The sequence below is a fragment of the Camellia sinensis genome, chromosome 1 (assembly GCF_055761805.1).
Source record: "Camellia sinensis isolate YWXY chromosome 1, ASM5576180v1, whole genome shotgun sequence".
Classification (NCBI taxonomy): domain Eukaryota; kingdom Viridiplantae; phylum Streptophyta; class Magnoliopsida; order Ericales; family Theaceae; genus Camellia; species Camellia sinensis.
Genome location: NC_138961.1, coordinates 6,498,072 through 6,570,160, shown reverse-complemented (window position 1 = coordinate 6,570,160; position 72,089 = coordinate 6,498,072). Strand labels below are relative to the sequence as shown.

Below are 72,089 nucleotides of genomic sequence, written 5' to 3'. Positions count from 1 at the left end.
GTGCCACCAATCACGCATACCGAGGCATGATGGCCGAGGAGTCGAAATGCACAACTCAATATAGGATGAATGCTCATGAAACTACAGCTAAAACCTAGCTCCATCATGGATAATCCGGAGTGTCGGTGACTGGGGGAATTGAGACACATTTCGTCACTCGGAATACGAAATGTACCTCGTTTCCCGTGCCCGGGCTAACTCCTATTCCGGACACGATGCAATATGCATGATATGCATGAATGCAACTAAGATACAATCCTAACATACACAATGCTATGAAAACGAGATGCCTCGAAGTGCGTGCACACGGGCACACGAACCGAGGTAATGACAAAATGCTATGAAAATGGGGTGCCTCGAAATGCGTGCACACGGGCACGCAAACCGAGGCGATGGCAGAATGCAATGGAAATGAGATGCCTCGAAGTGTGTGCACACGGGCACGCAAACCGAGGCGATGGCAGAATGCAATGAAAATGAGATGCCTCGAAGTGCGTGCACACGGGCACGCAAACCGAGGCGATGACATAAACAATGCGAATGACATGAAAATGTGATATGGGCTTATACCAACATGAGTGAGCCTCAGCCACACTCACATAGGATGCCGGCGGATAAAAATGAAGTGCCTCGAAATGCGTGCACACGGGCACGCAAACCGAGGCAATGGCAAAATGCGATGAAATGACATGGAAATGACAAATGGACTTATACCAACCTGAGTGAGCCTCAGCCACACTCACATAGGATGCCGGCGGATAAAAATGAAGTGCCTCGAAGTGCGTGCACACGGGCACGCAAACCGAGGCAATGATAAAATGCGATGAAATGACATGGAAAAGACAAATGGGCTTATACCAACCTGAGTGAGCCTCAGCCACACTCACGTAGGATGCCGGCGGATAAAAATGGAGTGCCTCGAAATGCGTGCACACGGGCACGCAAACCGAGGCAATGATAAAATGCGATGAAACATGGCAAAAATGATATGCAAGCATGCTAATGAAATTTCAGCACTAAAATATGAGGGAAAACAGTCCCGAAATGAAGCGAAATGACATGAAATGCAAGGAAATGTCCCGAAATGCGAATTTAGGCACCCGAAATGGCCTATAGCTATGCCAAATATGCACAATATGGACATGCAATGCAAAGACAGAAGCTAGACAGTCTCAAAATATGCACTTTCACAGTTATAAACATGGCCAAACAGCAAGCATAGGTAAGGGAAAAATAGCATGCAAGAATAGGGGCCAAAAGAGGGGTAATGAAGCAAGTGGTATAAGAAAACCCAAACTGAAAAATTTCCTTCTACAACACTGAAGATGGACCAAAAATATGAACATTTACAGTATATGGCAGCCTCAAAATCAGTATACAAATATGCTAAAAAAGTGATGCAAAACAAGGCTCAAAAGGTGCTATAACATGAAGTATACAAAATAATCACCAAACAGAAAAAAAGTGTTAATGAAACATGAAGTATAGGCCAAAATAAGGCCACTTTCAGTTCGGACCAAGGTCCAAAAACAGAAGCAAAGAGGGCTGCCAATTTATGCAAAAATGGAGCCAAATAAGGGATACAACTACAAGTGACACCAAACAATGTTGAGCCCTTCTCCAATGTTGAAGAGGGGCTCAAAATAAGCCTAATATCAGTTTACAACATGCTCAAAAACAGATTGATCATGGGTCAAAAATAGCATGCAAAACTATGACATACAAGAGGATCAATGAAGCAAGTGTGTCATGGAGGGCTCAAACAGGGTTGAGTCCTTAATGAAAAGTGAAGATGAGCTCAAAAGAGGGCCCCTTTCAGTTGGGGCCGGAGCTTGAAACAAAAAGAAAGTGGGGCTTAGAAATAGATCAAGAAAAAGGGTCAAAAGGGTAAAAGTATTACTTACCCTTGAAGACTCAAACTTTTGTTGCTTCTTGGATGAATTTGCAGCTTCTTTGACCTTTGAGAAACCTTCCTTCTTGCTGGAAATGAGGTGGTGGTGGTAGAGCTTGGTGGTGTAGAAGGAATGATGGTTAGGGACTTTGGGTTTTTTGAAGAATTGAGAGCTATGGAGATGGAGTTGAGTATGGAGACTTGAAGAGCAATTTTTCTAACCCTTGTAAGTGAAGCCACCAGCTGGTTATAAGGGTTCAAAAGGGGGTGTAAAGGTGGGGGAAAAGGAGAGCAAAATTCCCCCACAAAATATCCCCCAGATAAATATCTTGTCTGGGGGATATTGCCCCACAGCTGTAAAGTGCACAGTGTAAGGAACACGGCCGGCCTATCACTTTTGTTGCAGGTGGCCGGCCGGCCACACCCCCTAGCCGGCCGGCTAGGGGTCAAAAGGTTCAATGAGATTTTCTGGCCGGCCAGCAACTGGTGAGGTACCCCTATGTGTGTACAACACAACCATGTGGTTCAAAGTCCAAGAAAGTGGGTCCAAGGGGTTCAACATTAGCTCGGAAAGAGGGGTTCAAAAGGGTCAGGTAACCTTAATGGCCGGCCACCAACTTTTAGGGTCCTCTCAGGTGTGTATATCACAGATATGTGGTTGAAAGTTCAAGAATGTGGGCCCAAGGGGTTCAACATTAGCCCGGAAGAAAGGGGTCAAAAGGGTCAGGTAACCTTAATGGCCGGCCACCAACTTTTAGGGTCCTCCCAGGTGTGTAGATCACAGATATGTGGTTGAAAGTTGGCAACACTAACCCTAGGGTGTTCAACATTAGCCCGGAAGTTGGAAAAAACGGGCGTCGGGAGGCTCCGGAGGAGAGATAACTGGTTGCTGCAACAATTGCTGGCCTCCCACCCTTCAGTGACCTCCCCAGTGATAAAACAGAGGTACCTGCCAAAAATGGACGAAAACCGTTGCAAAACGAACGCTCGGGGACCAAAACACGCAGTTCGAGGTCCCGAAAATGGGCTGTTAAGCACCGAAAGTGGTATTCGGCCACGAAGTGGGCTTCTCAGCCCCCAGTGTCCCTCAACAGGGAGCAAATAGGAAGTATGCCAAAAAAACGGAGTAATAGGAGATGGTTAAGCGGTCCCGAACCGAGGCACACGGCCTGACGGCTCCGAAAACCGGGAACCGGGCTCCAAAATGGGCAAAATGGCCTACGACCACCAAATGTAGCCTACGGACATTGAGAGATGGTTTACAGGACCTCTCCCTCCCCTCAGGAAAAGAAACAGAGAAAACCTAGTCTGGTTCGCAAACCGAGACAGGGCACAGAAGAAGGTTCGGAAGTCCGGAGGCAGGGCTCACGGCCGCGACTCTGAAACTTCTGAACGAGCACATTATGCAACATCACCAAGCGCTCAATCGGTGACGTCTGAGTCTTAAGTTCGGTCAAAAATGGGGTGTCTACAACAATGCCTTAGTGGCAGCTCTGAGAAGCACACCCTTGTTAAATCTTGCACCTCCATTTACCTTGGCCTTTGATTTCTTTGGAACTTTCGAAGGGTGTGTCTTTGCTGTGGAATGACATCTGCTAACCTCTGTTGCTTTGCTAGTCCCCCCCTTTAGGCTTAACTGCATTAAGGGAGCAGCTGCTACGGGTTGTTGCAACCCTGAGTCGGTTGGGTCAGCTCTGCTTATAACATCCCTGGGTTGTGTTAAGGTATCCATTGCTCTGGGATTATGCAACCCAGAATTGGTTGGGATAGCACTTCCTATTAGGTCCACCCTATTAGGCCCATGGACTATTAAAGGCATTGTGAGGTTTGAATTAACAAACTGGACTGGACCTAAAAACACCTCCAGATTCACGCTGGGCTGAAGTAAATCAGACCCACTAACGCTTTTCACAAAGCCAGAAGTAGAAATAAGCCCATCAACTAATCGATTTTCACAATCTGCAACAAGGCCGTTGTTATCTGACATGGTTGTCACATTCCTCAAGCATGCGTCTCCAATACTCGTCTTCTCCAAGTCTCGAACCGTCTCCTTTATTACAGAGATAGCCATCAGACTATCATTACCTGACAACTCCTTTTCCTTTAATGCTCCTTGTATACACACGCCACCGCCAGAGTTCCTTTCGAGCTCCACATCATCGTTCATTGCCACCTTATCATCTTCTTTCCTGAGGATTACACCATTGTCAACAGAGTGCTCATCCCTCCTGCTTGCATTAACAGAAGTAACCTCCCGCATATAAATATTAGAGAAACTTGGGTTTTCTATAACGACTACTTGTTCTTCACAAACTCGGATCTGGTGGAGTGTGCCTTTGCAATCCAGAGTGATCACTTGGTTAATGCATTCCATTACTTTGGTTGCTATTTTGACTTTACCACAGCAAAGGTATGACATTTCAAGTGTGCTTCTATCGATCTCAATGACATCACCCCATAGCATGCCTATACTCTTGAAATTGATAGAGTTCCAGAGATTGAGGGGTACTCCATAACAGCTAATCCATACCTTCCTTTCATGCTCTATGACTGTGTCCTTGGTCCAATGTGTGATGAACTCACACCATTCATGGGTCCAAAGTTCCAGCTCCTTTCTTGCACTATTCATTGCCTCTTCTGATTTGAAAGAGAGAATCACCGATTTGCCTCCAATCTCTCTAACGTGAGCGTCAGATCCATACCTGCTTGACACTTCTATTTTGAAATCAGATACAAGGCAGAGAGGCTTGAGTTTGGCAACTAGGCTCTCATGTAGCCACCTATTTCCATATTCCTCTGCTTTAACTACTATCCTTTTGTCCTTCGCAGTCCTTGTACCAGTCACCACATCGGCATAACTTTGTACAGTATTCCGTATACTGGGCATACTGACGAGATTTCTATGGGTTGTAATACCTATGCCTCTCTGCAGCACCCGCTGCTTCCCAATTTTGCTTTGGGCTTTGCTGAACTCTGCCATCTTTACCTTGATCTCACGATTATCACACCAAGTGCCATGCGCCTTTAGAATAGCCACTTTCGCCGCGACTGGACAATTATATCTGACAAAACCAAAACGTGAGCTTGTTGCCTTTCTCCTCTTGATCGGGATGTAAACATCCATTACTACACCGAACTTAGAGAACAGTGAAAACAGCCCCTTAGGATCTAAATTTTCAGGTAGATTATCCACAAAAACGGTGTGAATATCTTGAGATCTCCTGGTTACCCTTGCTTTCCGGCGAAATACTGGAATCCATCCATCTCCTTTTTCCTCCATAGATTCTCAAAGACTTGTTTAAAACTCTGAATACAATATTGTTATTGTGGACCTGAGTCAGGACTGGATTCAATCTCCTCTCTCTTAATCTTAAGCCCCCTTTTCTTTCTTTCTTTTTATAAAAAAGAGAAAATTTTCACAGTTCATCTATGACAATGTATTTTATCTAGGAGTAGTTTCATAATCAAAATGGCATATTAAGAGCATCTCCCTTAATTGAACAAGTAAAAAGAACTAGTTATTGCTAAATTTTAAGAATGCATAATGTTAAAATATTTTACTGTACCAATGTTGCTCCAATGATAGAATGTAAAAATTTTCAAATTTTCTCACAAAATGTCAAGTCAAAATGTCATATGTCAATCTCTAGAAGAAAAATATAGATACAAAGATTTTAACTATAAGTAAACTTTGTGCTATATTTGACACAATATTTACCTATAGATAATATATAGCAAGCCATATCCCTTACCATTAGAGTGAAAATTTAAAAGTTTAAAGAAAAATATAGCAATAGTAAACCATATAAGACACCATTCAAGAAGCTCTAAGTTGTTTATTATGCATTACTAGAAATTAATAACAGACCTGACTCCAAGCGAAGGTGCAGACACACTACAATTTTGCTGCCAAGTCCCAACAACAGGAAAGTAAAACAAACCATGAGGAAGAACACCTATTTTATTTATTTATTTATTGATTCAACAGATAACTTAAGTTGAAGCACCAGATGTTTCAACCCAAATAAAACATGATCAGCGAGAACTAACATCACCTGAAGTGCTCAAATGAGTCTTTGGTTTGCAAAGCCATAAAGCTTCCCTGCAAATGCCAACCAACAAAATGGGACTTGATATGAAGAACAACGCCAGAGCTCCGTTGGGCATGATTTCATTTAATTGGAGCATATACATACCAAATAGACCCAAAATTGTGCTATGAGACAACGGCTTTAGTGGGAATTCAAGCAGAAGGAATGCAATAACACCCACCGATGCAATGAACACCAGGGAATTGCATGAGATGATCAACCTACACATGATTGAATGTTGTTCATAGCCCTCTTTGGAAGTGTTGCCACGGAAGTGAAAGGGTACTTCCAAGGTTGTTGCTGCGATCAGTGCGGCTATCAGTAGCAAACCACATTTGAATCGAACAGAGGGCTCAACAATGCTTCTATTGGATGAGCAATTGAGCAACCCTCTATGACTACGATCATCATTGGGCTCGATTACTTGTATGATAAAATCCATTGAGCCGTTGGACAACCCTCTAGGACTACAATTATCATTGAGCTTGATTTTTTCTTCGGTCAAATCCCTTGAGCCGTTATCATCATTGGGCTCGATCATTTGCATGGTGAAATCCCTTGAGCCGTTGGACAACCCTCTATGACTATAATCATCATTGGGCTTGATTATTTGCATGGTCAAATCCCTTGAGCCATTGGACAACCCTCTCAGACTACAATCATCAGTGTGCTTGATTTTGTGTTTGGTTAAATCCCAAGATATCATAGCTCTAGGTTCCCAATGGATCCTAAGAAAACTTAAATAAGATAGGTCATAAGAGATATCCATAGCCACAGAACCACCAGAGTTCAAGGGAAGAAATACTCTTAAAGCCTGCAATTACATTGAAGTGCAAGTTCCTCAGTTTGTAAAAGCACATACTATAATATGAGAAACAACAAACATGAAAATGATGGCAAGCATAGCAAATACGCAGACTGTCCAATTTGTTTTCAATTTTTCCACTGTTTCTAAGACTGTTTAATTTGACAGAAAATGTTTTTATTTGAAACAAATTTTTTTCATGTTTTATAGGTAAAACTTTATCAATCTTATTAATTTCCGGTGCTTGGTTGATACCTTAAACAAATTCAAGGAAAAAAAAAAACTCAAATAATTGGCTAAAAAATAGAAAAAAAATAAATTTCAAAGAGAACTTCCCGAGAACCTATAAAGCCAAAAACATTAAGTAAATTACAGTTACCTCCCCTAAGATTTCTGACAATTACAAGGTCCTCCCCTATAGTTTCAATAATTACAGAAATCTCTCTTACTTTTTCTGACATTGTCAAGATTCTTACCCACATATTAAATTATCATTTTATTTCTCACAATTTTTTTTTTTTTTTTTTTTTTTTTTTTGTATTTCCTTGACTTTGTATTTTTTTTCCCACTATAAGTTTTTGAACTTTTATAAGTTAAAAATATATATAAAAAAAAATTCAACAATTAATGAAATTAAGAAAGAATATGTATGTTTCTTATTTGAATTAATTTTGAGATTTAATTTGATAAAAATAATTTAAATGAAAGAAACAAAGATGGAGATATAGATTTTAGATGTAATAAAGAACAAGTTATTTGAGTATTTTATTATTTTCAAATAATTGATTTCTTCAAGTACAATTCTATTTTAATTAGATGTAAGAAATGAAAATTTTAAGTAGTTATTATTCTCAAATAATTTATTTATCTTTCATTCCCTATCATCTAATTTTAATTTATAGTAACGTGATTAGATATTTTTTTACTTTTATATTTATTTTTTAAAATTTTATTATCAAGGAGAGAAATATTGCCTCATTTTTTTTAATATCCACTAGAATTTGAAAATTTCAAAGATGAAAATTAAAATTTGAGAATAATATAGGATTGTGAAAAGATAAAAATGATATTTTTTAAAAAAATTTATTAGGTAACATTTGGTAATTTTTATTAGTCAATTTTTTTATTATAAATATGAAATGTTATTATGTTTATTTTTCTTTAAAAAAAACTTAATACACAAATATGTTTACAAAAAAAATTAAAAAAAATTCGTGTTTCGTAAGTTGCTATGGTATTGAGTGATGGTAGCTAACATTGATAAAAGAGAAAAAATGATGAAAAAATTGAGAAAAAAAGCATAGAGAAGTGAACAAAAAATAATAATAATAATAAAATAATTATATGGTATTGCTATTAGCTGTAGTGACACTATGAAAAAAATGAATGAGGGAATAAATAGAAAGAAAAATAAAATAAATAAAATGGAAAGAGAGGGATAATTTCTTAAATATGTATTTTTTATACAGAAAAAAAATAATCAAATATCTATATGTATTTTTAACTTTTTATTCAAACTTTAATTTCTCAAAATAGTTATTCATAATATTGGTGGTCTTTTTAAAAATTAAAACGTCTTTTTTATATTTTGTTTTGTAATTTTCAAATAAAGGATTGTATTTAATCTAGTATAAGGTTTGATAGTGATCAATTTATTAACTTTTTTTTTTTTTTTTTTTAGATAAGGTAATGTTTGGTTTAGATTTTTTTTTTTTAAATATTGTATAGAATTTAATAATTTTGTTCAACATTATTAAAATAATGTAGGGATCTTTATTAATTTTTTGTAAAATCTCAAGGAAAATGTGAGTAAAATTTATTATTTGAATATATAAGGATAATCCTATAATTTTTTACTTAGAATACATAATATCAACATGACACCAGCATATTCTGTTAAATGAATAAAAAATTAACAGTAGAGAAGTCTTACTAATAGTTTTAATAGTAAATGAAATTTTTGTAATTATTGAAACTACAGGAAAAATCTCTGTAATTGTCAGTTAGAAAGCTCAGGCCAGAAACATTTTATTTCAATTGAAAAGTATCATAAATTCAATCCTATTAAACAAAAAATAAAAAAAAAATCTGTGCAACGCAACAAAATCCCGCTAGATGTAGACGTGCCATTGACACGTTTTATTGAATACTTGATGGACAAGAAAAATACAAGTCACGCTTGCACCTTCCAATTGTACTGAAGCTCAAGAAAATAGGGTTCAGTTCAGTGAGTGTGTGAGATTCATAAATATGCATGCAGATCTCAGAGTAATTATAATATGTTATACAGTATGTCCAGAAAATACCTAGATAGAACTTACTCTTAACTGGTCTATAAAGAAGAGAAGAGAAGATAAGAGAAGAGAACATACATAATAAGATAGAAATAATTAATTACCGGGATGTTTATATAATATTGTTTGGGTGAAGTTGAAGTTTTATGTGTTAGATCATCCCATGTGAGCTCCCATTGGAGAACCCACTTTCTCCACCCAATGGAAATGGCTCTCCCACTCTACCAACCCCACTAGAGAGTGGAAGAGGGTAGGTGGTGACCAATGAGGCTCTCCCTCATTGGTGTATAAATAGAGGTTGATGGGAGAGTTGAAATTGAGAGAGAGAACCAAGAGAGAAGAGAGTGAGAGATGTGAGGTGGAGAGACCGTCTCTCTCGGTGTGAGAGAGGGAGACGGGTGAGTGGGTGAGTGAGGAGAGTGTGAGCTCCTCCCCTATTATAATCTTTCTGTAATCTCTCAATTGTTATAGTGATAACCGGTTACTCTCCCGTGGACGTAGGCTTTAAGGCCGAACCACGTTAAATATGGTGTCTCCTTCTATGTGGGTGTGTTTTTTCTACTTGGTATAATTTCTGGAAGGTCTTGGGCGGGATCCCCGATCCTAACAAGTGGTATCAGAGCCTCGTCGATGGCGTTTCGGAACAAAAACAGCGTGTTGTTTGAAACTGCCCAGAAATCAAGTTGCTCGAAATCAGATTTTGAGCATACCAGGAGCAAAGGCTCGACGAGAGGAGTCCAGAAATATAAAGCAGACACCCAGAGGAGTCCCCACGCGCTCTCACGCGCCGCCTGAAGAAGGCGCGTGAGTCCCAGTCGCTGCACGCGCCTCCACGCGCCGTGCAGAAAGCCGGCGCGTCATCTCACTCGCGTGTACGCGCCCCACGCGCGGCGGAAGAAAGAAGGTAAGTGGGGGAGGCGCGTGTAAGGCACGCGCATGCCGCGTCAGCGTGCCACGTCGGCAACACGTGGCGACACGTCAGCAAAGGGATGCCACGTGTCTGCCCCGTCAGCCAGAGACAGGGAGGGATCCAGTGCTTCGCGGCTACGGTGCAGCCGCAGATCTGAGGCGTACAAAATGTTTTGGCTAGATCGAAGCCATTTGGAGTCCGTTTTTGGTGATCCAATAGTGGTTTCCGACTATTTGGAGTATTCCGGACACATCCGTACGGTCAGATTTTGGAGACGGAGTTTCTGTAAAAGGAAGGCAGATTAAAGTAGCAGACGGCATCAGGGGCAGTGTACGGAATATTCTGTTGGTACACGGAATATTCCCTGAACTTCTGAAAATTGTAATTTGGCCCAGAATTTTCAGAAAATTGTGGTGTGGCCCAGCTTTCGGGGATAATTTTCAGTGAGGTCCCCGGAAATGCAACGAAGGTTGGTTCTAGCTAAATGGACCGCTCCGGACGCAACCGCGAGGTCAGAATAGTGAAATTCTGAACGGTTTGGAAAGATTGTCAAAACATGGGTGTTTGCCATCTTCAATACTCGAAGGAAGGTTGCCGGATATTATGGAATGTTGAGGATTCACTGAAGAGGTTAGAATGGGCAGATTCTGACCAGATTGGACAACCAGATACAGATTGAGATAGATCATAGAAGACCAGAGGAGATCAGGCTTGATCAAATGGCAGATCGAGGGAGATCAGGATTGGTCAGGGGCGATCAGAGGATTGCAGACATGATTATCTCAAAGGTCTAGGAAAGTTCTGTAAAAAAGACACTGTCTAAGGAGACTGGTTCTTAAGTGGGACCGGTTGTGACCCCACCAGTCTTTCCTAGGAACTTTCCTGGTTGTTGAGGTGATCGGAGGATCTGGTTCAATCAAAAGAGAAGACCATTCATCGACGGATAGATGATTTGGCAACTAGTACAGGCTCAGGGAAATACTGTGGCTGTTGGAGCTACTGTATACGAGTAGGTACTAATGGTAAGTGGACATGTAGAACAATAGTTGCAGAGGAACATCCTAAGCGCAGAAGTTTTTAATTGCAGACATGCAACAGTGCAAGGGTACGCTAGAGTGTCGTACAGAGGCGCGAGAAGAGTGTGTAGCAGCGGGTTGTTGACAGTTCACAGGAACTTCCAGACAGAGAAATTGAGACAGGTAAAACGCAGGAGTGCGTGCCAAGGAGTGGCAAGTCTTATTTCTCTATGGTGGTTTCTTTAGTTCCATGGCAGCAGATGATAGAGTTGATGCAGATCTCTCAAGCAAGCTTGACGCAAGGAGACCAGAAGCCATGGGTGTGAGCACTATGCACGGAGTTGCATAGTGGTAACTTGTACAGAGCGGTGGAAGTTGTCTTGGCAGAAGGGCTAACTGTCAAACATCAGTACGAACGTACAAGTAAGACAGAACCGAACATCAGGGATTGCAGCACAGACAACGGGCGTATGAGATCGCTGGAAAGTTGTTCTGAAGTGCAGAAAGCAAAGGCTGGTTGTTCAGAAATAAGCTCCGAACAAGGAAAATTGAGGATGTTGATGTGTCAAACTCTGAAGTTTTCTAGTTGCTCCAGTGTTCATCATGCAAGGAGTTGCACGGTAATGCAAGGGTATCCCGAGCAGGGGGTGCAGGACATCCAATCAGGGGGTGTCAAGATATCTTGGTTGCGCAAGTTCAAGCATAGCAAGTGAAGATATCCGAGATAGGAAGCGTGGAAGAGATTTGTGGGAGATAGGAGCAGAGGCTCTCTCCAAATCAGAGAGTGGTGTGAGTTGAGTTGAGGATGTAGGATTCCCTCCTCCTCTTGTATCTCTGGTGTATTATCTCTAGCTTTCAGGGGATGCAATGTCTCAGTGAGGAGATGAAGATTCTGTTGGTCTTTTGGACGTGACAAGATTAGCAGCAGTGTGTGGACTGGATCACCTCACATGAGTTGAGGGGGTGATTTGTTGGATCATCCCATGTGAGCTCCCATTGGAGAACCCACTTTCTCCACCCAATGGAAATGGCTCTCCCACTCTACCAACCCCACTAGAGAGTGGAAGAGGATAGGTGGTGACCAATGAGGCTCTCCCTCATTGGTGCATAAATAGAGGTTGAGGGGAGAGTTGAAATTGAGAGAGAGAACCAAGAGAGAAGAGAGTGAGAGATGTGAGATGGAGAGACCGTCTCTCTCGGTGTGAGAGAGGGAGACGGGTGAGTGGGTGAGTGAGGAGAGTGTGAGCTCCTCCCCTATTATAATCTTTCTGTAATCTCTCCATTGTTATAGTGATAACCGGTTACTCTCCCGTGGACGTAGGCTTTAAGGCCGAACCACGTTAAATATGGTGTCTCCTTCTGTGTGGGTGTGTTTTTTCTACTTGGTATAATTTCTGGAAGGTCTTGGGCGGGATCCCCGATCCTAACATTATGATCCTTGAAATCAAGTACATGCAGGAAGCGAGGCCTTTCTCCGATAACCCATTTTAACAAGCGGCGGAGAACAACGTCGATCTGGTTATGCTTGACGGCCACGTGAAGACAAGTCTCTCTCGTTTTTTCAGCAGACTCAGGGCAATATTTAAGAATCAGATTTATTACATCAATTTCACCACTCTCCGCAGCAATATGGAGACCCCTTCCAATTAACTTCTCCACCCGTTGCAAATCCCCCTTCTTGTAATTGCAAGCCACCTGCAAATTACTTATAATTCGCAATTCATCAATCGCTTCAAAGTACTCTATATATGACCACTCTTCTATACTTGACTCCAACTTAATCAAATCATTCATCATTCATCTCTCCTCGAAACAAAAACCAGATTCATCATCCATCTTCCGGTTCGTCAGGCGAAACCCTAAGGAACAACTCCACAAACAAGGACTTTTCCTAGTAGAGATCCCTCTCTTTTAACTCGGCTGAAATCATATATAAATATATCATATCATTATGTATATCTATTGTTCTGGGAGATTGAGATAGGAATGAGATTGAGATGGAGGTAGTTGGGTTTGTTTAGGAGATTGAGTGAGATTCATAATCCAATGAGATTATAATAGAGTTTGGCGTTGGGATTGAGATGAGAGAGATAGAGAAATTATTAAAAAATTAGTAAGTTTAAAAAAAATTTGCTGATACAAAAAATTAAAAATTTCAATTTATTTTTTTATGTATTTTCTCGTAATTTTTTTTTTTTTTTTTTTGGGGGTATATTTACGTTTGGAGAACAATTTTTTATTGGATTTTATTTGCTTTTCCATGGTAATCCATGTTTCCTACGCCATGTTTCCCATGCGATTGAAGGTTTTGGATTATTTTTATTTTTTTAGTTTGGCAACTTTCCTATTTAGCATATATATTGTCTATTTATTTTTTTTAGAGTCACATCAATTCTCTATTTTTTTATATTTTTTTTAAAAAAAAATTAAAAAATTATTAAAATAACATATTTTCAAACCACATTTTTTTTTTTTTTTTTTTTAATAGGGATTGTTGGTCATATAGAGCTAATGTTTATTTCGTTAAACCTTTGCAAATTTCTAATTTTCAAATGGCTTTTTTTTATATTTCATTTTTATGTATTACATATAGATCTAGAAATCAACATGTCGATGATCCTATTTATAATTTTTGACTAAGTTGATTATTAAAATAATTTATTGCTCGAAATTATTTCTGGATAAATGAGAATTCAACACACATTTTCGGGTTTGTGAAAATGGCTTTATGTGGGTTTCCTACACACTTGTGAAATGTGCTTATCCCACAATGGAAAGGCTTAAGGATTTGTATGAGTTTATATACTATAGCTTGGAATACTTGTGATAGGCCCCAAAGGGGTACCCAAGTTTGTAGAAGGGTGAGGTTGTGGGTAAAGTGGGTTAGACCCATTGGACCCAAAACAAAAACCACACGTGCATTGCTGCCGCCGTCCGTCTATTTGGGTTGGGCTTGTTCGACTTAATACTTATCTTTTTGGACAAAAAATATTTGTAATTTATTTTATTTATTTTTAATTTTGGTTTCAAAATTCAAAATAAATTGGTCCAGTTTTTTTTCCTCCACCCAAACAGGTTTTACTCCACCTGAAGAGGTTGAAATTCAAATTAAACAGATCTATTTCTATCCAAACAGGTTTTCTACCTATTGAATCCAACCGAATAGGTTTTCTACTTGTTGAATCTGTCCAAACAGGTTCTTTCTGTTGGCACCTGTTCGGAAAAGCCACATGTTCTCCTATTTATACCTTGTCATTCTAGCATTTCTTGGCATCGAAATTTTCCCAAACTCTTCACTTTCTTCTTCTGTTCGTCCTTCTATGCTCTTGCATCTATTTAACATTTAGTTTCTAGGAAAAGAAAGAAAAAGAGTTACAACATAGATTGGTTCACAAGACTTGATTTTGTAATGTTACAAATCAAGTAGTAGTCGTTGCATCCTGGGAAGTAATCATTTCATCCTAGGAAGTAAACGCTGTTAAAACTCGAAGCACCAGAGTGAGGGGCGAAATTTACTTTAAGGAGATTGTGTCTAATACAAGTCTCGACTTATATTTTCTGTAAGTAATTGATTCAAAATTTAATTTATATAATTATTTTCTAAATTAATTACTTTTTATTTTGTTGTTTATTTTATTTGCTTTTATTTACACATACACACATTCACTGTGAAAATAACAAATATTAGTGTATTAATTTAAAGAACGTAACCAAACATAAGAAAACATTTTCTATTAAAAAATATTTGTTGCCAAAACAAACAAAGCGTAAAACTAGACATAATCACTCCATAAAAGCGGTAACAAACCGTCCTAATATTGGTTTTAATTTTTCATGTGATTGGAGAGCATTTATGAACTGAATTATAACATGGCAATATTTTTTATTTATTAATTAGAGATATCACCATTCGTGATATTTAGTCCGCGTATGGATATATGGATGTGTGAAACTATAAAAATTTCAACACATCCATCAAATAGTTGGTAATTTGAACTTTATTTCTTTTAATTAAAAGGTATTGCATTAAATATTAAATAAGTTAGTGCACATAGTTCCTCCCAAATTCAATGCCAATTGATTCGGAATGAGATTACGGTGATGTTACATATATCAATTAGTGAATCAATTAGTATATCAATTAGTGTTATGACATTATTATTAACCCCACCTATTATACAAATTACAAATATCTAAAATTTTTAAAATTGTACCATATTATCTGTTAGTATACTAATTAATACACATAGCATTATTCATAAGATTAAGTTATTGACGGACCTTGTGTAAATAACCTGTTTACAGTCACCTAATCAGACACTACAAGAAAACACATTTTTGCCGACCATTTTTGGCTACCAAAACAAATTTAGTCGCCAAAAGTGTGGGAATTGGCTACCAAAATTAATTTTAGTCGGCAAAAGTCAACCTTTTAGCTACTAATTTTTTTTAGTAGGGGAATGTTGATTATTGGCGACTAAAAAAAATTTAGTAGCTAAAAAAAATACAATTGGCGACTAAAAGAATTTTTAGTCGCCAAAGACCTACTTTTGTTTACTAAATAGTTTGGTAGCCGAATGAAAATAAAAAAATTATAAAATACCTTTGGCGACCAAAATTTTAGTCGCCAAAAACAAGGGATTCACCGACTAAATTACGTTTTAGTCGCCAAAGGACTACTTTTGGCTACTAAATAGTTTGGTAGCCGAATGAAAATAAAAAAATTATAAAATACCTTTGGCGACCAAAATTTTAGTCGCCAAAAACAAGAGATTCACCGACTAAATTACTTTTTAGTCGCCAAAGACCTACTTTTGGCTACTAAATAGTTTGGTAGCCGATTGTTTAATAATGGTAAAGTGTTCCTTTAGGTAATGGTAATTTATGTAGGGTTGTAATGAAAAATTAATATTATTAAAATGTAATATTATTAAAATGTAATGAATATTTTTAAAATCTAATAATTTATCATTTAAATAAAATTTTCAATTTTTCAATATCATTATCAAAACGAGGGTTAAGTGTGTAAAAAAAAATTCACTCATGACTTATAAGTAAATAAATCTGATTTGTAAGACTTATTGATATTATTTCAGATTTTAAAATTTTTCTTAATTTTTTAATAATTAATTTTTTCAACTTTTTTAAATATTTTAAGCAAATTTGTTTATTTTTTAGACTCACTTAATTTAGATATATTTAAAAAAGAAAATATTTGTGATTTTTTTAAAATACAAAGTAAGTACTCACTTAATTCACTTAATTTAGATATATTTTTTTTTAAATTTGAGGGATCTATAAAAGTAATTGGCGATTTAATGCTAATTGAACTGAAGGCCTAAACTGGGGTTGTGCGTATATATTTTTTAGTTATGCGTTAATGATTTTGACTGCTAAGATATGCTTGAGAAAATGATTTTGACTGCTAGTTACAACTGAATAATAAATTAATTAAATTCACTTGACACATGATTTCTTCATCTGTCGTTATCTATGAGAAAATATACATATTGCATGTTCTAAAATTCTAAAAAATTGATTAGTGCCTAGTTAGTCATGCAGGAGTCCCAAAAAAAAAAAAATACGGGTTGAGTTGGCTCATAATTTTTTATTAAAATTTTTTTATTAAAAATATAAGAATATAAGAAAATATAAGAATATAAAATATAAGAATATAAAATTTTAAAATATATTATTATATTTTTCAGTACAAAAAATATTAGGACAAATATTTAAGATAATTTAATTTTTGCCTTTTTTTTAATTTATAATTTTATTTCTTATATTTTTATTTAAATATAATTTTAATATATTTGTTACTTTTATTTTAATTTTTTTTGAAGTTGTTATTTTACTTTTACCAACTAAATATTAGTCGGCAATTATAATTACAAAATTTAAAAATTGTGCTTCATATCTGAGGGAAACTTCGGAGGGAAACTTTATTACTTCTTTCTTTTCTCTCTCTCTCTCTCTCTCTCTCTCTCTCTCTCTCTCTCTCCACCATTTCACAAAGAAACAGAGTAAGTAGTGTTTTCTTCGTATTCTTTGCGAAATTCTGAATCGCGAGACCACAAAATCGAATGAAGACAGGTCTTCATTGGTCGTCGAATCTACTGGGCAAAACCCTAGATCTGAGTTGATCTGTTTTCGATCGGCCTCAGCATTCTGAATATTGGATCCATTGGATCGGAGACCATGCCAGTGGCTGCTTCCGCCATATACTACTTGAATCTCCACGGCGATGTCCTCATCAATCGTCTCTATTGCGACGACGTTGGGTTAGCTCCTCTCTCTCTCTCTCTATACATATATATATATATATATATGTATATTTATTCAATTACAGGTTTATATGCTTGAAATGTATGAATTACATATGAAGAATAACTTGCATTGAGTATATATTTGACTTCCTTGATGTGGATTGACATACATATATATATTTTTTTCTTTCTTTCCTCTTTTGCATAGTAACTCGAGGAATTTTGCTGCTTAAGTACTTTAATTTTTTCAAGGACCAAATGTATTTTCCTTAGTTATGGTTCGTTAGTTTGTTCCACTCTTTTGACTTACCCTTCTTTAACTGAAGCAGATTTATTGTTATTTATGGATCAAGTTGGGATAATACTTAAGATTTTTTTTTCTTTAGCAGACGGTATAAAGAGAAAAAGGAAGAAGTGGCAGAGACGGAGGTTGATCCTGAACGAGATCAGCGGATGGTTTTTGCTTATGAACTTTTTATTGCTGTATCAATTACATTTTATGTCTTGGGCAAACCTAAATAAAATCCAAAATTTGGGAATTTTTTAACTGTATTTTTATACAAGAAATTGGAACTTGCCATATTTTATTTAAAAAAGTTCAAAGGGTGCTAAATGAAATTCAATTACTTAGTCTTTACTGTGTTTGAACTTTGAAGATCTATTATTTTATTTTATACAGGTAAATGAAGCTGGCCAAAATGAATCAATTTTCACATTGATTTTAATTTCTATTATCTTTAGCGTACGATTTATAAGATTTTGGTAGGCAATCAAAGCCGTCTATTGAAGACTCACTTACTCTGTGCATGCTTGCCTTGCAGCTGCCACCACCCTCACGCGAAAGGTATGCTAAAATGGGCAACTTGTTATTGTCTGTTTGTCGATAGTTTTACATTGCAAAAATTTAAAGGCATAGTTATAGGTCAGTCTGATGAATTTAATTTTTAATATTAAATTTATTATTTTTAAAAAGTACAATTAAACTATTTATACTTTTTACATCATCATATTTCAATAATACTAATAAATTAAGAATAAATCAAAATTCACAAATAAAAGACAAAATATCCCAATTATTTATCATTTTAATAAATTTTTCAATATTATTACCAGTACTAATGAAATAATCATTTCACAGACACAAAACATATATTTAAAAAGTTTGAAAAAAATTTCATTATCAAAATGAGGGCTAAGTGTGTAAAAAAAAATTCACTCATGACTTATGAGTAAATTTATAAAATTTATAAAATATATTATTATATTTTTTAGTAAAAAAAATATTAGGGCAAATATTTAAGATAATTTAATATTTTTAATTTTTAATTTTATTACTTATATTTTTATTTAAATATTTATTACTTATATTTTTATTTAAATATAATTTTAATATATTTGTTACTTTTATTTAAATTTTTTTTGTTACTTTTAATATATTTTTTACCGACTAAATTTTAGTCGGCGATTATAATTACAAAATTTTAAAATTGTGCTTCAGACTTCGGAGGGAAATTTCATTGGCGACTACAAAAATTGGTCGGGAAAGAAAGGTTTAAGATTTCCGATTTCATTGGCTTCAGATTTCAGATTTCGTTTTTCTGTCTCTCACTCTTTGACTCTCTCTCTTTCTCTCTCTTTCTCACTCTCTCACGCCTCTGCCCTCCTCCAGCTCTCTCTCTCGCCTTTATCTCCATCGTCGTCGGGTACGGCAGGTATGTCCTCTCTCTATTTTGCCCTCTCTCTATCTTTCAGTCTCTCTTCCCCTAATTTCAGCCTCTAGGGTTTTCGTATTCCATTTGCAGCTCTGTTCTGATAGCAGCTCTGTTCTTGACACTGGCGAGCTCGGACGCCCCTTGCTCAGAGAGGTCCAGTGGCGTATAGATTTGGGAATTTTGCCTTCTTCCTCCTCCATCGATGATCTTTGCCGAGTCACCACAGATTCACGTCGGAGGTATAAATGGATGTTTTCTTGATTATATATATTGGGAATTCTATAAACGTATATATATATATATATATGTCTTTGTAACTTGGAGGCATAATTTGTTGTTTTCTTGAAATTACTCTACGTAATCGTTTGTGTTTTGTTAATGGGTTGAAATGATCACCTGGGTCAGCTCCAAAATACTTGAAATTTGTTGTGAAAGTTTCCATGATGAGCTCGTTTTAGTTTATAGAATTTCCTTATCAATTTGATTCCGATTGCAGTTTAGTTATTTACATGTGAGTGCATTTATAGTGTGCAGTTTTTTATCATTACGGTCCAGTGGCGTATTTTATTTATGGAAATTAAGGATTCAATGTCCTCCGGGTATAATCTTTTAGTGTATGTGTTTGTTTATATATGTTTTCGTGCTCCTCTTAGCTCAAAATCAGGGCAGACTGTGAACTTTTTGGGGCCCTAAGCAAACTCTCAAGATGAGGCTCTCTCTATATTTTCGTTCACTGAAAACTAAAGTTTGCTTGACTAAAATTACTAAAATTTGCTTACATAGTTTAGCAAAGTCTACTTTACTGTAAATATATATATATATATATATATGTATGTATGTATATATAAAGCTATAATAGCAAAACAAATTGATAGCACCAAATTCAAATGCTCTTGGTAAACACTAATTGATAGCACATTTTGGGGAAGAATTATGCATTGAGCTCATTGAGCTCATGTGATTGGAACACTCTTCATTGCTCTATGGAGATGCAAACTGTGCTCTTTATTTTTATTATAGTTTCAGATGCTATCCTCTGATTGTATTTTGGAGCAGGGGGTCTTCCATGCAAACTAGAGGGTATAGTCGAATCACCATGGTAAATGGATACCGTAACAAGTGTGAATTTTCAGTTGGATATTCTGTACAGGGAAAACCAACTGCGGGGTTTATGCTTGGGAACTTCAGGTAGTTATTGAATTTACCTTTTGGGATTCACTTCTTTACATTTTTCTCTTGTTTATCATAAAGAAGAATTATTTATTTCAGGGAGGGTGTGACAGCTGTTGAAGAACCTACGAACTGCCAAAATGTTTCCACATTGCACATTGCACTTTGATGATGAGTTAGTAAACAGTGAATTTGAGAGGATGGCTCAAGCATTTGCTGTGGGACCTTCTGCTGATTCTCCTTTGCCTCTAACATCATTGGTAGTTCAGGTACTAACTCTAAGTACATGTACTTGTTTGGGTCTGATATTTTAATTTCTTTATTAGATGGGCAGTTGTACTCTATAATCTGTCTGTTACCAGGATTCATGAAAACCTGAGCTTTTAAAGACCCAGCATGCAATGGAAAAATAAATGTACATGTATGGTGGAACCATTATTCAATCAATTCTTTTCTTTTTTTTTTTACATTCTAAGATTATATACTGTGTACTTCATAATATACTGCTTGGATTTCTTGGATTGAGTCACAGATGAAAATTTTATACTATGTACTTCAAAATATGTGAAGTGTGTATTTTGTTTCCATAGCCACATACTTCAGAATAGGATGGAGAATTCTTTGCATTTCTTGTTAATTGGTTACTTTATTGACATCATTTTTCATATTTTCATTGTTACCACCAAGTGATAATCTGGTTGAACAACAGAATATAGTAGTGTGAATTGTAGCTTACATATTCTTCATGTAGAAAATGCTACATTGTGAAGCTTCTTTATGATGTCAAATTCTAATCTCTTTGAAGCTTTTTAGACAAGAATCTGGTTGCGTTTTTGAGTGCTTTTGATATAATAATTTTTTTCCCCCTAACATGTTCTACTGTCACTTCTATTTTTAAATTTTAAGTCATTTTGATTTTTCTCAATTTGCACTGTTTCACTTCTCTCCCCTAATTTGGTGTTAATGACTATAATTGATATGACTTAAATTTGCTTTTTTCAGGGCAGGTGTATAAGTTGAGGAGTCCTAGTGCAAAATACTTGGCCTCCTTGTCAACTTATGATTCCTCCAACCCAACTAAAGATTGGGGCTTCCCAGAATTGTCAATTGATGGGAAAATCCAAGCCCCACCCGGATCGGGTGGAAACTGTGAAGTGAAGATGATAAAGGGTGCCCCTGTTCACATGGATTTGCCTTCATTGCCAGGTCAACTCTGTGCATCTAATAATGTAAGTTCTGCAGCATAGAAGCTTGGCAAGCTGAAACTGTACCTTCTTGTGCATAGTCTTATTTATCCAGGCATATGAAACAGTAATATTAGAGAAAAATATAGGAGAGAATTATAGGTCTAAGCTGCTTTACACATGATATAGCACTGCATCGATCAAATTTGTTTTGCATCAAAAAATCTTGCTTTAAGTTTTTGTTATCAAATCTGATTTTAGCAAAATTATATGGGCATCAAAATTATATGAGTCTTTCATATTGGTTTGGAATTGTTTTGCTTCTGCTACTATAAATCATGGTGTAGTCATTTGTAAAAGCACACAATTTCTGCCTCCAATCTGGTAGGTGTAGTTTTTGTACCTCCTGTTATATCAAAAATGGGAAATAATACATCACCTTCAGCAACACCATACATGTTATTGATAATGTGATTTAACCAAAATAATCATGAAAAAAGTATCTCCAGTCTCATAAACCAAACTTGAGGCAATCATCCTTAAATTATTATTCATCCTTAAATTATTATTGAACAGCAGTTGTTGCTCCAAGAAAAAAAAACTGCCGCCTAAATCATAACAACTAAATGTGGAAAACCACTAAATTTTTGTAAGAGAGAGCCAGGATAAAATTTTTGTAAGAGCATGTGGATTAAAGAACTAGAGTCCAAAGATGATGATCGGAAGTACGTGCTCATTTGTGTGCATGCTTATTTAAAGAAGTAATACTAAAAATATTTTTTGTTTTGGTATTTGAAGAAATAAAGAAGAAAGATGAAATAACAAGAAAGATATCACTTGATATAATCACTTGATTAGTTACAAATTTTGATATCACTTGATATAATTAGTTACAAAAAAATTTGATATCACTGTTGCCCTTGATATCACTTGATATAATTACAAATTTTTAAAATTTAAGGATGATTAGTTATTATAAAATTTAATCCACAAATTATATCATCAAAATAAATTACCACTGTATTTTAATCTTAATATTATTTACGTTGTGCCTTTAGGCACGGGCATACGCTAGTATATATATATATATATATATTATCATTTTTAACTATACAAAACAAGAGGTGAGGTTGGGTTGGTGTCCATATTGCCAGTGAAGTCAAAAAGGAGACAAAACTACAAGCATGAGAGTTAGCTATCATTTACATCATTATCAGTCCCAATGTGACGTAAATCCAAATACACTTGGTTTCAATTACAAAATTTCTTGAAGCTTGTTCAATGCTTTTAATGTGATTCTGTCTTACCTTAGGAAGCAAACTGCAAATGCTAAATTGTTTGCCTTCTAAATAGAATATTTCTGGCCTTTACTATGTTCATCATTACCAGCTTGAATATTATGGGAGTGCAAATGTCGCTTGTTTCTCATATGTTAGTTATTTTTTTCCTCTTCACCCACCTATAGATAAATCTCCATTTTTATTTATGATTTTTGTGGGTTGTTGTTGTTGTAATGCTCTTCATTCATTAAACCCCTCAAACTGGGGTAAGTTGACTTTATCAGACTAATTTAGTGGATGTTGAACCTGTTTACTATTTTTATGCATAGAGATAGGCTAATTTAGTGGATGTCAAACTGGGGAGTGCAAATGTCCATTTTTATTTAGTGGAACTAGCTTCACTTGGTATTAATCTTATTAGTTTTTCATTTTATTTATATTATGCAGGATGTTTACATGTACTTCCGTGGCAGTGGCAAAGCAGCAGAGATGAAGCGTGAGGCTGCAAAACGGACAATGATGGCTGCGCTGCCATGATTCAGAAAGATTCTTTGGTTTGATAATGCTGAGAGAAATCGAAACATTCACTACTTTTTTGCACTTGTGCCTAGTCTAGTATTTATAAGCCTTCATATAATCTGCTTAAAATATGTATGTAAAAGACAGATTCTGACAAACAAGTTTAAGTTAGGACATGTGGTACATATGTCCTTTTTGGAAATTAATTTGGTTAGTCCTGTATTATGTATGAAATGAAATTATTGATGTTGGATTAGACTTGGTTCGTATGGAATTTGTATTATATATAGAATTGGACGTTTATTTTTAATATTTTGGATGGTTGGAACTAGAATGTGTGCACGTTGTTGAATGCTTGATAATATATTTAGCGTTGATGGGTTATATTGAATCCTGGGTTATATACGTACAGGTTGTATTAAACATGGATATAGGTTGTTTAGAATTTTTTTGGAAAATAAAAAAAAAAAAACAGAAAATATTTGGCCACCAAATATTTTGGTAGCCAAATACATAGTTGGAATTTTTTGGCTACTAATAATTTAGTAGCAAAAACATTTGGCGACTAAAACATTTGGTAGCAAAAAGTAAGGAATAGTTGGTTAAAATTTTCATGTAGAACTTTTAGTGACTAAAAAATTAGTAGCCGAAATGTCACTATTGCCGACTAAGTATGGATTTGTAGCCAAATGTTAACTTTTAGTGACTAATTCTTTCGTAGCAAAAAGTAACACATTCGCCGACCAAACGAATGTTAGTAGCCAAAAGTCACATTCGGCGACTAATACTTTAGTGGCGGAAACATACCTTTTGCCGACTAAACTAAGATTAGTAGCCAAATGTGTACACTTTCGGTGACTAAACAAATTTTAGTCGCCAATACTATCGCCGACAGGGTAAAGGCGACGAGCTTAGCGACAAAAAATTTTGGTCGCTAAATGGTTTCGGCGACCAAATTTTGGACTTTTGGCGACCAATATTTTGGTAGCCAAAAGCGACATTTCTTGTAGTGAGAAAATGACACCTCAGAAAAATTGTAACTTTCACCATCAACACGCACATGTACCTGATCATCTCCTTCATCTTCCGTGATCTCTGCGTCCCATTCTTTCTCTCTCAACAGAATCTGTTTCTTTGCCATCTCCCTAGTGATAAGAAAGGGTTTTCGTTATCCAAATCGATTTCAGTCCAAATGTGATTCTTGCTAGTTATTGGTGCTTCGTTCTTACAAATTGATTTCAGTTAGTTTTTTATTGTTCAATTGCAAACTTTTCAAAATTAATTTTAGTTAGTTCTAGATTCTTCAATGGCAAACTTCTCAAGCCAATCAGTGCAGTACATATATGCCATGATTTACAAGTTTAGTTTCTTAAATTTTTGACATTGCCTTGATTTCTCGTGTATATTAAGAGAATTATTAATTTCTTTAAAGTGCTGAAGAAAATAAGCTTTTTGGGCATAATTAATTGTAAATTATTATTTTGATAAGAAAATCAAGTAAAACCAATTGGGTTTGAAACTTATGATATATTAGTTGATATCTGGAGAGTTTTGAAAATTTTCAAATAGCGTTGAGTGGGTTTTTAATTTTCAAAGTTAGCGAATAAATTGAGAAAATTTGTTTAAAACTCTGTTTTATCTTAAAGTTACTTTTAGTTCAGTTTCGTTTTGAACCTATGTAATAACCCGACCCTCATATCTGTTTCTGGTATATTTTCGATCCTTTATTCTGTGCACTTAATTCCTTATTGTGAAATTTCATGTAAAATGAGGTTTAATTAAGCAAAACGTATGAATATTGGTTCATATCTGTTTAATATGGAAGTATCTGTCACAAGTAGAATGTTTGAATCAGAAATTGAGAGCCTTAGAGGCTTGATAATCCAAAATTGATTTTATATTTGAGATCAGCATAATTTTTAAGTAATAATAAACATTTCTGTGAAATTTCAATTTGGGATGCTTAAACGGTTGATTTTTGTCCCCATTCACTTTTATATATATATACATGGTTCCCTAGCTCAAATATCCTGAGAAGGTTAGGAAAGGAATTAGGGAAAGGTGGAGAAGTCCTACAAGGAAGAGATTGAAGAATTAAGAGAGAGTGTTTGAGGTTGTAATCTCAAGGTATGGAGGTTTACTTTGATTAACTTCTTTCTTGCATATGGATGAGGAGATTCCTTGAGTATTCATGCAAATTAATGCTTGTGTGTGTGTTATGGCACCTAAAGAGTTGAACAAGTGTCTTTCATTATGTTGTAGGTTGTGTTAATTTGAACCATGTAGAGGAATTTTCTTGGCATGCTTGAGCTCAATTGTTGACAAATGGCTAAGGGTGTCCATGTCTAAGTGTGTGCTGAGATGGAAATATTAGGGAATTAAATTGTGTTTATGAGCCTTAAGAATTGATTTATTTATGTGTTGTAAGTCCTATTAACATGAATTCTAAACCTATTTTGAGCCTTGTGAATGTTCACCAAGAATGGGATTTTGTATGAATTTTCGGACTGTTTTTGGGCAGAATTGCCGCACGTGCGGGAGTCATGGCCGCACGTGCGGGGAAATGGCGCAATTTTGGGCTTGAACACTATCTAAAAAGCATGTGTTGGGCATCACTGCCGCACGTGCGGGGCTCACAGCCGCACGTGAGGCCCATGTTGGAAAAAATGGTTTGCGCCATTTGACCTGTTTGACCCCCTGGGATGGTTGAAATTAATATTTGAAATTTGTAAAGTGCTTTTTAATTTCTTGGAAATTAACGAACGAAATGTGAATTTAGGAAGAATTGGAACTAATTTATGAGTTCTATGTGTGTAGGACACACTCCGGAAGGAAGTAGCGCTCCGCCACAACACTGTGAGTAATAGTGTATTAAATGTACAGTTATTTACCGTTAATGCTTATTGCTATTAACATTCTGTTTTCTGTAAGTCACTACCTTAACATGTATAATGGTTCAGAATTGGTGTGAATGTAAACGTTGACAGAATTTGTGTACGTCTGGATCACTCTGGGCCGATGGTCGTTCTGTTATTTCTGGGCCGATGGCCGTTTTGTTATTTCTGGGCCGATGGCCGTTCTGTTATTTCTAGGCCGATGGCTGTTCTGATATATCTGGGTCTGATATATCTGGGCCCCAGGCCGTTCGGAAGTAACACAGCATCAGATTAACCATATGAACTCTGCAGTTACACACACGTTGTGATGTATTATAATTTGAGTTGTGCCTTGAACTATTTAAGTACTATTATTCACTGAGCTTAGCTCACTCTATATTTTGTCTGATTCTGTAGGTAATCAACCGGGAGGTCAGTCCTAACCCCAATACCCGTTTCCTTTTTTGTCAACCTAAGTATAACCAAGCACTCGGAGAAGCCATGCACTTTAGTGAAGTTTGGTTGGACTTTTGGTTTGTACTCAAATTGCCGACTACAGAAGAAATGTAACTAATATTTTTGTTATACGCCCAATCTTAGGGCTAGGTCTGTATATGTGTATGTATATAACCGATGCTCAAGTGCATGTTTCTGTATATTATTTTCCTGTTATGATGTTTGTAATCCTGGCATAGCAGTGGTAGCTCAATGGAGGTTGTTTTCTATTATTTTATGATATTTAATGTTTTCGTTCAGGCCTTGTATGTTATGTATATCAGGTTAAATGTCCGTTTCTGAATAGGCCATGCCCAAACTTTTAGGGGCGAGTTTAAGGTGTGACAACCCATGTCTTGGGTGATTTTAGACCTTGAAGAACATGAGCTTAGGTAATATTTAAGAGTAACGGTGAGTTGGGTTGAGCTGTGTTAGTGCGTTTTAGTTTGGGGTTACTTAATTTATTATTCCTTTTAGTATGTTTGAATTAGTAGTGACGTATAGTTTTAATACTTGGTCCAGGGCACTAGTTAGACTTTTATACTCTATTCGAGGATTACATTATTCCGTTTCCAGGTGAGTAGTTTCATGCTATATATTTTTATAAATGTTGCCCTACCTTGAACTGTTGGAAAATTAAGTTATTGTTTCAAGACTAAACTGTTTTGATAAATTATTATATTATCAATAGAATTAAATTATTCCTGAAACATGTGTGAACTTGGCATACTGTAAATTATTTGTTTTGGTCTCATGTTTATAATGGTGGACTACCATATTTTGTGAAACTGATGTGTATTGATTATTAGTCTAGGGAAATTATTCCGTTGTGTGTGGTGACTTTGGCCACTAGGGAACAGATCCGGGTTGGGCCGTGATGACTCTAGTGTTCAATGATTGTAAGGAAAAGACCTAGGCTAGGCTAGGTGACCTTCAATCGGACCGTCTTAGAGAAAAGGCATAGGTTGCCACCCTAAGGATGACTCTTAGTTCGGTATTGGATCCAACGGGATTTATAGCCTTGAGAACTGTGTAGCATATTACTTGTTATTTTTTGGTACCTAGAAAAGTATTAGTGTTCATGTTGTAATCTGTTTTAAGTGAAAAATGAGATTTGCAAATAATAGTTCCTTTTTAAAAATAAAAATAATAATTAAAAAAAAAATTGGGCCTAATAGTTCTCATTTTTGTTCTTTTAGTAACAATTTGAAATATTGGAATTAGAGTAATCCAATGTAAGGATTGATCGAAATGCAAGATTTGGCTTTAAAGGGTCTAATCCAAATCTTATCCCTAATTCAATACCAAATCTTTGAACCAAGTACTGCCCTAAAGTGTAAGCTTTCAGTCTGAGTTTGAATTTTGGTGAAAGCTATGTAACTTAAGCAATTGCCTTCAATTAGCATGAATAATCATAACAATGTCCTAGCTATCTACAACTTTTATTCAATTAAAAAACAAGCAATTTGTATATTGTAGTTGTTTATGCATATTTGTGGCAATGATGGTTGGCCTAACGATGGATTAGCAATATTATGAGCAACTAACCCACAACTTCAATTTTTTCCACAACTATTGACAACCTTCTATGGCACCTCTTTACCCACATAACTCTAACCCTTTCCACTTGACTATCACTCTCAAAAAAAAAAAAAAAAAAAAAAAAAAAGAGAGAGAGAGAGATAATGGACAAAACAGAGGACCAAAAATCTGATAAAATAGAAGACCAAAATCTGAACTTCAACATTCAAACTAGCACCAAAAATCACAAACCCAATTGAATTCTAAGATCGAAACCACCAAAGCTATGTTGGGAATGTGCTATTCTTTGTCTATTCACAAAAAATGATGACATAGACGATATAGATATATATATATATATAGATATAGATATTCACATCTATGTCTATCAATATAGAGAGAGAAAGAAGAGTTTTTTCACTTACCTTTGGCGAATGAGAAGAATGAGTTCAATCGTCTACGCCGTCTGAACCCCTCCAAGCCGGTGTTGTCTACTCTTCTTCCCTGCATCGTTCTCTCTACATCGTTCTCTTTTCCTTCTTTTCCCTCCAAAAGTATGGGTGTAAAGAGATGGGTTTTGAAGAGTTTTTCACCGTAGGGTTTATTTTGGTAATATATTGGATGTAATGAGAATCTTTTTCTTTTCTTTTCTTTTTTTGTGGTGTAATGAGATGGAGGGTGTAAAAAGGTAAAAGAGTGGTGTAAATAGAATCACCCTTTTTAATTTTAAAAATAAAATATTCATATTTCATAACTTATCAAGATTTTTCTGCATAATTACGATAAAACCTTCATCTAAATTACAACCACCAATAGTGGTAAATATTACCCAAAAAAAGGACAAAATGGAAAAATTAAAATACAAGCCACCATGAGTAAATAATACCAAGTGAAAGGGCAAATTGAAAGACTGGGAAAAAATCCAAACTAAAGACAGTGCCACTTATTAGAAGTATAAATTATTTAAGATTATTATTCAAAGGGGCTAGCTTCTCTCTAGTTCGATCGGATTAGAACGTATTGTTGGGTTTGTGGGAGTCCATCACAAGTTCTGTTTTGATTAGATCTCGTCGAGTATTTTATCCCTACACTACAAAAAAATTCGTTTTTTGCGACGGTAAAAGGCCGTCGCAAATGCCCCGGAAGCCGTCGCTAATACTTTTTGCGACGGTAATGTGGCTTTTTGCGACGGTAATGGGGGGTCGCGACAAAGGGGGTTGCAAAAGAGCTTTCGCGACGGTAAGTACCGTCGCAATTAGTTTATGCGACGGTAAGGTGTGTTTTTTGCGACGGCACTTTTCCTGTCGCCAATAATTGAAAAAAAATCAGCTTTCGCGACGGCACATAATTCCCGTCGCTAAAAGTGAGTTTCTGAGACGGCAACATTACCGTCGCTAAAACTCTGGCATCTTATAAGTATTGGCGACGGCAATGGTTACCGTCGCTAAAGGTATCTTGTAAATTCCAATTGGACAGCTTTTGCGACTGTGTTGGTGCCGTCGCAAAAGCCTATTATTGTTTTTGCGATGGGTTCTTCTCCCGTCTCAAAAAAAAAAAAAAAACCTGCTGAAAAATTATTAAAAAAATTAAAATAACCTGTATTAGATAAAAAATAACAATAAAAAAATTGAAAAATTACAGAATAGTATAAATACGTACATAAACAAAAATTGACAAATAATGAAAATTAATAATATTGTTCCATTCATAGCAATACATAAATAAAAATTCATAACAATAAAAATTATGCCACTACATAACGTCGCATAATACATACATAAGGTTGCTCACAAATTTAAATAACATAAATCAAAATCAAAACCAAAAGTTTTCGTCATCATTCGTTTGTGGGTTACAAAAACAAAAATTGGTCATAATCTTGATACGCCCGCATTCCAGAAGAAGCCAACTGCTACTCAGGAAATATCTGAAAAAAACAAGATAAAAATAATTAAAAACCACATAATGGTGTTAATATTTTAATTATAGAAAAATATAAAAAAAAATTGACTACTATATAATTAGAAAGATAGTTTAGTAAATAATTTTGACTAGACCGAAATCCGGCTCTAACTCCCAAACCGGGAACCCGATTCGAGCCCCGTCTTCTCCCACAAGTCTCTCGTGCCTAGGCGGTCGTGCGTGCCAAGTTTCGTGCTAAACCGACGCCGTTTGGTGATTTTGGGGCGTTAACGCCTCGAATTAAAGTTTCTTAAAGAAGTAGTTTGCCTAAAGTCAAATCCGACTCTAACTCCCAAACCGGGAACCCGATTCGAGCCCCGTCTCCTCCCACAAGTCTCTCGTGCCTAGGCGGTCGTGTGTGCCAAGTTTCGTGCTAAACCGACGCCGTTTGGTGATTTTGGGGCGTTAACGCCTCGAAAAGAAGTTTCTTGAAGAAGTAGTTTGCCTAAAGTGAAATCCGACTCTAACTCCCAAACCGGGAACCCGATTCGAGCACCGTCTTCTCCCACAAGTCTCTCGTGCCTAGGCGGTCGTGTGTGCCAAGTTTCGTGCTAAACCGATGCCGTTTGGTGATTTTGGGGCGTTAACTCCTCGAATTCAAGTTTCTTAAGGAAGTAGTTTGCCTAAAGTGAAATCCGCCTCTAACTCCCAAACCGGGAACCCGATTCGAGCCCCGTCTTCTCCCACAAGTGTCTCGTGCCTAGGCGGTCGTGTGTGCCAAGTTTCGTGCTAAACCGACGCCGTTTGGTGATTTTGGGGCGTTAACTCCTCGAATTCAAGTTTCTTAAGGAAGTAGTTTGCCTAAAGTGAAATCCGGCTCTAACTCCCAAACCGGGAACCCGATTCGAGCCCCGTCTTCTCCCACAAGTCTCTCGTGCCTAGGCGGTCGTGTGTGCCATGTTTAGTGCTAAACCGACGCCGTTTGGTGATTTTGGGGCGTTAACTCCTCGAATTCAAGTTTCTTAAAGTAGTAATTTGCCTAAAGTGAAATCCGGCTCTAACTCCCAAACCGAGAACCCGATTCGAGCCCCGTCTTCTCCCACAAGTCTCTCGTGCGTAGGCGGTCGTGTGTGCCAAGTTTCGTGCTAAACCGACGTCGTTTGGTGATTTTGGGGAGTTAACTCCTCGAATTCAAGTTTCTTAAAGAAGTAATTTGCCTAAAGTGAAATCCGGCTCTAACTCCCAAACCGGGAACCCGATTCGAGCACCGTCCTCTCCCACAAGTCTCTCGTGCCTAGGCGGTCGTGTGTACCAAGTTTCGTGCTAAACCGACGCCGTTTGGTGATTTTGGGGCGTTAACGCCTCGAAAAGAAGTTTCTTAAAGAAGTAGTTTGCCTAAAGTGAAATTCGACTCTAACTCCCAAACCGGGAACCCGATTCGAGCCCCGTCTTCTCCCACAAGTCTCTCGTGCCTAGGCGGTCGTGTGTGCCAAGTTTCGTGCTAAACCGACGCCGTTTGGTGATTTTGGGGCGTTAACGCCTCGAAAAGAAGTTTCTTAAAGAAGTAGTTTGCCTAAAGTGAAATCCGACTCTAACTCCCAAACCGGTAACCCGATTCGAGCACCGTCTTCTCCCACAAGTCTCTCGTGCCTAGGCGGTCGTGCGTGCCAAGTTTCATGCTAAACCGATGCCGTTTGGTGATTTTGGGGCGTTAACTCCTCGGATTCAAGTTTCTTAAGGAAGTAGTTTGCATAAAGTGAAATCCGGCTCTAACTCCCAAACCGGAAACCCGATTCGAGCCCCGTCTTCTCCCACAAGTCTCTCGTGCCTAGGCGGTCGGGTGTGCCAAGTTTCGTGCTAAACCGACGCCGTTTGGTGATTTTGGGGCGTTAACTCCTCGAATTCAAGTTTCTTAAGGAAGTAGTTTGCCTAAAGTGAAATCCGGCTCTAACTCCCAAACCGGGAACCCGATTCGAGCCCCGTCTTCTCCCACAAGTCTCTCGTCCCTAGGCGGTCGTGTGTGCCAAGTTTCGTGCTAAACCGATGCCGTTTAGTGATTTTGGGGCGTTAACTCCTCGAATTCAAGTTTCTTAAGGAAGTAGTGTGCCTAAAGTGAAATCCGGCTCTAACTCCCAAACCGGGAACCCGATTCTAGCCCCGTCTTCTCCCACAAGTCTCTCGTGCCTAGGCGGTCGTGTGTGCCAAGTTTCGTGCTAAACCGACGCCGTTTGGTGATTTTGGGGCGTTAAATCCTCGAATTCAAGTTTCTTAAGGAAGTAGTTTGCCTAAAGTGAAATCCGGCTCTAAATCCCAAACCGGGAAACCGATTTGAGCCCCGTCTTCTCCCACAAGTCTCTCGTGCCTAGGCGGTTGTGTGTGCCAAGTTTCGTGCTAAACCGATGCCGTTTGGTGATTTTGGGGCGTTAACTCCTCGAATTCAAGTTTCTTAAAGAAGTAATTTGCCTAAAGTGAAATCCGGCTCTAACTCCCAAACCGGGAACCCGATTCGAGCCCCGTCTTCTCCCACAAGTCTCTCGTGCCTAGGCGGTCGTGTGTGCCATGTTTCGTGCTAAACTGACGCCGTTTGGTGATTTTGGGGCGTTAACTCCTCGAATTCAAGTTTCTTAAAGAAATAATTTGCCCAAAGTGAAATCCGGCTCTAACTCCCAAATCGGGAACCCGATTCGAGCCCCGTCTTCTCCCACAAGTCTCTCGTGCCTAGGCAGTCGTGTGTGCCAAGTTTCATGCTAAACCGACTCCGTTTGGTGATATTGGGGCGTTAACACCTCGAAAAGAAGTTTCTTAAAGAAGTAGTTTGCCTAAATTGAAATCCGACTCTAACTCCCAAACCGGGAACCCGATTCGAGCCCCGTCTTCTCCCACAAGTCTCTCGTGCCTAGGCGGTCGTGTGTGCCAAGTTTCGTGCTAAACCGACGCCGTTTGGTGATGTTGGGGCGTTAAATCCTCGAATTCAAGTTTCTTAAGGAAATAGTTTGCCTAAAGTGAAATCCGGCTCTAACTCTCACACCGGGAACCCGATTCGAGCCCCGTCTTCTCCCACAAGTCTCTCGTGCCTAGGCGGTCGTGTGTGCCAAGTTTCGTGCTAAACCGATGCCGTTTGGTGATTTTGGGGCGTTAACTCCTCGAATTCAAGTTTCTTAAAGAAGTAATTTGCCTAAAGTGAAATCCGGCTCTAACTCCCAAACCGAGAACCTGATTCGAGCCCCGTCTTCTCCCACAAGTCTCTCGTGCCTAGGCGGTCGTGTGTGCCAAGTTTCGTGCTAAACCGACGCCGTTTGGTGATTTTGGGGCGTTAACTCCTCGAATTCAAGTTTCTTAAGGAAGTAGTTTGCCTAAAGTGAAATCCGGCTCTCACTCCCAAACCGGGAACCCGATTCGAGCGCCGTCTTCTCCCACAAGTCTCTCGTGCCTAGGCGGTCGTGTGTGCCAAGTTTCGTGCTAAACCGACGACGTTTGGGGATTTTGGGGCGTTAACTCCTCGAATTCAAGTTTCTTAAAGAAGTAATTTGCCTAAAGTGAAATCCGACTCTAACTCCCAAACCGAGAACCCGATTCGAGCCCCGTCTTCTCCCACAAGTCTCTCGTGCGTAGGCGGTCGTTTGTGCCATGTTTCATGCTAAACCGACGTCGTTTGGTGATTTTGGGGCGTTAACTCCTCGAATTCAAGTTTTCTAAAGAAGTAATTTGCCTAAAGTGAAATCCGGCTCTAACTCCCAAACCGGGAACCAGATTCGAGCCCCGTCCTCTCCCACAAGTCTCTCATGCCTAGGCGGTCGTGTGTACCCAGTTTCGTGCTAAACGGACGCCGTTTGGTGATTTTGGGGCGTTAACGCCTCAAAAAGAAGTTTCTTAAAGAAGTAGTTTGCCTAAAGTGAAATCCGACTCTAACTCCCAAACCGGGAACCCGATTCGAGCCCCGTCTTCTCCCACAAGTCTCTCGTGCCTAGGCGGTCGTGTGAGCCAAGTTTCGTGCTAAACCGACGCCGTTTGGTGATTTTGGGGCGTTAACGCCTCGAAAAGAAGTTTCTTAAGGAAGTAGTTTGCCTAAAGTGAAATCCGACTCTAACTCCCAAACCGGGAACCCGATTCGAGCACCGTCTTCTCCCACAAGTCTCTCGTGCCTAGGCGGTCGTGTGAGCTAAGTTTCGTGCTAAACCGATGCCGTTTGGTGATTTTGGGGCGTCAACTCCTCGGATTCAAGTTTCTTAAGGAAGTAGTTTGCATAAAGTGAAATCCGACTCTAACTCCCAAACCGGGAACCCGATTCGAGCCCCGTCTTCTCCCACAAGTCTCTCGTGCCTAGGCGGTCGTGTGAACTAAGTTTCGTGCTAAACCGATGCCGTTTGGTGATTTTGGGGCGTCAACTCCTCGGATTCAAGTTTCTTAAGGAAGTAGTTTGCATAAAGTGAAATCCGACTCTAACTCCCAAACCGGGAACCCGATTCGAGCCCCGTCTTCTCCCACAAGTCTCTCGTGCCTAGGCGGTCGTGTGTGCCAAGTTTCGTGCTAAACCGACGCCGTTTGGTGATTTTGGGGCGTTAACTCCTCGAATTCAAGTTTCTTAAGGAAGTAGTTTGCCTAAAGTGAAATCCGGCTCTCACTCCCAAACCGGGAACCCGATTCGAGCCCCGTCTTCTCCCACAAGTCTCTCGTGCCTAGGCGGTCGTGTGTGCCAAGTTTCGTGCTAAACCGACGACGTTTGGTGATTTTGGGGCGTTAACTCCTCGAATTCAAGTTTCTTAAAGAAGTAATTTGCCTAAAGTGAAATCCGGCTCTAACTCCCAAACCGAGAACCCGATTCGAGCCCCGTCTTCTCCCACAAGTCTCTCGTGCGTAGGCGGTCGTTTGTGCCATGTTTCATGCTAAACCGACGTCGTTTGGTGATTTTGGGGCGTTAACTCCTCGAATTCAAGTTTCTTAAAGAAGTAATTTGCCTAAAGTGAAATCCGGCTCTAACTCCCAAACCGGGAACCCGATTCGAGCCCCGTCCTCTCCCACAAGTCTCTCATGCCTAGGCGGTCGTGTGTACCCAGTTTCGTGCTAAACGGACGCCGTTTGGTGATTTTGGGGCGTTAACGCCTCAAAAAGAAGTTTCTTAAAGAAGTAGTTTGCCTAAAGTGAAATCCGACTCTAACTCCCAAACCGGGAACCCGATTCGAGCCCCGTCTTCTCCCACAAGTCTCTCGTGCCTAGGCGGTCGTGTGAGCCAAGTTTCGTGCTAAACCGACGCCGTTTGGTGATTTTGGGGCGTTAACGCCTCGAAAAGAAGTTTCTTAAGGAAGTAGTTTGCCTAAAGTGAAATCCGACTCTAACTCCCAAACCGGGAACCCGATTCGAGCACCGTCTTCTCCCACAAGTCTCTCGTGCCTAGGCGGTCGTGTGAGCTAAGTTTCGTGCTAAACCGATGCCGTTTGGTGATTTTGGGGCGTCAACTCCTCGGATTCAAGTTTCTTAAGGAAGTAGTTTGCATAAAGTGAAATCCGACTCTAACTCCCAAACCGGGAACCCGATTCGAGCCCCGTCTTCTCCCACAAGTCTCTCGTGCCTAGGCGGTCGTGTGAACTAAGTTTCGTGCTAAACCGATGCCGTTTGGTGATTTTGGGGCGTCAACTCCTCGGATTCAAGTTTCTTAAGGAAGTAGTTTGCATAAAGTGAAATCCGACTCTAACTCCCAAACCGGGAACCCGATTCGAGCCCCGTCTTCTCCCACAAGTCTCTCGTGCCTAGGCGGTCGTGTGTGCCAAGTTTCGTGCTAAACCGACGCCGTTTGGTGATTTTGGGGCGTTAACTCCTCGAATTCAAGTTTCTTAAGGAAGTAGTTTGCCTAAAGTGAAATCCGGCTCTAACTCCCAAACCGGGAACCCGATTCGAGCCCCGTCTTCTCCCACAAGTCTCTCGTGCCTAGGCGGTCGTGTGTGCCAAGTTTCGTGCTAAACCGACGACGTTTGGTGATTTTGGGGCGTTAACTCCTCGAATTCAAGTTTCTTAAAGAAGTAATTTGCCTAAAGTGAAATCCGGCTCTAACTCCCAAACCGAGAACCCGATTCGAGCCCCGTCTTCTCCCACAAGTCTCTCGTGCGTAGGCGGTCGTGTGTGCCATGTTTCATGCTAAACCGACGTCGTTTGGTGATTTTGGGGCGTTAACTCCTCGAATTCAAGTTTCTTAAAGAAGTAATTTGCCTAAAGTGAAATCCGGCTCTAACTCCCAAACCGGGAACCCGATTCGAGCCCCGTCCTCTCCCACAAGTCTCTCATGCCTAGGCGGTCGTGTGTACCCAGTTTCGTGCTAAACGGACGCCGTTTGGTGATTTTGGGGCGTTAACGCCTCAAAAAGAAGTTTCTTAAAGAAGTAGTTTGCCTAAAGTGAAATCCGACTCTAACTCCCAAACCGGGAACCCGATTCGAGCCCCGTCTTCTCCCACAAGTCTCTCGTGCCTAGGCGGTCATGTGAGCCAAGTTTCGTGCTAAACCGACGCCGTTTGGTGATTTTGGGGCGTTAACGCCTCGAAAAGAAGTTTCTTAAGGAAGTAGTTTGCCTAAAGTGAAATCCGACTCTAACTCCCAAACCGGGAACCCGATTCGAGCACCGTCTTCTCCCACAAGTCTCTCGTGCCTAGGCGGTCGTGTGAGCTAAGTTTCGTGCTAAACCGATGCCGTTTGGTGATTTTGGGGCGTCAACTCCTCGGATTCAAGTTTCTTAAGGAAGTAGTTTGCATAAAGTGAAATCCGACTCTAACTCCCAAACCGGGAACCCGATTCGAGCCCCGTCTTCTCCCACAAGTCTCTCATGCCTAGGCGGTCGTGTGAACTAAGTTTCGTGCTAAACCGATGCCGTTTGGTGATTTTGGGGCGTCAACTCCTCGGATTCAAGTTTCTTAAGGAAGTAGTTTGCATAAAGTGAAATCCGACTCTAACTCCCAAACCGGGAACCCGATTCGAGCCCCGTCTTCTCCCACAAGTCTCTCGTGCCTAGGCGGTCGTGTGTGCCAAGTTTCGTGCTAAACCGACGCCGTTTGGTGATTTTGGGGCGTTAACTCCTCGAATTCAAGTTTCTTAAGGAAGTAGTTTGCCTAAAGTGAAATCCGGCTCTAACTCCCAAACCGGGAACCCGATTCGAGCCCCGTCTTCTCCCACAAGTCTCTCGTGCCTAGGCGGTCGTGTGTGCCACGTTTCGTGCTAAACCGATGCCGTTTAGTGATTTTGGGGCGTTAACTCCTCGAATTCAAGTTTCTTAAGGAAGTAGTTTGCCTAAAGTGAAATCCGGCTCTAACTCCCAAACCGGGAACCCGATTCCAGCCCCGTCTTCTCCCACAACTCTCTCGTGCCTAGGCGGTCGTGTGTGCCAAGTTTCGTGCTAAACCGACGCCGTTTGGTGATTTTGGGGCGTTAACTCCTCGAATTCAAGTTTCTTAAGGAAGTAGTTTGCCTAAAGTGAAATCCGGCTCTAACTCCCAAACCGGGAACCCGATTCGAGCCCCGTCTTCTCCCACAAGTCTCTCGTGCCTAGGCGGTCGTGTGTGCCACGTTTCGTGCTAAACCGATGCCGTTTAGTGATTTTGGGGCGTTAACTCCTCGAATTCAAGTTTCTTAAGGAAGTAGTTTGCCTAAAGTGAAATCCGGCTCTAACTCCCAAACCGGGAACCCGATTCTAGCCCCGTCTTCTCCCACAAGTCTCTCGTGCCTAGGCGGTCGTGTGTGCCAAGTTTCGTGCTAAACTAACGCCGTTTGGTGATTTTGGGGCGTTAAATCCTCGAATTCAAGTTTCTTAAGGAAGTAGTTTGCCTAAAGTGAAATCCTCCCTAACCGGGAACCCGATTCGAGCCCCGTCTTCTCCCACAAGTCTCTCGTGCCTAGGCGGTTGTGTGTGCCAAGTTTCGTGCTAAACCGATGCCGTTTGGTGATTTTGGGGCGTTAACTCATCGAATTCAAGTTTCTTAAAGAAGTAATTTGCCTAAAGTGAAATCCGGCTCTAACACCCAAACCGGGAGCCCGATTCGAGCCCCGTCTTCTCCCACAAGTCTCTCGTGCCTAGGCGGTCGTGTGTGCCATGTTTCGTGCTAAACTGACGCCGTTTGGTGATTTTGGGGCGTTAACTCCTCGAATTCAAGTTTCTTAAAGAAGTAATTTGCCCAAAGTGAAATCCGGCTCTAACTCCCAAATCGGGAACCCGATTCGAGCCCCGTCTTCTCCCAAAGGTCTCTCATGCCTAGGCAGTCGTGTGTGCCAAATTTCGTGCTAAACCGACGCCGTTTGGTGATATTGGGGCGTTAACGCCTCGAAAAGAAGTTTCTTAAAGAAGTAGTTTGCCTAAAGTGAAATCCGACTCTAACTCCCAAACCGGGAACCCGATTCGAGCCCCGTCTTCTCCCACAAGTCTCTCGTGCCTAGGCGGTCGTGTGTGCCAAGTTTCGTGCTAAACCGACGCCGTTTGGTGATTTTGGGGCGTTAAATCCTCGAATTCAAGTTTCTTAAGGAAGTAGTTTCCCTAAAGTGAAATCCGGCTCTAACTCTCACACCGGGAACCCGATTCGAGCCCTGTCTTCTCCCACAAGTCTCTCGTGCCTAGGCGGTCGTGTGTGCCAAGTTTCGTGCTAAACCGATGCCGTTTGGTGATTTTGGGGCGTTAACTCTTCGAATTCAAGTTTCTTAAAGAAGTAATTTGCCTAAAGTGAAATCCGGCTCTAACTCCCAAACCGGTAACCTGATTCGAGCCCCGTCTTCTCCCACAAGTCTCTCGTGCCTAGGCGGTCGTTTGTGCTAAGTTTCGTGCTAAACCGACGCCGTTTGGTGATTTTGGGGCGTTAACTCCTCGAATTCAAGTTTCTTAAGGAAGTAGTTTGCCTAAAGTGAAATCCGGCTCTAACTCCCAAACCGGGAACCCGAATCGAGCCCCGTCTTCTCCCACAAGTCTCTCGTGCCTAGGCGGTCGTGTGTGCCAAGTTTCGTGCTAAACCGACGCCGTTTGGTGATTTTGGGGCGTTAAATCCTCGAATTCAAGTTTCTTAAGGAAGTAGTTTGCCTAAAGTGAAATCCGACTCTAACTCTCACACCGGGAACCCGATTCGAGCCCCGTCTTCTCCCACAAGTCTCTCGTGCCTAGGCGGTCGTGTGTGCCACGTTCGTGCTAAACCGATGCCGTTTGGTGATTTTGGGGCGTTAACTCCTCGAATTCAAGTTTCTTAAAGAAGTAATTTGCCTACAGTGAAATCCGGCTCTAACTGCAAAACCGGGAATCTGATTCGAGCCCCGTCTTCTCCCACAAGTCTCTCGTGCCTAGGCGGTCGTTTGTGCCATGTTTCGTGCTAAACTGACGCCGTTTGGTGATTTTGTGGCGTTAACTCCTCGAATTCAAGTTTCTTAAAGAAGTAATTTGCCTAAAGTGAAATCCGGCTCTAACTCCAAAACCGGGAACCTGATTCGAGCCCCGTCTTCTCCCACAAGTCTCTCGTGCCTAGGCGGTCGTTTGTGCCATGTTTCGTGCTAAACTGACGCCGTTTGGTGATTTTGGGGCGTTAACTCCTCGAATTCAAGTTTCTTAAAGAAGTAATTTGCCTAAAGTGAAATCCGGCTCTAACTCCCAAATCGGGAACCCGATTCGAGCCCCGTCTTCTCCCACAAGTCTCTCGTTCCTAGGCAGTCGTGTGTGCCGAGTTTCGTGCTAAACCGACACTGTTTGGTGATATTGGGGCGTTAACGCCTCGAAACGAAGTTTCTTAAAGAAGTAGTTTGCCTAAAGTGAAATCCGACTCTAACTCCCAAACCGGGAACCCGATTCGAGCCCCGTCTTCTCCCACAAGTCTCTCGTGCCTAGGCGGTCGTGTGTGCCAAGTTTCGTGCTAAACCGACGCCGTTTGGTGATTTTGGGGCGTTAACGCCTCGAAAAGAAGTTTCTTAAAGAAGTAGTTTGCCTAAAGTGAAATCCGGCTCTAACTCCCAAACCGGGAACCCGATTCGAGCCCCGTCTTCTCCCGCAAGTCTCTCGTGCCTAGGCGGTCGTGTGTGCCATGTTTCGTGCTAAACCGACGCCGTTTGGTGATTTTGTGGTGTTAACTCCTCGAATTCAAGTTTCTTAAGGAAGTAGTTTGCCCAAAGTGAAATTCGGCTCTAACTCCCAAACCGGGAACCCGATTCGAGCCCCGTCTTCTCCCACAAGTCTCTCGTGCCTAGGCTGTCGTGTGTGCCAAGTTTCGTGCTAAACCGACGCCGTTTTGTGATTTTGGGACGTTAACTCCTCGAATTCAAGTTTCTTAAAGAAGTAATTTGCCTAAAGTGAAATCCGACTCTAACTCCCAAACCGGGAACCCGATTCGAGCCCCGTCTTCTCCCACAAGTCTCTCGTGCCTAGACGGTCGTGTGTGCCAAGTTTCGTGCTAAACCGACGCCGTTTGGTGATTTTGGGGCGTTAACTCCACGAATTCAAGTTTCTTAAAGAAGTAATTTGCCTAAAGGGAAATCCGGCTCTAACTCCCAAACCGGGAACCCAATTCGAGCCCCGTCTTCTCCCACAAGTCTCTCGTGCCTAGGAGATCGTGTGTGCAAAGTTTCGTGCTAAACCGACGCCGTTTGGTGATTTTGGGGCGTTAACTCCTCGAATTCAAGTTTCTGAAGGAAGTAGTTTGCCAAAAGTGAAATCGGGCTCTAACTCCCAAACCGGGAACCCGATTCGAGCCCCGTCTTCTCCCACAAGTCTCTCGTGCCTAGGCGGTCGTGTGTGCCAAGTTTCGTGCTAAACCGATTCCGTTTCGTGATTTTGGGGCGTTAACTCCTCGAATTCAAGTTTCTTAAGGAAGTAGTTTGCCTAAAGTGAAATCCGACTCTAACTCCCAAACCGGGAACCCGATTCTAGCCCCGTCTTCTCCCACAAGTCTCTCGTGCCTAGGCGGTCGTGTGTGCCAAGTTTCATGCTAAACCGACGCCGTTTGGTGATTTTGGGGCGTTAAATCCTCGAATTCAAGTTTCTTAAGGAAATAGTTTGCCTAAAGTGAAATCCGGCTCTAACTCCCAAACCGGGAACCCGATTCGAGCCCCGTCTTCTCCCACAAGTCTCTCGTGCCTAGGCAGTCGTGTGTGCCAAGTTTCGTGCTAAACCGATGCCGTTTGGTGATTTTGGGGTGTTAACTCCTCGAATTCAAGTTTCTTAAAGAAGTAATTTGCCTAAAGTGAAATCCGGCTCTAACTCCCAAACCGGGAACCCGATTCGAGCGCCGTCTTCTCCCACAAGTCTCTCGTGCCTAGGCAGTCGTGTGTGCCATGTTTCGTGCTAAACTGACGCCGTTTGGTGATTTTGGGGCGTTAACTCCTCGAATTCATGTTTCTTAAAGAAGTAATTTGCCTAAAGTGAAATCCAGCTCTAACTCCCAAATCGGGAACCCGATTCGAGCCCCGTCTTCTCCCACAAGTCTCTCGTGCCTAGGCAGTCGTGTGTGCCAAGTTTCGTGCTAAACCGACGCCGTTTGGTGATATTGGGGCGTTAACGCCTCGAAAAGAAGTTTCTTAAAGAAGTAGTTTGCCTAAAGTGAAATCCGACTCTAACTCCCAAACCGGGAACCCGATTCGAGCCCCGTCTTCTCCCACAAGTCTCTCGTGCCTAGGCGGTCGTGTGTCCCAAGTTTCGTGCTAAACCGACGCCGTTTGGTGATTTTGGGGCGTTAACGCCTCGAAAAGAAGTTTCTTAAAGAAGTAGTTTGCCTAAAGTGAAATCCGACTCTAACTCTCAAACCGGGAACCCGATTCAAGCCCCGTCTTCTCCCACAAGTCTCTCGTGCCTAGGCGGTCGTGTGTGCCATGTTTCGTGCTAAACCGACGCCGTTTGGTGATTTTGTGGCGTTAACTCCTCGAATTCAAGTTTCTTAAGGAAGTAGTTTGCCTAAAGTGAAATCCGGCTCTAACTCCCAAACCGGGAACCCGATTCGAGCCCCGTCTTCTCCCACAAGTCTCTCGTGCCTAGGCGGTCGTGTGTGCCAAGTTTCGCGCTAAACCGACGCCGTTTGGTGATTTTGGGGTGTTAACTCCTCGAATTCAAGTTTCTTAAAGAAGTAATTTGCCTAAAGTGAAATCCGGCTCTAACTCCCAAACCGGGAACCCGATTCGAGCCCCGTCTTCTGCCACAAGTCTCTCGTGCCTAGGCGGTCGTGTGTGCCAAGTTTCGTGCTAAACCGACGCCGTTTGGTGATTTTGGGGCGTTAACTCCTCGAATTCAAGTTTCTTAAAGAAGTAATTTGCCTAAAGTGAAATCCGGCTCTAACGCCCAAACCGGGAACCCAATTCGAGCCCCGTCTTCTCCCACAAGTCTCTCGTGCCTAGGAGGTCGTGTGTGCCAAGTTTCGTGCTAAACCGACGCTGTTTGGTGATTTTGGGGCGTTAACGCCTCGAAAAGAAGTTTCTTAAAGAAATAGTTTGCCTAAAGTGAAATCCGACTCTAACTCCCAAACCGGGAACCCGATTCGAGCCCCGTCTTCTCCCACAAGTCTCTCGTGCCTAGGAGGTCGTGTGTGCCAAGTTTTGTCCTAAACCGACGCCGTTTGGTGATTTTGGGGCGTTAACGCCTCGAATTCAAGTAAAGAACGCAAAGATGCATTTTAGCTTAGAATGCAAAGATACATTTTATACCTGATCTTCTGGTGGTGGTGTATATGGATTCTCGTCTTCTGCAGATTCCCTAAATGCCCGGTGGCTACTCGATGCATCAGGAACCTATGTTAGTCAGTGCATAATGTGTTAATCATATTCGAATTTCATACATAATCTTGAGTGAAAATTGAACTATCAAACAATTGTGATGTTTATATGGAACCTGTCTGTTGGGATCCACACTCGCCCCCTGTGACACAAGGGCCATCATCTCAGCTCTCATCTGCTGCAAATGTGTAGAGAACTCTGCTCGCAGCTCCTCCCTCAACTCATCCCTTAGCTCAGCACGAACCTGCTGCGTGATCTGATCAATAGTCGATGGCTGGGGTGTTGACTGTGATGGCCCAGCACCATCCTTATACACCACTCTCCGAGGCACGATTCTCCCGTATGTGCGACAATATCCATGTCTGTCATGACCTATCAACTCATGGAAAATGGCATTCCTAGCCTCCAAAGTCCGACCATCCTCAGGTAGCATGGAGAGTTGACGATTAAACTCATCCTGTATTGAATAAGACACACAAGTATACGCCAAATTAAGATGGTTGACACACAAAAAATAAACTTTAAATACAATCAAAGGTGTTTGGAAACTACCAAGGTCTGGATAACCTCTGGGTCATCTACTCTACGTGTCATAAGCCAAACATTCATCTTATCAGTAGACTCCCCCTTACTGGTCATCTAAATTTTTTTTAGAAATATGAAAATTAGAATCCAAATAATTTGCAAATATACAATATTTATTTATATACAAAAATAAAACAATAAAATGTAAACCTCATGCCGTATCTGAGAGAAAGTAGTACGCCCTGTGGTATGAGCTATGCCATGAGCTCGCCGATTTTTAGCGTTCCTACTTGCAATTTTCTATAACAAGTTCAACAAATGTAAGTATGTAAATATGATTTGTATGTTTACATATCATAAATATAACGTAATTGTATACCTCAGCATCGGAAGTACGCCAATACTCCACAAGTTGTTCCCACTGGCTTGGCACAACGTTCATAGGAACATCATCCTTCAGATTAGGATCAGAGCTTCTAGGCTTGAAATACTTAGCCTTAAGCTTGTTCTTGTGATCATTCCATATGCTGTTGCAGTTTTTCATGCAGATTGGCTTGTACTCCTCTGGACATATATTCAAATTGTCCTATAAAACACAAAGTTTAAGGCTAAGTATAACACAAATTTGGAATTCGAATTTGTGGACAAAAATATACTTTTACCTTCACATCCTTCCAGATAGCATCAACAATATCATCAGGCACACTGTTCCAGTTAACAAAAGTAAAAGGAACAATGTTACCATTCCGGACAATAATGCCAAGTTGAGTAGTTAACTTGGCCACGTTATCCCCTATGGGGCAGTAATTTCCATCAAATTGTATGTGCAGCTTTTTACTAGTACCCCACTCTTTAATGCCCTTGGCACATCCTCTACCACGCCTAGTTGAGGTTGATGAAGAACTAATATGACCTGCGATATACAATAATAATAAACAATATGCAATGGTAACAACCAAATGCAAATTTAAATAATGTGAACACAAATCATATCAAATAAACCTGATGTGGGCTGTGAAGAAGTCGAAGGGTCTGCAAAATACAATGAGAATAAACAAGTTATATATAATGAGCATAAATAAATGTATGTGTAAATAATTTTCATGCAAATCAAAGCAAATTTAAATACCTGCGGATGGCTCATAAGCTGATGATGATAGCTGCTGTGGTGCCATTGATGGTGGACGCACCGATGGTAGGCGTGGAGGCTGAGTACATGGTAGCTGCTGTGGTGCCACTGATGGTGGTCGATACGGTGGTAATGGCCCCTCAGATGGTGGTGGCACTAATGGCCCCTCCGATGCTGGCCGATGTGATGCCTCCTCTAATGGTGGTGCTACTGATGTCCTGTTATGTAGCACATCAGACATCATGCGCCGGGGATGATCAGGCTTCCTCTTCCTTCCCATAATAATCTGCAAGCAATATAACATTAATTGACATTAGAAACATAGACAATGGTTTGTCATCAACTATAATATGACATGAATTGAACTAATACAATTACAAAGACAAAGTAAATTAAGAAATTGATGATTAACTACAACCTTGGCCTTAATTGAATTACTAATATTGATTACATATCAGCCTATTTGAACATCAACTGTTTCCCCTTCTGCGGCTTCCCTCACCCAACCAACTTCTTCATCACGAAGCATTATATTTTCTTCCAATTGTTGGCTCATGTATGGCTCGATTTGTGGATCAGTTGAACTCATATCAAATAAACCTCTTTGAGACATCTTCACCATGACTTGCCAGTCTGGTTGTAACGGGTCTGCAACATACCAAACTTACTCTGCTTGGGACGCCAAGATGAAAGGTTCATTGGTAATTCGATCATCTCGGTACAACAAATGATTGAAGTTCACCAACGTGAAATTGAAGACATCTTCTTTCTTTCCGTGAATGTTGTCAATCTAATCACACTTAAACAACACATGTTTCTTCTCATTGGAATATCGAATCTCAACAATATCTGTCAATTGCCCATAATAGTACACAGACCCCAGACGAGGATTCTTGTCTTTTCGACTAGCATAACTTATGGTATCTGCCTTCAAAGCTACACCACAATTTTGTATGGCTCGACGATCATCCATGGCCTTTACTCGATACCGAAACCCATTCAGTATATACCCGTTGAACCTCCTTGCCAGGTTATGAGGACCATTTGCCAATAGAATAATCTCTTCAGAAAGTATGACATCAGTAGTCCTTCGCAAAGTTTGGACCTATTTAACACGAAATGTAAAATTTAAAATGTAGATCGACTTAAGTAACTAGAATCTATAGAGTTAAATACATACATGTTCCTTGAACCAAATGTGAAAAGTTTCAAAATGTTCACGCCGAAGTTGATGATCGTCGACACGAGGCATTTTGAGCTTAAGTACTTCAAGGTGTTTGCTGTGTAGATTGAAATTTTAGCCATACAAAAATTTTAGTTGAAAATTCAATAAAACATAATAAAATATTGAGTGAGTGACTTAACCTACTTTATGAATGGTTGAACCGCGCTTGTATTGCATAAGATGTACCGATGAGCTTGTACCCAAGAAGTATTATCAAGATAAAAGCTTGTGTTTTCACCAGTAGCATGACCCAAATTATCAGCACCACTATAGTTCCTCACGGGTCGACTAGATTTGGTTTCCACATCACTGAGATATTGTGCACAAAAATTCATGCATTCTTCCATAAGATATCCTTTACCAATTGATCCTTCAGGACGAGCTCTATTACGCACGTATTGCTTCAAAGTAAGAAGATACCTCTCAATTGGATACATCCATCGAAACTGAATCGCTCCACCCAATAACGCTTCATCAGCTAGATGTATAGGCAAGTGCTTCATTATATCAGAAAAACTCGGAGGAAATATTTTCTCTAGATGACAAAGTGTTACAGCGATACGATCTTTAATATATTGCAAATCTGTCACACAATTCACTTTCGAACACAATTGTCTAAAGAAATTGCTCAATTCAATCAAGGGTTCAATTACATACTTCGATAACGATCTGCGAATAGCCAATGGAATAAGTTGTTGCATCAGAATATGACTATCGTGGCTCTTAAGACCCCCAATGCTTCTATCATGTAAGCGCACATGACGTGATATATTGGATGAATACCCGTCGGGAACTCTTACTTCCTTCAACACTTTCAAGAACAAATCTTTCTCATCCTTGGTCATCGTGAATTGTGCTGGTGGTAAATAGGCTTTATTCGACCCTCTTAACTGCAAATGTAGGGGTTTTCTAATATTCATATCTTGTAAATCACGCCGAGCATTAACACCATCCTTCGATTTTCCTGCAACCCCTAATATTGTCCACAACACATTGTCACAAACATTCTTCTCTATATGCATCACATCGAGGTTGTGTCTTATTAGATTGTGCTCCCAATATGGCAATTCATAAAAGATACTCTTTTTCTTCCAACTATGGGTGCGATGTCCAGCTTTCTCCTTCTCTACCTGTCTCCTATGCCTCTCCTTAAGGTCATCCCTATTGTATTGGGTTAAAATACCCTCAGATTCTAATTGTAGCAACATCTCAGTTCCAGACAACAATTTTGGTTTGAGTCTGACTTCCCGACTACCATCAAATGATACTTTATCCTTCCGGAATTTATGGCCAGTAGGTAAAAATCTGCGATGACCCAAGTATGATTGTTTCCTACTATGCTTCAACCAACACGATGTAGTTTCCTTATTGCAACAAGGACATGCATATTCTCCTTTAGTGCTCCATCCTGACAAGTTTGCGTATGCAGGAAAATCACTAATTGTCCACAGTAAAGCTGCATGCATTTGAAACATTTGATTTGTTGATGCATCAAATGTTGACACACCCTCATTCCATAGTTCTTTCAACTCCTCAATCAACGGTTGCATATAAACATCAATCTTGTCACCAGGTCCTTTCGGGCCGTCAATAAGCACGGATAAAATTAGAAATGGTTGCTTCATGCACATCCATGGCGGCAAGTTGTATGGAATGAGCACAACAGGCCAAGTGCTATGAACTATGTTCATCGTCCTGAATGGGTTAAAACCATCAGATGCTAAGCCAAGCCTTACACTTCGGCAATCATTACTAAAGTCAATATTCCGACGGTCAAAATCTTTCCATGCAAGGGAGTCAGCAGGATGCCTGAAGACACCATCATCAGTTCGTTCCTCTGCATGCCATCTCATTAACTTGGCCGTCTTGGATGACATAAACAACCTCTGCAACCTTGACTTTAAAGGAAAATACCTCATCTGTTTTGCAGCTATTTGTTTGCCACCTGTGTTAGGACCATTTGAACCACCATCACCATTTGATTTCCATCTAGAACTGTTGCATATGACACATTTATCAAGATTGGCGTCCTCGTTTCGAAACAACATGCAACTGTTGGGACATGCATCCCACGTCTCATACGTGAAGCCCAAATCTGTTGTGACCTTTTGAGCTTTAGAATATGAGTCCGGGAGTTTCACACCTAACGGAAACGCCTCATTCAATAACTCAAGCAACATGTCAGCAGACTTGTCCGTCCACTGATTAAGCACCTTCAAATGTAGAAGTCGAACAATGAATGACAAAGATGTGAACTTCTGATAACCCGGATACAATTCACTTTGTGCATCTTGAAGAAGTTTGAAATACTTTGCAGTCTCTGCATTTGGACCGAGCTGGGGTTCAGATGCACGGGGATCAGGCTCCTGTGGTTCATCACCCTCAACACTTGTACCGGCATGTGGATTTCCCATAGCCCCTTGTATCATTCCAATCATATCATCTCCAATGTCTAAATTAGCTAATGTTTCATTCTCTCGATTACTATGCAGAGATATGTAAGATTCCCCATGATTAATCCAATGTTTGTATTTTTTAAAAAAACCATTCAAAATCATATGCTCCCGTACACCATCTCGTACAAAATAGTATCGATTCTCACACTTCCTACACGGACAACTGATCATCGAACCTTCAACCCTATTGGTGTAGGCAGACACAAGGAATTCATCAATCCCATTAATGTATTCACTCGACATCCTATTTGGCAAATCAATCCAACTCTTATCCATCATCTGTACACATCCACAAGAATATCTCACCAAAGTAACTCTAAATATAATACCTACACATAAATATTCACTCGACATCCTATTTGGCAAATTAACGAAATGTCTAAAATTCCTATTTAAGGTTTAAATTAATTAAATTAAAATTTTAAGATTTATTTTATTATAAGGGTTAAAATCCTGTTTTTTTTTTTTTGTATTTTTTTTATTTTTTCTTAAATATTTTTATGACTTATTTAAACATTTGCAATTTAAATTTGTAATCGAACCATTACATGTGTATGATATCAAAAATACAAAAAAAAAAGGAAGAAATTCTATCATAATAAACAGATTTATTATGGTACTGTATTTTAAGATTATTGTATATATAGACAGATTTATATAGACATCTCTGAAATCTATTTATTGTATTTTAAATAAACCAATAAACAGATATATATAGACATCTCTGAAATCTGATTATTTAAGATTATTTTATATACAATAAACAGATTTATAAACCAATAAAATAGATTTATAAACAGATTTATAAACCATAATAAACAGATATATATAAACCAATAAACCAATAAACAGTTATTTAAGATTATTTTAAATACAATAAACAGATTTATAAAAAAAATTAAGATTTAAATACAATAAACAGATTTCAGATTAAGATTAACTGATTTATACATATATAGACAGATTTATATATATAGACAGATTTATATATATATATATAGACAGATTTCAGATATATATATATATATATAGATTTATATACATTGCATATATATACAGATTTATATATATAGACATTCATCTATATATATATATATATATACAGAGACCGAGAGAGAGAGAGAGAGAGAGAGAGCATACGCAGAGTATAGCGATCCCGGGCTTACCCTTGTTGTATAGTGATCCGGACATGTGTCCGTGGATGTTGGTAGTGGTTTATTATCTTGTTTACATCCTTTTATACTACATATTTGAGTTATAGGATGTGTTGGGCGGTTTTGTTTCAGGTTGGTTGAGTTTAGAGGCCAAAACTAGTTGCCCAGATTTTGGCCTGTACGCTCGAGCGGAGATGTTGGCGCTCGAGCGGGGAATACACCCATCCAGTATTTGTTGTGCAGTGTTGTACGCTCGAGCGTAGGATTGGCAGCTCGAGCGTAGGTCTGTTTCTGCAAAGTGCTGAGCGAGTGCATTCTGCGCTCGAGCGGGAGGTTGGCCGCTCGAGCGTAAGTCTGTGAGTGGCCGCTCGAGCGGGGTGTTTTACGCTCGAGCGGAGACCTGGGTTAAAGACCCGAAGTTGTGACTTTCCAAATCACTTTTTGCTTTCTCTTCTCTCTCTTACTTTTCCAAAAACACCATTGTTGAGTCTTTCTCTCTAGATACTACCTTCTCTCTAGGTTTTGATCTAGTAAGAGTGATTTACTCACCTTTGGCCTTTACAAAAAAGTTGTTGATCGTCGAGGGCTTCATTTTAATCTGAAAATCTCGGGTTTTGGAGCACGTTGGGTTTTGTCGTCTTCTCCTTTGGGACTCCGAATTTGAGGTAGGGATAACCTACTCCTCTCTATGGGTTTTGTCTTTAAATTTTGGTATTTTGAGATGTTGGGCTTGGTTTAGTAATTTTGTGAACGTTTGGGGCTTTTGTGTAATTTTACAAAGGTTGGGGTTTTATTCATAATAAACCTAGATGCATGTTTGGCATAGAAAAATGGAATGATCGTTGAATCATTGATGAAAATGGGACCTAAGGGTTGAAATGGTAATTATGGAAAATGGCCTAATTACATTGTTTAATTAATTGGGATAATTAATTGGTGAGAAATGAGGAAATGAAATGTTGATTGAATATCCATTTGTGCATTTATTTTCTGTTTTAGAAATAACTGCTTTGGGCTATCGGTGGAGGATAGTCGTGATTGTTGTAGACAATGCATGATGATTAGGCAAACTGAAACTAATCAATGAATTGTATCATGGAACTTGACGGTTGATAGAATACATTAACTGTATGTATTGGGTGATTGTATATAGAACCAATGTGTTTGTATACGTTATGTGTAGAGGAGGAGATAGGGGATGTACTCCGCGGTTTAGGGGAAGATAGGGGATGTACCTCTAAACCGGATAGGTATTTGGAGGAGATAGGGGATGAACTCCGTAGACAGAGCTCATATGCTTGTCTAGAGAAGTGAAGATAGAGCTCCTATGCTTATCTTTGTGAAGTGTGGATACAGCTTGTATGCTTATCTGTGGATATTGTTGATATACATATCTGTAGAGAATGTGGATATAGCTTTTATGCTTATCTGAATGTGAGATATAGTTTTTATACATATCTGTGGAAATAATGATAGAGCTAGCATGCTTATCTGTCGAAAAAGGGAAAATGAAAAGTAATTGGGACTTGTAAGTCGTTGACATAAATATGTAATTTATGTGATTGTATCAGTGTTGACCAACTATCAATTGCTAATGTTTTAGTCATTGTCCATGGTTGGTTTAGTGTATTTCTACTGGGCTGTGGCTCACCCTATATGGGAATATCATTTTCAGGTGCAGGAAGCATGCCACCTCCAAGGACATAGCTGGGAGGCTAGTGGCGGGCATAGTTTTGTCGTTTACTTTTGATGTATTACATGTAATTTCAAGCCAAGGGCTTAATGTGTAAACGAGTTAGAACTCTTTGTTGTAACCAAGTGTTAACTTGGAAAGCTGTAAGCCCGTAGGGCATTTTGTTATGAGGTTAACATGTAATACTTATGTCTTGGAATTCTAATGAATGAAAGGAATGCGGTTAGTTTAAATGTAAATGCATGTCTTATCTGATGGGTTTATTGTTATTATTTTGAGGGCGTTACACAGAGCGAGAGAGAGTCGTCGCCGGAGCACCACTACTTGTCGCCGTCGCCGCCGCACCACCGCCGGCTTGCTCGCCGCACCACCGCTGTCTTGCTCGTAGCCCATTTGAGAAATTTGGGGGTGAAGTGAGGGATTTGGGGAGGAAGGATCGAGCGGCAACAGGAAAAAGAAGAGGGGTGATTTTTTTATTTTGACTTTTTGCGACGGTATGCTGTAGACCGTCGCAAATAGAAGGCAGTAGGTCGTAAAACGGCGCCGTTTGAATTAATCCTTTTTTGCGACGACAAATTTCCGTCGCAAATGAGATGTGCCGTCTCAAAAAAAAGGTGTTTTGCGACGGTTTTATTTACCGTCGCTAATACTTCCGCATTTCCGACCCCGCCGCTTAGTTTCATTACCGACGGGTAAGTGCCGTCGCTAAAGGCTATTATTTGCGACGGGTGAAGTTACCGTCGCAAAAACTGTTTTTTGCGACGGGGGGCGCGGCGTCGCTAAAAGCTCCGTGTTTTTTGCTATGTTTTCCTATAGTGCTATAAAAAATCACGTTGATCGGATATTGATAGCTACTTGATATGATCATATTTTTGTCAATGGTAAATATAATTTTCAAAATAAATTGTTGACAAAAATATGATCCGATCAAGCAACTATCGATATTTGACTAACATGATTTTTTACAGGAAAAAATACTCGACGAACTCTACACATTAAACAATTTAGATTATCGAAATAAGACCCATGATGGGTCCGACGGGCCCAACAACACCGACAAGCTTAATCAAAAGATTAAACAAATCGAACCATTCATATAGTAGGGTTCATCCACCATATAAGAGTTATATAAAGTTATATATATCCAAATAGCCTCATTGAATATTCAAATTGGAAAATCATTGAAGAATATATGAAGTTAACTAAGTTGATCACTTGTGCTTTATTTTATTTTTTTGTACAAATGTCACATGTCAATTATTGTCAAGTGTTAATTTTACAAAGTGTCTATCATATATTCCAATTATGACATTTGAGTTATTTAGTTGTAATTTATTGTGTTATTAGTTATAATTTATTGTGATGTTTGTTATGGGAATCGGGGAGACAGTACATTGTTGTGTGGCCCATTGGGCCCTTGTTCTAAGCTCGTGTCATTGATTCGAACCATTTATATTATAAGATTTTTTTAGTAGATTATCCATGAAAAAATTATATCAATTGATTATCTGTAACATTGAAACAAAATCACATTTATTTTTCAAAATCACATAATTTTGATAATTTATTTTTAAATAGTTAGGATTTGGTCATGGGTTACACATGTATCATTAACTTAATTTTTTTCATGCATGATATGTTTAACAAACCTTACAATATGAACCGTTCAGATCATCTAAATAGGCTTGAGACAAGGGCGCAATGGACCGCACAACACCCCATATACTTGATTATGACCTATTATGATTATTATTTTGGTTATTGTCGAATGTCTTTAATTATACCTTATGTGATGTTTGAATATGACGCATTATATTTTTTTATAGTTATAACTAAAAATAATTTAATTATGGTATTTGTAATAATACAAATCCTTTTTAAGTATCATGTAATAACAAATTTTACAAAACATGCTAATTCACATTTGTTAAGTAACTAAGAAATAAAGAATGTCTCACTAAGTGTAGTGTGATTTCTTACTGATAGAGAGTACCATTTAAACAATATCTCATAATACCGAATATTTAATGTTAAATTTAATGTTAAAATAGTATAATATGCAACCATTATTTATAGGGAAAATCACAACGACCCCGCTACGTAGCTTGAAAATGGAGAGCTCGAATGGCTCGAATTTTTTTTTTCTCCTTCATTCTTTCTCTTCTTCCTTCCCTTTGGGTTTGTTGAAAAATCCTTCTCTCTCTTTCCTTCTTTCTCTTCTACGTAGCTTGAAAAAGTCTTCTGGGTTTGTTGAAAAGCCACACAGCCCTCTTTCTCTCTCTCTCTCTCTCCTCAAACCCAAGAAAGAAGAAGAAGAGATCAAAAAAATAATGGTTCAGCCAAATATCAAAATCAGCGCACACAAAATCAACACAGTTTGCAAAATCAAAATCAAAAAAAAAAAAATCAAAATCATCAGTCTGCAAAATCACCCAAAAAATCACAAAAAAAACAAAATCAAAACAACCAAGTCTCAAAATAGTTGAGCCAGAGACCCATAGCCGAACATCAAGCTTCGGCCTCTCGAAGATCAAGCTTCAGCTTCTCCTCTCTTCCTCCTTCTCTCTTTCTCTTGCCTATCTGTTTCTCTCTCGCCTCTCTCTTCCTCTCTTCCTCCTCCTCTGTTTCTCTCTCGCCTATCTCTCTCTCAAACCAGTTCAAGAAAGAAGAAAAAAAAAATAGTGTCAAAACGATGTCATTTTGACACTCAGGGCATTCGAGCCACTGAACTTTCGAGCTACCACGCATTTCTCAAAATCACAATACATTTGTACTTTCTTAAAATTATTACATATTGATGGAAAAGTTTATAACATTGTTTTTCAAGAGAAAAAATGTTAGGAACTCACCCTTATGGACTAAGAATTTATCCCAAATGTGTTTTTATAGTAGAGATTGAATTGATAAAGTGTGGGGTGCACATATAAAATAAATTCAAGCCATTAATTTCTTTTTCTAGGTAAATTCTCAATTGATAAGAATGCATTTGTAGTGTTGTTGTTTTACAAAAGGACAATAATTTTTTTGGTTAACGAATAATCTTCCTAAATTTATCCTTTGCCGATTTCATAATCAACTATCTAATGTTAATTTAACCGAAATAAGATAAGGGGCAAATCTCATATGTGCACTGAATCCCCTTGTTTTACGAAGGACAGTCACTTGCAATGTAGAAAGCAAAAATTATACATTCTGGATGTTTTGGAAAAATGGTTAAAAATTGTTTTTTTTTTTTTACTTTTTTATGTGACAGGTGGCATGACCTAAAATGGGTTAAAAGTTGACTTTTGCCTTTTTTAACATATTCCCAAATGGCTCTATAAAACTAAAACTATTCAAATTTTATAAACACCTTCCAAAATTTCAAAAATTACAATAACACAATAAAGTTGAAGTTGTAATATTCTCAAAATAAAAAGGTTAAGAAAGTAATTTCATTCAAATGTAATCATGCCTTACATCATGCTAAAGGGAAATTCTATTTCCACATCCCTATTTATCTCAGTACATATTATTTCTCAGTGCACACACTTATGAATTTGATTAGATATTATTTATCTCATTTTACGCTGCACATTTTAATTATAACCCTTAATTCAAATATTGTACACGCGCTTCTCACCTAAACACACACCCACACAACCTCCGGAGAGAAGACACAAGACCCAGCGGATTCCGACCACCGCGCCACCGCATCCTTTGAGCTCATCTCCGTCAAATCTGTTTCTTTTTGGCTTTCCTTGCTTGGGACCTTTTTTCACTTGGGTTGTTGAGATATGTTTGTTTTGTCTCATGTTTTTTGCTTGAAATGTGTTTCTCACACTTTTTCTCTATTGGATTTGATGTGGGTTAGTCTTGAAATCATGTAAATCTGTTCGTAAGTTGGTCCATAATTTCAATTGATACCTTCCAATTGGACATTTTTGGTGCTGCTTTGGAAGTTTTGAAGCAAAACCCCTCATGCTAATCAATAGTTTTTAGAGAGATAAAGTAGGAGGATGATGTTGGAGAGAGATAGACTCACAAGAGAAAGATGCTAAGAGAGAGAGAGAGAGAAAGAGAAGAGAGAAAGACGCGCGGAAATGAAGGAGAGGAAAGACACTAGCGACGAAGGAGAAAAAGGAGAGCAAAGCAGAAGAGAAGTGGAGAATTTGTTGGTGGTGGTAGAAAGAAGAAGGCTTACCACCGAATTTAAAACCTAACCCTCTGTTTGATTGCTGAGAAACAGAGAAAAGTGGAATGAAAATGAAATTCTTAAATTAGTTAAAATTAAGCCACAATAAATGTGATCTAAAAATAAATAAAAAGAAGTTATCTCGAAACCAAATAAACAAAAAACAAATAAATTCCAGTTTATATCTAGTTCTTATATTTTCTTAGAGACCAAACAAACAACACAGAAAAGAACAATAAATATATATCTATTACCACATGAATTTCCAAAAGAAATGCTCTTCTTTCTCTCTAATTTTCAGACCAAAGCAGAAGAAGTTAAAGGGTATTGAAAATCTTTTGTTTGGTTGCTAAGAAAATAGGGAACAGAGAGAGAGAGAGAGCAAAAAGAAACAGAGAATCAAATAACAAAATTGAAAATCAACGATCGTGTGGTGTGTGTAGTAGAGATTTAAGAAACAAAACACACACTTTTGTTTTTTTAGTTGGAGTTCATGGTAAGAGTTACAGAACTTCGGTGAATTTCTGGCGGGGCAAACTGTTTTAGACAGAGAGACTGAAAGGTGGCTTTTACACACTGTTCTTTTACACGCTCTGAAAGGAGGTTAGGTTTTTATGTCTATTATAGTCATTTTATTTTAAGATATAACTGTCACTAAAATAAAGTTTTATTAAGTATGTATATTGAGGTACGTTGGTGTATGGAAATAGAATTTTCTCATGCCGAATGGTGGCTAAACAAAGGAGAAGTGAATTTACCAACAAATCTAATGAGTGATCAAATTGTCTATAGCAACATAGGGATAATTTCGTTAGGAGACGCAGAAAAACAACCCATGCTGACACTGTTTCCTAAGTGAAAGAGCTTGTTAACCCCCAAGGGTTGGCCTAGTGGTAGAGGCTTGAGACTTAGGAGTTTGCTCCTCTCTAGGTCTCAGGTTCAAAACCTCTTAGATGCTATCAACTCTTGTGTTGGGCCAGTCCATACAGAGCTCCACTCTGGCTTTAAATGGGCCCCCCGCTAATGAACGGTAGGATTGGTCCCCCAGGGATTAGTCGAGGTGCGCACAAGCTAGCCGGGACACCTTGAGTTATCAACAAAAAAAAAAAAAGTGAAAGAGCCTATTATAGTAGATAGGCATATTTTAAAAAGTGGGTTAAAAGTCACTTTTCAACTTTTAACTCATTTCCTCTCTCATAAAAAAAAATTAAAAAATCAATGAAAGTCAAAAAATTAACTTTTAACTATCTTTTCAAAACACCCGATATAGATATGTGTATATATATAATATTAATCAAAATAGGGTTAAGATAACAAAGGGACCAGACTTAAATAAAAATTCATGATGCTCTCATGAAGAAACTCAATCAATTTAAATTTTCTGTAATGTAATCAAATAAAATCAAATCTTAAGTCCTATTAAATAGAATTGGTTATATAGACTCTTCTTCTCTATTCGATATGTGCTAATTAATTCATTTGAATTACTTTGAACTTGCTTTCACAAACCATAAAATAAAAATCAATCACCCTATTTGGTTTGAAATTTTCAAAAATAGTTTTTTGAGTTTGCAATTCGTATTTTTGTATTTTTAATGATTTTTTAAAATTATTTTAATCATTTTAATTTTTAATTTTTAGATACACTTAATCTTGATATAGTTGAATAGTATAAATCTTGTATAAAAATCTTTAAAAAATTCATTGAATACAATAAAATACGAAAATGTATTAATTTTTTGTATTTTTTAATATTTTTTGTATTTGATGAATTTGATGAAATCTTTTTTAAAAAATATTATACTTTTTAAGTGTATCTAAAAAATAAAATATTTACATAAAATATTTAAAAATTCAATAAAAATTAAAAAACACAAAAATAAAAACTTTCTAAAAACTGAGTTAAACCAAATAAGGTGAATGGTAGTCTAAATTAGGATTAAATTTATACATTTTTATCTCAAAGTCAAGTAATTCTTAATTAATCTCAAAGCAACATTTCTTACTTGGTTTTCGAAACTGATAATATAATGAAAAATATTAGGAGTAGAAGAAACCAACTCAACTCTGTTCAATAATTTAGAGACAAATGATGATCAAATAACTGCAATGACAGATATAAATACTTTTTTTTTTTTTTAACTTGACAGATATAAATACTCAATCCATGACTTTTGCACCTTATAAATAAAAATTAACTGTCCAAACGTAGTACCTCCACAGACAATAAGATTATTGAGATTTACACTTCTCTTTGGAAAAATTATGCGATAAATCGAATGAGTGGATGTTTTTGTCTTTGGGGTTATGTGCAATTTCTTCTCCTCGAACAATATTATAAGTGCATTTTTAAAATTATTATTCATATTTTAGTGACAATGTCATAAATTGAATAGGTTATGAATATCGGATCGATCTAATTTTATTATTTATACACACAAGACTTTAAAAAATGAATAATTTGAATAATTAAAACGGGATCCATAATGAATGACCAACACCCTCTAATTCAAATCATGAACTAAAACTAAATTCCTGTTAAAAATAAATAAAAATTTGGATGATTGAAAACTTCTCAAGGCAGGTTGTTTGAACTGGGCAAGGAGAAAGAAATTTGAATCCCATCATTATAAAATTATATGTTGATGGGGCAAGTTCATTTGAAAAGTAAATGTTGCCCCTGACAACGAAGTTTCTTTGCATGTCAAATAATCAAACTGTGTGGAAATTTACAAATTTATCCTACCGTGTTTAATTTTGCGGCTTCAGCTTTTCTATTTGTTTTTAAAAAAATACATTAGAAGATTTAACTTAAATTATAACTTCTATCTAAAAAAAAAAAACAAAAAAGACTTAAATTAACTAACTAACTTCTATCAGTTACACTCATACATACACACTCTCTAACAACTCTCTCAATCTAACTAACCAACTTCTATCGGTTACTGCACTTAAACGTGCTCTGTTGAAGCTGAAGCTTGATCAACTAGCTACCTTGGCTGCTCTATTAGCTGAGTTAGCTGAAGAACCACGAGTCGAGGCTCTAGCCTTATCAATTGATGATCTGCTGATCGTTTTCAGTTTTTGAAATCCAAACTGTTAGTGCAGCAAGAAGGGTTAGTTAGTAACTGATGAGGTGGCTATGTGAGTAGATTAGTTTTGTAACTGTATTAGATAGTGGAACTTGTAGATAGTGGAACTCAAGAAGAGTCGGTTAGAAGATTGAGATTCATATAAATAGATGATACTCTGTACATTGGGGATTCATGGAAGAAAACCAATAAAAAATTTATTCACACACACACTCACTCACTCTCTCTCTCTCTCTAGCTCTCCTCTTTCTTCTCTGTTTGTTCTTGATTGTTTATGGGTCTCGTATATCCTTACTACCCTCCCTGCACCCAAAAATTCCTCCTTTTTTTGTATCATAGAACCCAAGCAATTCTCTCTTTGTTTTCCTCAGAGACCCCAAGCAATTCTCTTTTCTTCTCCTTGAACTACCATCGACAGAGAGAGGCCAAATGGAAGAGACACTGATTCAGGCTACCAACAACAACCACACCATTGAGCCTGCGAACCAGAACCAGAACCAGAACAAGAACAAGAACCCTGTTCCTCAGAATGAAAATGAAGATAATGGCAACAAAGACACTGAAGGTGTATCTGAGGTCTCTCTCTCTCTCTCTTCTTTCTTTTAAAACTGTGACTATGTTCGATTCAAAAAGTTCTCTAATATGTTCTGGTTCAGCTGATTTTAAAAAAAGAAGAAAAGTTTTAGTTCTAGTCCTCTATGCTTTCTCTCAATCTTCCTATTGCTAATTAGCATATTCAAATAGAAAATCGGTTAATCACATTCAGCAGTTAGCACCTCATATTTTTATCAAAATATTATTTGATCACTCTGTTTTCGATTATCATATTTCCGTCCACATTAAATTAAAGTTTTAAAGATAAAATTTAGAAACAAAATATCTTAGCTTGTGTTATTGTTATTGTTATATTTTTCACTAATAAAACAATGTGTATGTGTAGAAAATCGGTTAATCACATTCAGCAGTTAGCACTCATATTTTTATCAAAATATTATTTGATCACTCTGTTTTCGATTATCATATTTCCGTCCACATTAAATTAAAGTTTTAAAGATAAAATTTAGGAACAAAATATCTTGTGTCATTGTTATTGTTATATTTTTCACTAATAAAACAATGTGTATGTGTGAACAAAATCAAATTAAGTTTGTGTTGCCAGTATTGAGGTTGATTATGTTTTCCTATCTATAATACTACATAAAATTATTGGGCAGTTTTTGGATATCATATGATATTATTGATGTGGTACTCCCCGAACAATAATGTAATGAAAATGCCTTACGGGTTCCATCCTGTGGGCTGTTAGCTAATTAGAAAACAATCACTTATTTGGTTTTGATTATTTTTCTGAAAATTTTTTTTTTTTTTAGTGAATTTCTTTTAATATTTTAAGTAATTTTTTTAATTTCTAAATGTACATAATTTAGTTTCTAGTCCACCAGCAAATTTTTTATTTTATTTTTTTTCCCCTCTTTCACTGGTTAGTGGAAGGACGTGAAATCTCATTTAGAAATAGATTATTTTAATTAATTTTTTATATTTTTATGAAATGATACATAAAAAAAAAAGAAAAAGAAGAAGATAAAAGTAACGTGATATGATAATTTGTAATAATTTTTTAACTAAAAATCAAAGTTCCTAAACAGAATGCACATTTGGATAGGTGTGAATCCAGTCCAACAACATTTTGACACAAAATTGTTTTGTGTATTTTGTGAAGCCTAGAGAGGCAGAAGTGGCAAACCGCTTCTACCAAGTTTCCCAACAGCAGCTTAGCTTCGTAGTTTAACTCTTTCTACTGGCATGGAGCTGCTGGATGCTTCTGATCAATAGGAAGATCCGAGGGTCATCCCTCGGGTTGGAAAGTTGACCTATGGATATGTTTAAGAGGTCTTAAACACAGACTAGAATAAGATGTCAAAATGGATTGGTAGCATACTCGATCAAAGGGGTGTGATTTTCTAGCCTACTACGGATCCCATACTACCCCGTAGCGACATTTTAAAAATAACACTAAAGGCATGTATTTTTTTTTTTTTTTGTGACTTTTTCTTTTAATATTCGAATTAAACATTTTGGCACTAAAAATAAGAAACAATATTGAAAGTGAAACAACTAAAAATAAGATATTGGTTGTTTCACTTTTAATATTGTTTCTTTGGAAAAATATCCTTTGAGCTTATGAATTTTAATCAACCTCATTAATGACATAAGAATAAAAAACAATATTGCAGCTTAACATAATGTTAAAGGTTGATTCTCATCTAATATAATTAAATGTGGTTCAGATTCAGCCCGAAAATAATCGGACACAACCTATGGAGATAGTAGGCGCCAATCAAGAGAATGATACGAATGCAGACAGAACAAGCCTCATCTCAAAAAAAGTTGGGTTCGTGGGATTCGGTGCTGTAGCTGCAGCTGCTATGTTTTCACCTCTTTGTGCCCTGCCTAATCCTGGGAGTGCAAAGCTGAAGATGAGAGTTGGAGATATATTGGACAGCCACATGTGGCCATCTCATTTCCTGGCGCTCATATCAATCTCATTTGCATTCTCGTCCGGTTTTCTTATGGCAGTTGTGCCACTCTGGAAAATGATTAGGGGATGGGAATTTTATTTTCGGGCGCTTTTGCTGGTTACTGTCGTTGGATTCTACGCCACCTTTTGTTTTACATTGAATGAGAAGTTGCCAAACTTCACCTTTGGCAATCTTCCAGGCTTCTTGGTGGTGTGGATGCTTGGCATCTCTCTGGACTTCTTTCTAGTAGCAACATATGCTATTATATTGAAGGCATGGAGTCGAATGCGTTCTGCATAGCATCAGTATATCCTAATTGTTTTTCAATTTTGGAATTAGTTGAGTGAGTACCTTTTTACAATCAACCAATATGTCTGTATTGAAGTAACAAAAATCTATACCTAGCGTTAGTGTCGGTTCTTCTGGTATGTTCTTGACATTGTTCACAATAATGAGTTGTATTGGATTCTTGTGTTGCACATTTTGACTTTGGAATAGAAATGCAAAAGTTGCTCCAACTAATTGTCTTCCCTCTCCAAAGGTGGTTTCTATGTTATGTATGCCTGTGGTCTAACTAATCTGTTCTCTGTTTACATAATTTTACTATTGTGAATGTTTATGTATATATGGAAGAGATTGTAAATATTTTAAGATAATATGTGAGGTGGGAGTGCTACAGTTATTTTCTACTCATTCTGCTCCGCATGCAGAATCTTTATAGATTGATTATTACAAGTGCTGATTATGCTCTCTCCTTTCCCTTCTCCCTTGTTCTCTCTCATTTTTCTATCTACGGTATTCATTGGGAAAGTGTTTTTGAAAGATGTGAGGTGTGCATAAAACTATAAATGGAATGGTCCAGACTTGTTTTTTGGTACTTCCCAACTGGCTGTTTTGTTTGATCATAGAGTGGCTTTTCTTTCAGGTCTTTTATGCACCCAATACTCCACTATCGCAGAGCTTTGTGTAGGATGTTGTTTACGACAATAACAAGGAATATACACGTAGCTGAGTGTGGCCATGTACCAAACAGGGGCTTCAACACTGAATATCCCCCTTTTAGTTGTGTAGCTGATTGATAAATAAATAAATAAATATCCTTCTTCTAGTTGTAGCAGGGGACATTGATTTTTTAATTTTATTTATTTATTTTTTTTTTTTTGTGGTACATCGGAAAGTAACAAAACAAAGGGAATAAGCCCTATCTCCTCCAGCCAGGTGGATCATTTACAACAAGAAGTTCAACAAGTTGATTTGCGCCTAATTTTGTGAGAGCATCTGCACATATGTTTCCTCCCCTTCGAACATGTTGGACTGAGCAATCACATCCTCTCAAGATGATCCTTGAGTCTTCCACAATCCCCCTAAATGGGCATTTCTCTCCAAGTCTTCAGTTAGAAGCTGTACCACTTGCTCCGCATCAGTTTCAATGATCACTGGGTTCATGCCTCTTTGAAGGATTATTGTGAGTCCTTTGTAAACTACCCATAGCTCAGCTTCTAAGCTAGCACACCTCTCCAATCTGCCATAGTATCCACTTATCCATGATCCTTTCTCATCTCGGAATAGCCCTCCATATCCTCCATTGCCATCCTTGCCTCGGGTGCTTCCATTTGTATTGAGCTTAATTTTACCTGCAGGTGGACAAGACCACATTGGTAAGCCTTTAGATTGTAATGGAGTAGTAACATCTAATTTAAAAGCCTGAGAGATTTCTTTGGAGTAATCAAGAATAGTTCTAACACTTTCTTCAATACTAATCTGTTAATTTTCAAAAATCATTTTGTTGGGATTTTTCCAAATAATCCAAAGTAAACACACCCTCCACACTATAGGGGCCATTAGTGTAATTTGCCCCTAAAAAAAAAAAAAAATCAATTTTAAGACTCAATGTTGAGAAAAAGCAACTTTGATAAACATGGGCAAAAGCTAAAAACTTTGGGAATATCAAATTTTAAATAGCATATCGTATTTGTTTCCCTATTTTATATGCTAGACAAAGACAAACGCATTAGGCGAAATTAAAAATACATATGTATAGGCAAATTAACCTCTGTATCAAGATATGAAGAAGAATAAGTGGAAGAGGTGGAAGAATTAGTGAGCAATGTGCGGAATGAAATTGATTCATTACGATCATGGATTCTCATCATTATTGAGTAAGAGAGAAATCCAAGAAACAAAAACAATCGATTCAAGCCAGAAGAGATGCTACTTGAATGAACATTTTGATGGAATTCCATTCACTCAATTTCAGTGAACCAAATACTACCTAAGAGTTACAAATAAAAGCTTAGCCCAACAACAAAATGTATCTATGCTGTAGGTAAAAGGAACAGATAAAGTTGTATCCCATTCTTGACCAAAAAAAAAACCTTGTCAATGCAAACATCATGATGTTTAATACGTTGGAAGGAACACAACAAAGAAGATGTGAAACAAATAAAGGGGCATAGAGATGGAGAACCACTACAAAAACAATTCACAATAACAGTCAAATCCACCCGCCCCCATTGTAAGGGCATATTTGAATTACATGGTTTTTTTATTTTTCTAAATAATTTAATTCATATCATATGGGTCACCTAGTAACAATAAGTAATGTTAGAATAGTAGAGAGAGAAAGAAAATAATATGTATTGTATTGAATGAATTGTATTGAATAATATTGTCATATACAATCCTGTATATATAAGCTGAGAAAGAATATCCTATTAAAAATCTAACTATGAAAAAGAGTATCCTATAAGAGGCCTAACAATGGCAATACCTAATATATCTAGGAAATCAATACCTAATATATGTAGGAATATATACCATATATACATTAACAAGTAGCAACCTTCCTGCTCCTTCCTGCTCTAAGTAACAGAAGGAACATGGTACATTTGAAATCCTTGCACTTACAAACCAGACCGTTATGAACCCAACTCATGAGTAATCAAACAAAAATCAATCACAAACAACATAAGCTCAAAATCAACAAATTTGAAAAACCTAGAAAACCATAATCATACCTAAAAATAAAAGGGAAAAAAAATAGAGAATGATCAAAACAAATAAAGATGAGTATTATTAACAAATTGCTTATTGCAACTTTGGTCAAAGGCAAAATTAATTAGATCTGTCTACCAAACTCAAAAACAATCAAATAAACCTACCAAGGACTAGGAAAAGAAGAAAAACAAAGCAGTTTATTTATTTATTTATTTAAGAAAAGGAAAAATATATATACAAAAAAAAAAAAAAAACAAAGACAAGCAACATGTAAGAAGAAGCATAAGAAAGCAAGTTTTTTTTGAAATTGTGCTAAATCTGTTATATTTAACTAAAAAAACATACCTGTAATAAAGCTAAAAAATAACAATAATATGAATAAAATTTTACAGCTATTTCAATATATTGACTAAATAAACATTACATGATTATTTCTAAACCAAAATCAAACAACAAACACAATCAAAAAATAAAAAGAAAAAATATATCGAACTCCAGATGTATGCAAGAGCGATCAGACTCGGGTTTGTGAAGTTCTCTCTGAATAACAACATTAACTCTTCAGGCAATACAAAACACTTAAAGGTTAGTAAAAAAATAAACAGTAATAATAATGACAAAAAAAACTCTACCCTTAGTATCTATGTACATCCACTCAAGCTATAAAAATCAGAATTTAATATATGAACCTTGCTATTCTCCAAAACAAATTTGGATTTTGCTTGTGTCACCAAATCAAGCTTAGCTTTAGCAGTGTAACTTCGTCACTAGGTTCTTCACTGCACCATCCTGAAATTCCAAAGACAAATGAAACACTGAAACTCCATAATAGCCAAAAGGATCATGAAATGATATGTCCATACCACATTTTCTAAACCCTTAAATATGTTCAAAAGTTCAGACCAAAATCAGTGGAACATAAATATACTTGTGCCCAAGGCATAATATAGAGATATATGGTGAATTGTCCGAGCCACATCCACATAAGCAAGCAACGGAGCAAGAGAAGCATTATCTAGTGAAAATATTCTAAATGATGGAGAAACCTCCCTTCAGGTAGAAACACTCATGCAAAATACAATCACATGACATGACCAACCAACAGTGCTTGGGATATAATCATAGACATAAACAAAGGTACACAACAATAATGTGATCAATTATTTATTAGAAACAGAATAATATAGCATACTTCAGTTTTTCTTTTTCTTTTTTTCCCTATAATTTGGAAGGTTTGGAAGGAGTTCAGTTCATGCTAATGAAAATAGCTAAGAAAAGAAAAAGTGGGGCACGGGATTTTAATAACAAACAAACAGGGGGGAAAGACTTATGGAAATTCATTTTCTAATTAGTTCTCTTCACTTGTAAACATCAAAATCTTTAGGTCCATATAATATTATCAAACGTCTGAAATATTTCTTGAGGTTCTCACTGCACTCATCCAAGGCCTATATTTGGTGAAAAGCAAAAAGAAGATCAACCTCATCATTTCCATAACAAGGATTGAAAAACATCATTTGATGCCATCATTTATTGAAAGCATCAATACAAAAATCAGCTTGACTAAACAATTTCAAAAAAAAAAAAAAAACTGGAAATAAAAAAAATAAAAACTAATTTCTTTAGATCTAGATCAAGCTTAACAAAAGGAGGTACAACAGAAATTTTCTTAAGGAAAAGGCATGTGCAATGTGCACCAAGAAGCATGAACATGAAACAGGAAAACAAGAGTGGAATTTAATTGAGATTCCATCAACAAATTATTATACAACAAATCGCACAAACAACGAAATTCTGAAATAAAATGCCACTGCTTTCCATAAAGTTTTTTAGAAGAAAATTTGTCTATCACTACAACTAGATTTATCATTTTTCCCCCCCTCTAAAAACTCCTTCAAAACACCGATTGTAAACCTAAACACAACACTAAAAATATAGAAAATAAATTATTATTTTTAAATATTCTGGGAATAATTACCAATAAATGTAAAAGCGATGATGCTTGAGGCTTCAATTAATGCATCGCCAAAGCCCTAATGGGAATCAGGAAGAAGGAGTCATCTCTATATCCCTCTCTCTCTCTCTCTCTCTAAAACTCTTAACGTCATCAACTTGAAGTGCAAGAAACTCACCGATTTTCTAGATCCATTTTCCATCAAAATAACTTCAATCAATCAATCCATTTTCCATTTCAATTTTCCTTTATAGGATTGAAATCATAGTCGAATTTCTACAATTGTGGTTTTGTTACCGAAATAAAAAATAAAAAACACTTGAGACTACAACAACACAAAGACACAAAATTCAAACTGAATGAAAAGAAATGAATTACCTTTTGCTTGTTAATGGTGTAACTGTTTGTTCCGTCCTTAGATAGACTACCTTCCTTAACTAGCTTTGTCCATAATTTCTAAAAACCAGTTAAAAAATGAAATTTTAAATTTATTCTACAGCTTAAAATGTTCAACCGTGCAGGATTGGATGCCTTCGTTTACAAGTTTCAACATGTGTCAGATCGTCATTTACCTTCAATCAAAGCCTCCAACCATAATTACCTATTGGTGCAACTATGTATTGGTCATCTTCCGAAAGGCCAACCTGAAATGAGTTACAAATTTTGACAATAGGTTTATTAAGCATTTCTGCTGTATGGTAAATGAAGTTTATAACATGTATTTTAACTCATTGAGAACCAAAAACAAATGTAACGTTAACTCATCACCTCACCGTCGGATTCAGAACACTCTCTTTGTACAAAATCAGCCCCCAATCTCACATCATCATCTTGAATGTCATCATTTTCATCCTCACAAGGATCAAGCACACTCTTAACCTGCACAAATTCCCAGTTGCAAACATTAACTTAAAATTTTCAAACAAGGGACCAAGTGTTCCTGCAATATTCTACTTTTACCTTGAGAGCTAATACAAAATGCTTGCTGTTGACATTTCCAACCTCCATTTTCAGAGGATTTTTTGTCCATGGATTATGAGCTTCTTGTTCTCAGTAGCTTTTGAAGAATGGAGGCTCGTAATCCACAGGCTGCAAAATCAATGTGTGAGTGACTATATTTTCTGTGGTCAAATAATGCAGGGAGAGGAGAAGGACTTTTAGATGCATAGAGATAATTTATAATTAGATAATACCATTGGACAACTAATAGAACAAACCACAAAAGAAAAAAGGGTTTGCATCAATCCATGTTTGCAAAAGAATAATTGAACACAAGAAATAGTGGAAACCAATTTATAGAAAGTAGTAGAAAAACCCAAATGCACAAACAACAGGGCCAGATAGATCATAAGCAAGGTAAGGAAGAAGGGAATCAAAGAAGACTCACCAGAGTGGAAATCAGGTGTCTGTAGTGCACAAAACCCATTGTGAGGAAGAGAGACATTGTTGCTGCAAAGATTGACACAGTATGGTTGTGATGGTGGTTCTGTGACTCTGTACACAAACGCAATAGAGATTAGCCTTAACAGGCTAACCCTAGAATTGCATACAAAGCACAAACGCAAAGATCACCATGAACGAGTCAGAAATAGAGTTGGTTTGATGATGTTAATATACGCATAGGGACTAAAACTTACAGATCTGAACAAAAGCAATCAATCGATCAAATCCAGAGAAGAGTGTTCGATCGCGATCAATAATTTAAAAATCAATCAATCGAGATTAGCCTAAAAATCGATCACTAGACTAAAAATCGATCGCGATCAATAGACATAAATTAGTATATATATATCAAACAGATTTGAGATCGTTGATACAGATCTGAGTTTGTATATAAACAAAATCAAAAAATCAGAGAAGGACTCACCAAATTAATCTTCAAATCGGACTGATCGAGAGCTTTGAGCCAAGATGGAGAGAACCAGATCGTGAATCGGAGCCCACGATGCTTGATCTAGTGACCTTTCACCATAAAAAAGAGGAGTGATGAAGAGACAGAAAACCTAGAGCTATCTTGGGACTGAGAGAAATAGAAGAATGAAAAACGCGTGGGTCTTAAAAGGAAAAAATGTTCGTACACCAAGCACGCATGTTTTTTAAAATGAGTTGTTTACAAAAATATTTTGAAAACCTTTAAAACGACGTTTTTTAAAAAAACGCCATAGCAAAAGCGTGGTTATAGGCCAATTTTCTTGTAGTGCAAAGCTCTTAACTTTTATGAATCTAAAATAGACAAACAAACTAAAAATTTTGAAAATACCCACCAAAAAAAAAAAAAAAACAACAACAAAGCTAATACCAAGAATAAAACAACCAAAAACAACACAAAATCAGTCCAAATTTATCCAAATACAAAATCCTAATTTTGGAGTCAACTATCAAAGAATATTAAGATTAACGCTGAGAAAAATAAAAAGATGGTACCGATTGATGTTTTGCGGGATTACTGTGGTTGTCAGACACTTTGTTTGCGAAGACTGAAGGACTGGAATGATGATTTTGGTTTTATCAGACAGAATTGTTGCCATTTTTAATGTCATAAACAAACAATTGCCTCACATTGAAACAAAACAAAAATAGTAAGCACCTTCAAACATAATGGATTGCACATATGAACTTATAAATTCTGAGAGTTACAAATTCCAACTTCCTGGGACATTTCTCCATGGATCACTTAGAACTTTCTAAGAAAACTATAACAAAAACTAAATCAAGTAAAAAAAGACAAAAACAAAATAAAGTACAGAATAGAATAGAACGATACATAGGCAACAAAAAAAACCCAAAATGTAATAATATTATATATATTGGCAAACCTTTGGGGAAAAAAAAAAAGCAAGAGAGAAAATTAAGCATGCAAACAAAACCATGTCAAACCAAGTCCCATCAAATGGGGTCGGCTACATGAATCACCAAGAAGATGGACAAACCAGATTAAGAAAAAATAAATAAATAACAAGAAAATTGTTGTAAAGAAAGCAAAAATTCATTTGATACCTATTTCAAAAGTATAGAGGTTGAGTTGATGAGAGGAACTCTAGTACTATCACTAACAAGGACATATCTGACCTCAAATAAGCTTCAATAGAGGATCGAGGGCTTCAGTTGAAGATGAAAAACCTCGAAGCAGAGCTTACTTAAACATGTCCCAGAAAATAGACAAGAAAGAATTTGTATTAACATTGAGAGCAAAAGTTGGGGGAAAAAAATCTCAGCAATTATGAAAAAGAATGGTACCATTGCATGTTGAAGAAATTATGAATCCCAATAATTCCATAAATTTTACCACTGATTTCCAAAAAAAAAAAAAAAAAAAAAAATTCTTCAAATTAACACTAAATTGTTATTTCCCCTAAGGAAAACGAGCAATAGCTTCTCAGATAAGTCATAAACTGAGTGAAACTGAAGCAAAAGCCACAAACCCTTGTTCGGTGAAAAAAAAAAAAACAGAAAACCACAAAATAAAGCAGCCATTCTCATAACAAGAAGTCAAATTATCAAAAACCATTTTTGAAACCCATTTCAATCATAGAAGACATTTAACAGTCAAACCATTTCAAAACTAAATTCAAAACTATTCCACTCATCAGATCAGAGAAGAACTAGATTTCAGAAAAATAGAGAACGAAATGGAAGTTTTGTTACCTGTGATGATGGTGGCCCGGAGCGGGAGCTATTCGACATCGTCAATTCCCGTTGAGAGAGATGGGCTGTGAAAGTTAACTAGACTCAAAAATCATAGTGAACTAACAGAACCGTTCCTTATTATTTTTATTTTAGTTTTAGTATGTAAAGTAAAAAGTATTGAAAAGGATAAATCAAATATTAAATTTTCAACTAAACCTACACAATTTGTTAGGGGTAAATACGTTGATAAATCCGGATAGGGGGTGTAGTTGGTATTAGTTAAGTTGGCTTGAGTGTCCATGATAAAAGACCGAAAACACACGCGGATGAGGTACCACGTGCCTTGCAGGTAGCAACCGGTAAAGTGGGGATTGGTAGTGCCTGTTATGCCTACTTGCGGATACCAACCTAAGGATTACCTGAATCGTATTTACCGCCCCTTTAAACTACATTAAAATTATTGAATTGTTGAACTTTCAAAATTGCATTGTGCATAAAAGTTTCAAAAGATAGAAATATATGTTTTGAATATGGCATGGCATATGTATTCATCTCAAGAGATTGTATAAAATGTATAGACTTTATTATGATTTTCTTACAGAGCTTTGTGCTCACCCTATGGGATTTTGTGCAGGAAAGGATGTGGTGATGCTTCCGAGTTAGAGGCGTGAAATATATTTTGAGAGCATAAGGATTTTTTTATTTTTGTTGTAATTATTTTTAACAAGCCAAGGGCTTTACATGTATGAGTTCGAAAAATCATTTTCGTGTAGCTGGGATTAAGCCTTGGAATTTCTAGCCCTTGAGGGCATTAATTTGTACTTAACTTATCGTGCCACATGTTATAGATTCATATTCTATGAATGTTGAATGTATAACCTCATGTAAAATATTTTTTGTAAATCTCATGAGCTAATGAGTATGAAATACCTCAAGCTTTCATGAATGTAAAATATTGAAGTGGTGACCTTGGACACTTGGACCATTTTATCACTAATGAGTATGAAATACCTCAAGCTTTCATGTGTTCAATTAACATCCGATTGAACACAACCAAATTCTTATCTTGCTCACTTTTAATTCCAAATTTTAATTACTCCATTTTAAATTACTATCCATCATTTAATCCATTAAGTCCAATGGTGAGTTTAAGTCCTCTAAATGGAAAGAAAGCTCAAACCAAGTGTTGTTTTGGGCATGAAAGAGACATCATACCATTGGTAATGAACCACCTAAAGGATTAAACCATTAAGCATGACATCTCAATCTCATCCTTTAAACAAACAAGTTGCTTGAACCACTTTCAAAGAAAAACAAAAACCAAGAAATGAGAGAGGTTGCAGAAGTGATTAATGCTAAAAAATGAGTGAGAAAAGTATAAATAAATGCTATCAACTCAAACAAGATGGTGTATAAGGCCTAGAACACCTAACTCATGAGGACAATTACACTACAAGTATGAAAAGCAAAGCTCAAATGTAACTGTCACGACCCAAAATAGGGGCTAATCGGAATTGTGATCGGCCAGCGCCCCATCTCACACCCTAGGCCTACTACTAACTAGTTTAGAGAACAAAATAAATAAATCATCGCAAATACTAGGTGATTACATTTAACTAGAGTGTTGTTATATAAGTCATATAAGTCATAAAGGAAAGTTAAGTTACAACAATAACTTGGCCCTATGCCAACAAAAGAGGTAATTCATGACTTATATAAAACTATAGGTCTAGAATCCATCCCAGGCCACGAGACACCACAAAAATAGGCCTTTGGTTGTCCACTAAGCATTCTCCTTACCTGAAATGGGTTAGTAACACACCCATGAGCTATAAAGCTTGTGAGAACATATTTACACAATTTACAAGTTTGCCACGGTTCAAACATAAACATTTCAAGTTTCAAGCATAACTATTCATGTTCAAAAACCTAATGGCTGAAAAAACAAAATAAATGCTCTTATATATATATCAAAATATACATACATATGTCCATTTGACTGGATATGTTTCCAGAAAAGTAGGGAGCTACCCATACTAATATCAAGTGGTCATGATCATGCCAAGGGACGATGGCCGCGTCCCAACAACTACCCTTATAACGCCTCACTCGTTGGTATCTTTAATTTCCCCCAACGTCCGGGATGTTTTGTTCGAATGTACGTTATTACATTTGCAAGAGTTTTATAACAATGTCTTAACCATGGCTTCATAAAAACAATATGTATACAAGCAATACGTATGAGTCAGCTTATCCCGTTCGCTCACGTTTTTTAAAACACAACGTGATTTTCAAATTGTATTCAAGGTACTTTTCCAATCATAGGCATACTTGCTAAAATTCAAAATCATATGTTTATTTGGTTATTCATAAATCAATGCAATCTCATGCTCCAAAATAAGTCATCGATGAAAGCATGTCATTATATTCAAATACATGTAAAAAGCGTAAGCATGAACTCACCTAAATGTACACGAAGTTTGGTAAAATCAACTGGAACCGAGATCTAAACACAACGTATGAAAAACTACATTATATTAGGTCTAGGAATTAATTCTAAGCATGAAATAAATATTCAAACCATAATCCCAAAGTGTACAATTTAAAAGGGGTCCTTCTCTTATGGTCCAAAAATTCTTAGTTTGTAGTACTTTAGATCAGAGGCTAAAATCCTAATAAAAACACTTTAAAATATCTGAAATTTTACAGGATTATCAATCAAGATGTTATGAAACTTTTTCATGAAGGACTCGTCTCCCAAAAATGTTCATAAACAGGGTAAAATGGCAGTAAAACAAACCTGGTCCAGATCCGTTGCAGTTTCTACAAAATCGATTCCACAACAATCTAGCCGTTGGATCGAGTTGAAACAAATTGGGTTGGAAAGATAACACTCTAATTTAACTCTGATCC

At 37.8% G+C, this 72,089-nt stretch overlaps 1 protein-coding gene across 3 annotated transcripts; it reads right to left on the bottom strand.

Moving 5' to 3' along the window:
* Window positions 1-61,709: 61,709 nt before the first annotated feature.
* On the bottom strand, window positions 61,710-68,708 carry LOC114311118 (meiosis-specific protein ASY1). 3 transcript variants are annotated; one of them, XM_082866187.1, is made up of 8 exons: window positions 67,417-68,708; window positions 66,937-67,043; window positions 66,510-66,638; window positions 66,318-66,428; window positions 66,122-66,193; window positions 65,928-66,005; window positions 64,285-64,384; window positions 61,710-62,232 (listed from the first exon to the last, which is right to left on the bottom strand). In XM_082866187.1, exons 3-5 carry the CDS (start codon window positions 66,555-66,557, stop codon window positions 66,128-66,130), a joined length of 225 nt encoding a protein of 74 aa, XP_082722313.1. In that variant the 5' UTR covers window positions 66,558-66,638; window positions 66,937-67,043; window positions 67,417-68,708; the 3' UTR covers window positions 61,710-62,232; window positions 64,285-64,384; window positions 65,928-66,005; window positions 66,122-66,127. The 3 variants fall into 3 exon arrangements, 2 of the variants coding, with proteins under 2 accessions (XP_082722313.1, XP_082722309.1); XR_014327498.1 differs by having other exon boundaries at window positions 65,928-66,193; window positions 66,323-66,428; XM_082866183.1 differs by having other exon boundaries at window positions 65,928-66,193.
* Between the last annotated feature and the right edge of the window lie 3,381 nt (window positions 68,709-72,089).

Excerpts from the sequence above, each read along its gene's own strand:
- LOC114311118 (XM_082866183.1), bottom strand. The coding sequence starts at position 66,557 with ATGGAGGTTGGAAATGTCAACAGCAAGCATTTTGTATTAGCTCTCAAG. Across the intron at positions 66,429-66,509 it reads ATTTTGTATTAGCTCTCAAG|GTTAAGAGTGTGCTTGATCC; the intron begins GTAAAAGTAGAA and ends GAATTTGTGCAG. Across the intron at positions 66,194-66,317 it reads GTTCTGAATCCGACGGTGAG|GTTGGCCTTTCGGAAGATGA; the intron begins GTGATGAGTTAA and ends AACTCATTTCAG.